This window comes from the organism of the source record quoted next, unplaced genomic scaffold (genome assembly GCF_019419815.1).
Source record: "Pyrus x bretschneideri cultivar Hongxiangsu unplaced genomic scaffold, Pyrus_bretschneideri_v1 Contig59, whole genome shotgun sequence".
In the NCBI taxonomy this organism is placed as follows: domain Eukaryota; kingdom Viridiplantae; phylum Streptophyta; class Magnoliopsida; order Rosales; family Rosaceae; genus Pyrus; species Pyrus x bretschneideri.
The window spans coordinates 1,228,532-1,300,620 of NW_025999797.1; the positions used below are offsets into that span (position 1 = coordinate 1,228,532).

A 72,089-nucleotide genomic window follows, 5' to 3' on the forward strand; every position below is an offset into this window, starting at 1 on the left:
GGGGGCATTTGTGGAGCCAAAAATATTCACAAGGCGACACGTGGATTTTTGGATGAAGAAGACAAAAATACCCTTGAGGCATATCAAGATTCCTACGCCCGAGTAGCGGGCAATCATCCTCAACCAAGTCAGAAATGCCCAAACAAGGTAACAATTCAAAAATTTATCTCATCAAATCCTTCTACAAGGTAATCCCTAAAATTTATTTCACCCTATATATCTTTTACCTAATTTCCCTTTTTTAGCTAAATCAATTAGCTAATTATTACATAACCTAATTATCTATTTATTCTAAATATTCTATAACCACCAAAACATTCCCCTTATGTTTAATTAGCCAATTAATACCTATTAAAATTGGCTAATTAAACCAAAATTAAACCCAAAAATCCACCTAATGGCCGGCCACTCCTTCTCCAAAGAGGACCGGCCTATCCCTTTAAATAGGCTCCCATTTTCACCAAAAGATCATTCCACACTCTTGCTAAAATTCTCCAAAACTCTCAAACACTTTTCTCTCTAAATTCTAACTTTGGCATCGGAGGTTCTTTAGCCAAACCCCCCCCCCCCAAATTCATCGTGGGCGCGTGAGGCTTTTGGCCTTGACCTAAGGTTTTATTTGTTTTGTAGGTGCAATTTTGTCCAAGATCAAGGAGGAAGAAATTTGCATCCACAATATCGACTTCGATAATTACTAGTTGAGCATCAGTGCATGTCAAAATTCAAGGATTAGTGAGAAACTTTTAATACAAGTGATATAATATTTTACATTAATTTATAAAAAAAAGAGATAAAGCTTAAACTCAACACAAAATGATTCAAAGGAAGTCTTAATTATCACAACAATCCACCACTTGCCCAACGAGACAAACAATTATCTTTTGGCAATTTGCCAATAAAACCTAGTGTTATCTTCTGATGATTTTTTAGAAGAGGAAATGGGAGGAATGGTCTCTTAACTATCCTAGAATTGTAGCTTTAGTCCCTAAACTAAAAAATCATTATATTTGGTCCTTGAACTTGATAAGATGTGGAGCATTAGTCCTTCATTACCAATTCCGTTAAGTTTTAGTTAAAAGTGTTTGGACAAGGATTGTCTACCCTCCCACTTCTAGTGCCCTCCTGTTTTGTGTGGTCACGATTAAGCCACGTCAACATTTTATATTGTTTTTTTATAGAGATAATAAGACAAAAATGAATAGTAATATAAAACGTTGACGTGGCTTAACCGTGACCACACAAACAGGAGGGCACGAGCGGGCACCGGAAGTGGGAGGGCAGACAATCCTTGTCCAAAGTGTTTACATGTTAGTTTCACCTATATATATATATATATATATATATATATATATAATAGAAAAGATGAAAATTACAACAAAAATTTGCAAGACTACCTCATCCACCAACATTCGCAGCCCACCCTTTCAACTTCAATCCTTGATACACTTCCCCGCCAGTGGCTAAGCCACGTGAGGGTGAGGAGTGGCGACTGCCATTCCCTTCGTCGGAAAACACGACTGGAGCTCTAGTTCAGCCCATCCCCTTGCCGGAAAAGCAGATTGGTTTAGGCTTTCAGCCCCTCATCTGCCGATCTGTTTCTGTTGCGCGCAGCAGCAAATTGTCTTTTTATAACAAAAAAAAAACTAAAACAAACGGGGCGTTTCGTATGTTTGAAAAATAAAACATATATAATATATATAGTGGGGACCGCGTGTCCCCATTCCCTCTCACTTTTCTTTTTCAGTCCCGTGTGTCAGTCGCCATTTTCTGTTTCAACCTTTCCCATCCAAACAGAGACAGAGAGCAAAGCTGCTCTGCCCCCCTCCAAAATCCCATACGGAAAATTTTTTAATTCCGGTTTTCGTTGGCTTTTTGCGGTCGCCGCCAGCCACTCTCTAGCCGCTGAGCCATTTTCTGCCTTCAAAGGTAAATTTTTTAATCCCCAAATTTATAATCCATAACCATAATTAATTATTTAATACGAATTTTGTTTAATTAGTATAGAATCATATGTTTAAGCACTAATATGGTTATTAGTTATTGATTATTGATATGATTCTATGATTATTGATATGAAATTATTTTTTAGGATGAAAATTAAAATTTGAATTCTTGATTATTGATTAATTAATTGAATTATTACATAATGTGTACAAATTATTCATATGATTAGTTGAATTGAATATTTATTTATTGAATAATTTGTATGCTTATTGGTATTGATTAATTGAATTGTTGGTTGGATTAGTTATTATGCATATTAGTATGTCTATTCTAGGATTAAGAGTCTAAGAATTCATTTTACAATTACGTAATGGAATGATACTTAAGAAACAATACTTAAATCCTCCTTCAAACATTTCGGGTAGTCCTTCTCCTTCAAATATTCCAAGTAATCCTCATCCTCCTTCAAATATTCTCAGAAGTCCTCGTTCAAATATTCTGAGTTGTTCACAACAAAGTGAGGTCACCGAGTTGAATGAAATATTGGCTAATCTTCCTACAAATACTGGACATAGACGGACGTCGAATGCTTGATTATCCACCTAAATATTGTGAAGCAATTCTTTTGAACCTTGCATTCTTTTAACTTCGCCATTCCCCCCGTTAATTCCTAGCTTCGCCACTGCTCCCCGCCAACCTCCCACTTCCAACCCCCAATCGTTAATTCCCACTCCCCAACCGACCCCAACCTGTAGCCCACGGAGCACAACCTTCACCCAAACCCCGAACCCACATCCCACAAAATTCTTGAATCTTACCTATCGAGACAGCGTGGATGGATGTCATTGTGAATTCGTTTACAAAGGGAGCCGTGTTCGAAATTTGGATTAGAAACTTTCTTTTGTTTTGGTTGTTTGGAGAGTGATACAATGTTGTGGCTGGGGTTTGGAGGTGGCAAGGCAGAAGGGAAGACTAGAGAGAGAGAGTTAACTTTTATATTTTTAGTATTTTTATTTATTTTTTTTTTTCTTTCTCTATGTTTGTATTTATTTTTATTTTGAATTTTTAAGCCACGTGGCATTTAGTTAACAAAAATATGGAGCCCACAAAGACCACATCATCAAACTAACGGAAATCTCACGGTGTTAGTATGGAGGGACCAATGCTCTACATTTTGTTAAGTTCAGCGACCAAATCTAATGAATTTTAAGTTTAAGGACCAAAACTACAATTCGATCATAGTTCAGGACTATTCCTCCAATTTCCTCTTTTTCAAAATAAAGATATGTATTAATCAGTTTGTTTGTTATTAAATAATGCAAGCAATGTGTCCAAGTTTCTAATGGATCTCATATTCTTTTCGTTCTCCTAATTAAATTTCTTTATCATTTATTTAGATTAAGTATGAATTTGGGCACTTCAACACAAAATAATGGTGTACTTTTGATTTTCACTTGCACTACCTAATTTACCCAATGCAATACTAACTCAATTTAACTAATACTAAGAAGACCGTTTATTTAAATTATTTTTTGAATCATCTTATCTGTCAAATAGCATGTACTAACTAATCATGACTGCCAAGTTTTATAGTTTGAGCATTACTATTGTACTTTCGAATGCCATACTAACAATAGACCCACCAACAGGATATATATGTAGGGAAATCAGTAGATGAGCGAAGAGATGAGGACATAAAAGATAACGATTAATTATGTTCCTGATAGCAAGTCCAACAACAACCAAAAAGTAGTATTCTATGACCTTGTTTGGCATGTCGTATTAGACACTGGACTGTACTATTTAGTACTATCCGGTGTTTGATGTTGTTTCGTATTAAATTAGCACGAGATTATTTATGCGGCTCCACTTATTTTGTACGATGCACGCTGGATAACTTATACACTCTAATTTCTCGGTATTATTAGTTAGGTTGTTGAAATCAAAATCACACTAGCTCTTTTTTCATCCCTCTCTCATAGATTACTCCAACGCCATCCCGATCCATCTTCTCAACCAATATTCCTTCTTCTCTTGCTCTCTCTCTCTCTCTCTCTCTCTCTCTCTCTCTTGACGAAGAAGGAACATGAGTTTTGGTGATGCGACTGTGTATGATTATTGAGGATGGGGATTGGGTGGTGGAATAAGTTGGAACTGGGGCTAATCGATGAACATGACGTCGACCTGCATTTGCATATACTCGTGGCGAACATCCATGGCAACAGGGTCTACGTCTAGATCAAATGTGGTTTCTAGTGTTTTTGCCCATCAAATTGATGGACTCTAATACCAAATTTGATTTTAAATTGGAAACTCAGTGCCATTAAATGTTCTTCAATCTTCTTTTGAGGAAGTAGATGAACGTGATAAGTTTTGATTGTTTGTACAGCATCAACTTTTATTACTGGAAGGAGGAAGAAGTGCAGAAAAAAACTATCCAAGATGAACCGAGTTTTTATTTTTTATTTAACTGAGAACATATCTAATCATTGCTCATTAATTTGTTTATGCTCTTAAAAAATATGTAGACATTATTTTTTTTTCATAAGAAAATGGGTAATTTAAACTGATACTGCACCAAACGCCTGACTGAATAGACAGTACGTCTGGCTAAATAGTCAGTACTATCCGATGGTAGATTTACCTATCCGACTGAAATACAATCCGAACTGCCAAACGAGGCCTATACATGCTATGATTATTATTGAGTTTCATCATTATCAGTCGAAAGTAATTATTTTTAGCACATACTGGAATGCCATAGATATATTTGTTTTTTCTATAAGATGAGTTTTGGAAGAGTTTTCCATAAAGGTGAGTGAGTAAGTTCAGATCTGTTACTTACGGATATACATGTCGGCATATAAGTGAATAGATTGACATTATTATTGGACTTAAAAACGTTTAAACTAGTATTAAACATTATGGAGGAAAAACTAAAGAACTCAATTTCAAAATAAGAGGGAGTTACAACCTCTTGGAAAGGGATAGAAACTGCAACCATGATAGGAGGAGTAGTTAGAATCCTATAAAGACATGTCCTGACCTCTCCTTTCGATTTAACCGGTTCATTACGGGCTCGTCTTATTCAAAGCAGGACTTTGTCAAAACTTAGAGAAGAGAAGGGCAAACTCCGCAGACATTCATCATGTCTACTTCTGCATGTATGCATTTATACATACATATTAGATTACTGCAGTATTCTGACTAGATGTTCTGACTAATGAAACATGATTTAATGGTTTTATTGATTTCGATAGTTCTCAGTGGTGTCGATATAATTCTTTCAAAGGAGTCATCTTATATAATTCTTTCAAAGGAGTCATCTTTTACATCAAGGCATAGATATTTTTTTATGAAGAAATTTTATTGTACAAATACCAAAAAATGGCGTAAAGCATGGCGATTGTAATTTATTTTTTTATAAGTAAAGGAATAATGTTAGGTGCATGGATCAGATTTTCTTTTATACAAATATTTTACTTTAGGAATACCACTTAATACTACGGTTTAGTAGTATTCCTCTTCACTTGTAAGTAAGAGATTTTAGGTTTGATTTTTACCGACAACGAATTTGAACCACATTATTACTTACTTATTGTGAGACTTAGCTTACCCCCTCTATATAATATCGTTGGTTCAAAAAAAAAAAATTTATTTTAGGGTGATTTGAGTTCAGATGCACAGTAAATAAAACCGCAATAATTAGGTATTAAACTTGTTATTTATGTAAGTCTAAATTGAGATCTCTCACTTATAATTAAGTGGAAAGACATCATTAAATTGTAATGCTAGTGACACATTGTTGGAAAACATTTAGAATAAATAATAGGGTTTTTATCACAAATGGTTCCTGAAATTGACCCACTCCATCAAAATGGTCCCTGAAATTGAAAATCAATCAATGTAGTCCCTGAAAATGAGTATTGCAAATCAATGTGGTCATCTCATCACAAGTCCATCAAATATTCTGTTATGTGCTGATATGGTGCATAACTAGATTCCACAAATCTATTTAAATATTAAAAAAAAGGTAAATTACAAAAAACTACCTCAACTACTGGGTCGTTAATAGTTTCATACCTCATCGTTAAAAAGTTTCAATGTCATACATTTTCTTACGAATTTGTTGCAATGTTCTACCTCCATTACGTTGTCTGTCAATTCTTCTGTTATATGTTGACGTGGCTTATGTTGGGTCCCACCCTTTCCATATATGAACTTCCACGTTGGTTTCTGATACATGTGGATCATCTAAAAGGATGACATATGTATATTACAAAAAAAATATATATATATATTCAAAAACTAATTTTTTTTTATTTTCCCTCGTGAATTGTGCAATTTGAATTGAAGCATAAGGCCCCAATCGTGCAATTAATTCCATTTCAGTTTTGTTCCAATTCCTAAATCAAACAACCCTAACCCTAATTTCATATCACCCGCCCCAAATCGCCGCCCAATAGTTCATTCAGCGAAAACCCTAAGTTCGTCTTGTCGTCGCCTACTTTCCCTTTGTTCGTTTTTGTTGAAAACCCTTAGTTCTTCTAGTTTTCGAAGGATTTACAGTATTTCGAAGGAATGGAAATGGGGTGGAATCTGCACGAGGATCCTGAGCAAACGATGCTTACCTACTATAAGTACAAATTTCAGTTCGTTTTGTGCTTTGTTGGTTCCCTTTTTTTATTCCCGTTATTCTGGGTTTGTTGATTCCAAAATCTTTGTTGGCGAGTTGTGGGTTTTGTTGATTATTTATTCAAAATGCTTATTGGTATGTTGTAGAATGGGGGTCATGTGGGTGCTTTGTTTATTATTGTCGAGAAAAAGGTAGTTTGGGTGCTGGTGGTCCAGGGGGTCCGGTGGGTGCTTTGTGTATTGTTGTCGGGAAAAAGGTAGTTTAGGTGCTGGTGGTCCTGGGGGTCCTTTGGATAATTGTTTAACAAAAGTTCAAATTTGGGTGCTTTTGTTTTGTTTATTCTAATGTTGGATAATGGAGGGTCATTTTGGTGTTTTGTTTGTTGGTGAAGAAGATGTAGTGTTTTCTTTGTTTATTCAAAATGCTTACTGATTTGTTGGATAATGAGGTCCTTTTGGGTCCTTTTGTACTTTTTTCTTTGATGTGCTTTTTCCTTTGCTTTGTTATTGGTTGTTGAATATGTTGAATTGCAATTGTTTACATTTGGGATGGGTTGTGGTCTTGCGGTTTGTTGGCTGCACTAACTAGGGTCCTTTTTGTTCTTTGTTTATTGGTGAAGAAGATGTAGTGTTTCTTTGTTTATTAAAAATGGTTACTGATTTGTTGGATAATAGGTCATTTTGGGTCCTCTTGTGTATTTTTCTGTGATGTGCTTTTTCCTTTGCTTTGTTGTTGGCTGTTGAATATGTTGAATTACAATTGTTTACATTTGGGGTGGGTTGTGGTCCTATGGTTTGTTGGCTGCACTAACTAGGATCATTTTTTGTGCTTTGTTTGTTGGTGAAGAAGATGTAGTGTTTTCTTTGTGTTATTCAAAATGCTTACTGATTTATTGGATAATGAAGTCATTTTGGGTCCTCTTGTGTTTTTTTCTGTGATGTACTTTTTCCTTTGCTTTGTTGTTGGCTGTTGAATATGTTGAGGTCCTACGTTTTGTTGGCTGCACTAACTAGGGTTTTAAATTCTTTTTTTTTTTTCTTTTTTTTTTGGTGAATTTCATGTTATCCAGAACTATTTTCCATTCGTTTGCTTCATGGTGGGGAGCTCAATCATGAATACTACTATGGGGGGAAAGTTGCATATATAGATTATTGCAACAACGATTTAATGTCATTCCCTGTGATAGATGATATGGTGGAAGCTCTAAGATATACTGAGATGTTCATGAACTACTACTACAAGATTCCCAACATGGACATTAGTGATGGTTTAAAGCTTATTCAGAGTGATGTTGATGTACAGAAGATGTGCAACTTTGTTCCAAAGGCTTGAGTGTTAGACGTGTACATTGAAAAATTGTCTGCAGAAGAAGCCCTTACCAAGGAACAACATTTTATGGAGTTTATGGAGTGCACCGATCCAAGCACAGTGGTTATTGAGGAATTAAGTGATGAGGAAGGGGATGTTATGGCAATAACTTGTAAACCAAGAAAAAGAAAGGGGTTGCTAGCTATTGAAAGGCCCTTAGATAATAAGGAAGTGTCTGTTGAAGAATAGTGGATTCTTATGTGCTCAGATGATGGTTTTCACTAAGAAGAAGTGGCTAGTACAAGTGTGGCTGAGGTTGAATATGTCCAAGTTGCTCGAGAATGAGGTTTACAAGATGTACAAGTTGATGAATAAGGTGTACAAGTTGGTGTAGAAGGTGAAGGGGAACATGGTGATACCTTCTTTGATGTACCTGTCGATTTTGAAGGAGACCAAGAAGAAAGTGATGAAGAAGATCCTGAAGAAGATAGTGGCCTTGTAAAGAGTAATTATGGGAGTGATGAAGATAACCCAAATTTTGCTAAGTATAATGTGATTCAAGAAGCACATGAGGTGCAATATGAGCAAATAACAGGAAGTCAATCTGAGAAAATGAAAAAAAAGACAAATTTAAGATAGCAATGAAGGAGAAGAAGAGCAAATAAATGAAGGAGAAGGGGAGAAACAAGAATAGGAAAGACAACAAGAGGTTAAAGAAGCTGGAAATAGGGAGGTGAATCTGGTTCATGAACCAAATTATAATTCTGATGATCTGAAAAGTGTACACTCTGAAGATGAGGAATGAGGTATAAAAAATAAAAATAAAAAGCCTTATCCAGAGTTTAATGAGAAAACAGACATGAAGAATCCACAACTTACTCTAGGGCTTATTTTCAGAGACAGTGTGCAATTCAAGAGAGTCGTCATGATGTATTCCTTAATGAATGGATATGGGGAAATTCATTTTCATAGGAATGAGAAGTTGAAGATTACAACCAAGTGTGCAAAGGACTGCCCTTGGATGTGTGCTGCTGGCAAGATGCATGGATCAAACAGCATCCAAATCAAGACAATCCTTGATCACCACACATGTGGGAGGACTTGGGCAAATAAAAACATGACTGCTTATTTACTCACAGATTTGTACTTGGATCGAATAAAGCTCAATCCCACATGACCTGTCGAATCTTTTTTATCCACTGTGGAATCCGAGTGCAATCATAGGTGTACAAAGATGAAGGCTTATAAGGCATTGAATAAATCTTTCAAGATTATTGAAGGGAAACATGCAGAGCTGACACGCCCCGACCCCGATATTCCCCGAATACCAGGATAGGCACGTGCTGGCCGACACCCGAGGGTGACGAAAGCCATTTATTGAGTGCAAATGCTAAAAACAAGGGATAAATAAGGCTTAAAAATATAACAGAATAATTAATATGCAAATAAGGACCATGTTCAAAGCACACCTCTAATCTAGAACACTAAAAGAAAATAATATAAAATTGAATGAAACGAAGGAGTGGGTCCTACACCGAGAGGGCTCGAAGATGCCGATGCGAAAGTGCCTGGACGTCGGGATTGTATGCCTCGATTCTAAGTCCTGAAGGGGGCGCAAAACATACATGAGTGGACCAAGTTGATATACATATATATAATAAAACAGTTATCAACATACTAACCCCCAGGTTTTATGAAAACACATATATATGATGATAAACATAGGTTTTCCGAAACCTAGCATGTCGTGCAATATCTCAAATCATAATTCGCATAAATAATAAACACTAGTGAATGTCCGATATAACTCTTCAGGCCCCATGCCGGCTCCCTGTCTCTGAGCACACAGTCAGACGAAAATACACTTCAGGCCCCGTGCCGGCTCCCCGTCTCTGAGCAGACAGTCAGAGGAAAACACACTCCAGGCCCTATGCCAACACCAAACCGTCGCCCGGGACGGACCGGATCTATCCCTACGTCCCGTAGCGGAAAGGACCACTAGGTAAGTACAAAACCAGTGAACATACATATATTGAAAATCAACTTCATAGTATAAAGTCATCCATCATCTATACTATAAAGAGGTGTTCTAAACATGTTCTAAATATCATATCGTCATCCATCAGATATTCTACAAGAACATGGGTTATAGGAAAAATAGTAATAATTCAAACTAGCCTCAGTAAGCATGTTATCTCGTAAAACGTTTCATAAAACATAATCATCAAATCATGCTTTTTATGTATGCAGTTCTACTATTAAAACATGCATTTTTAGAAGGGGTCCACTCACAGTACTTCGCCGTCGAAAAGCCACGTCATCTAGTGAAGAAGGAAACGCCATCGATAATTGCCCCTAAGCACATAAACGGTACATTTAGTCAAACTCCACTCAAACGGTTGAATTTGGGAAAACGGACATCGGAAACGGGTTCAGGACGTCGAAATTAGCCTAGGAGGGGTCCCGCACGAAAACCCAAAAAGTCAACCCCCGAGATCAAAGTCAACGGTCAAAGTCAACTTTGACCGTTGACTGGTCAACGGTCAACGGGTCAGGGTCAACGGGTCAACGGGTCACGGGTCACGGGTTTGGGCTTTAGGGTTTTGGGTTTGGTTTAGGGTAAATGGGTTTAGGTTTTAGGTGAATTGGGTTTGGGTATTGGGTTTGGACTTGGGTTGGATCCGGGTTGGGCCTAAGGGTTTGGGTCTAATGGGTTTAGGGTTAACGGGCCAGAGGCCCTAAAACAAACGGCCCAAAGGCCTAATTACAAAGGGTGTTGGGTTGGGCTGCCCAGGTTTTGGGCTTGGCAGGAAAGGCCCAAAGGCCTTGGGTGTTCGCCGGAGTCCAAAGGGGGAGAAGGCCGGATTTCGGCCGGAGAATTCCCAAGCTCCGTTGGAGCTCAAAACTCAACCAAAACATGTCATTCAATATACCAAATTGAAGCCCCGAAGGTAAGGAATCGAAATATACCCTTGGTTCCCGTCATTGTGGCCGGAGTTGGCCGGAAAACAGCTTGGAAGCCACGGGTGTCCGCCGGAAACTGGGTAAGATTCAAATGAGCATAACTTCTTCAATACTCAATGAAATTAGGTGAAACAAAAAGGAAAGTTGTAGTACTCAGCGAGACGAAGATATTGATACCTTGCACGCCGGCCAAATCGCCGTGGTTTGGCCGGAAATCGCCTCGAAAGGGACGGTGCTCGTCGGAAAACTGAGAAATGTCTCCCGAGGTGGTTTCTTCGTGGTTTGACGTCCAAAACACAACCACGGGGTTAGAAAAGAGTTATAGGCGTGGGCATGGGTGTGTGTGTGTGTGTGTTTCACGGGGAAGAAGAAGAGAGAAATGGGGGAGTTTCGAAGGAAGGGAGAAGGTGCAGACAAAACAAAACAAAAGAAAGGAAAAGAAGAAGAAAGAAAAAGAAGAAAGAAGAAAGGAGGGACACGGCAGGGGGGGACAAAACAGGGGGTGGGCCCCTTGGGCTCACCAATTAAGGTTCAAAAACAATTTTAAAAAGAAAGGTATCCCCAAACTTAGTGAAAATACAAAAATACCCATTTTCTTACGTAAATCCCGGGACGGGATGTTACAAGAGCAATATACAAAATTGTGGGATTTTGCTGAGGAAGTAGGAATGACTAACCCTGGAAGCACAATGAAGTTGAAGTTAGATGAGGAAAGGTTTCAGAGGATATATGTTTGCTTGGGGGCCTGCAAAGAAGGCTTTAAGGCAGATGTAGACCTTTGATAGGTTTAGATGGGTGTCACTTAAAGGTTTTACATGGAGGGCAATTGTTATGTGTTGTTGGCATTGATCCAAACGATCAGACATGGGTTATTGCTTATGCAATGGTGTAATGGAAAATAAGGCAGCTTGGATTTGGTATTTACAACTATTAGCTGATGATGTGGGTGTAGAAAACCAAAATGAGTGGACATTTATCAATGACAATCAAAAATGGCTAATTCTAGCATTTCAAAATGCTCTCCCTAGATGCCACCACAGATACTGTGTAAAGCATTTGTACACAAACTATAGGAATTTGTTCAAGGGGGAAACTTTGAAGGATGCTTTATAGGCAGTTGCCAAAACAACAACGATTCCACACTTCAAAAAGGCAATGAAGAAGGTTAAGAAGATAGATGAGAAGGCCTACAAATGGCTAGTGAAGAAACCTGCAACTCAATGGAGTAAATCCCACTTTGAAACCTATTAAAAAGTATGACATGTTGATGAATAATTTGTGTGAATCATTCAATGCAGTCATACTTGTGCCAAAGCAAAAGTCTATTATAACTATGCTGCAAATTATTCACACTATGTTGATAAAGAGAATTCAAATGAGGCAAGGTATAATGATGAAGCAAGTACGAGATCTCTGCCCTAAGATTAAGAAGTTGGAGGAAGGCAAACTCTTAAGTGGCAGGTGCATTGCACAATGGTCAGGAGGGACCAAATTTCAAGTGGATGCTGGAGGTGGGGAACAATATGTGGTGACTTGGTTGAGAAGACATGCTCTTGTAGGAAGTATGACTTGACGGGAAATTGTCAATATGTACTTCAACCCATAATCCAAATATTGTACCCATTTTCTCCAATATCAATTACAATGAAGAATTCAAATCAAACCCAGAAAAATTCCAAATTGTTTTTTTTTTTTTTCCATTTACGAAGACTCCATCTGGTTATGCAAATGATTCGTTAGAATTTTCAGATGCTTTATCGGATTGCCGGTTGTATAAAGGCCTCTGCTGAAATTGTGCACAAGACGTTGTTATTAGATTGTTGTTATTGTTTTGAGATTTAGGTGTTGCATCTGGGTTTCTGCATTTGGCATGGTTAGGTGTTGCATCTGGGTTTCTGCATCTGGGCATGGTTGGTGGAAGAGGTTAAGGAGGAATGAGCCCAATCGGAGGGCACGACCGATGCGCTTGGTTTGAGCGAAGGTAAATCGGACGATGGAGCTCATGAGTTCTCCAATTGAAATTTGAATCGAGGTCTTTGTTCATGATTCAGGGTTGGGGACGAGGAGAGGGAGAGAACGCGAGTAGAGATGAGAGTAGAGGACGTGAGCAGAGAGTGATCGAGGGGATTAGCTAGTCCCATAGTTTGCGACATCTCTTACTAAGACTGTCTAGCACGGTCCTTAGTCGAGGCAAGTCCGGCTTACTCCCACTAAAGCTAGTCCCGTGAAGTAACAAACATGGGACAAGACTAACTATTAGTCTAGTCCAGTCCAATGAGGGCTAGTGAAGGGAAATAAACACACCCTGAATTTCTTTTGGTTTTTTGAACTGATTTGTAACCCTGAATATGCATTGCTTTGCTACATGGATTTCAATAGGTTTTTTGAATCAGTGCATTGTGCATTTTGGGATATTTAAGGATGTCTAATGCATATCTTTGTAAATGTTAGATGGATTAATGATGCTATATGAATTACAGTTCATCTTTTGGTCTTTGCAAATGTTTTGTTTGAAGTGGACTTTGTGTTCATCTTTTGGTTATATCATGTGTTATGTAGGATTTGTGTTCATCTCTAGCTTACATCATGTGTTGATGTGGGATCATGTGTTTATGTAGAATTTCCATTTGGTTTTTTTAGGTTGTATTATCTTTCAAAATTGGACCCTTTAAAAAATTATTATTATTTTTAGCTAATGTGGGCTACCTTTGGTGGGAAAAAATTATGTCGAAATTTTTTTTAAATGACATGGAAATTAATTTTGGCAGGAAATCTACGTGGTAGACCACGTGGAAGTTCATATATGGAGATGGTGGGACCCAGCTTTAGTCACGTCAACATATAACGGAGGAATTGACAGACAACGTAACGGAGGTAGAACATTGCAGCAAATTCGTACATAAGGTATGACATTGAAATTTTTTAAAGATGAGGTATGAAACTATTAATGACCCAATAATTGAGGTAGTTCTGTGTAATTTACCCAAGGGAAAAAGAAGAAGAAGAAGATGATGGTGATGATGATTGTTCATTATCTTCTTCCCCTCCCACTCAGCACTACAGCCCTCACCAAAGGTGAAGAAAAACATTTAATTTTTGAAGTTTTAAGTTCTTGAATTTTCCTCGTTTTTCAGCTTGATTTGTGTTTTTCATCTAGGTTATTCTGGGGTTCTTCAAGCCCAGCTCAGGCACCATCCAAGTCTCAGGCACAAGCCCGGTTCAAGCACCATCCTTGGTTTTTTTAGGTTTTCATCTGGGATTTTGTGTTTAAATGACGTGCACAACCCGAGTGCTCTATCTAGTGGGTTGGCACCCATAGCACCAACCCAGACCCATGTCCAATTTCGTCTCGATATTTCTACCAGGGGTTCAAATTGGCGGCATAGATTGCAGTTTCAGGCCTCTTCGTGTTCGCTTTCAAGCAGTGCAGCCACGAGTGGTGATGGGAGGGAAATATTTAATTTTTTAAGAAAAAAAGCACAGAGATGTGCGACGGGAATGTACTGGGAGGTTGTGAGGGGAAGAAGATGATGAACAATCATCTTCTTTTCTTTTTTTTTTTTTTTTTTCTTTTTTTAAATGTTTTTAATTATATAAAAATAAAAAGTTAAATATTTTTAATTCATATAATAATATTTAATTAGATATGTGGGACTTAGTTATGCGCCACATAAGCACATAACGGAATATATGACGGAATTGTGACGGAACGACCACATTGATTTGCGATACCCATTTTTTGGGACTACATTGATCGATTTTCAATTTCAAGGACCACCTTAATGGAGTGGATCAATTTCAGAGACTATTTGTGATAAAAACCCTAAATAATATGAATCTCAATATTTGGATATGCGTATTATAGGGCTGGAAAAAAAATCCCAAAAATCCCAAACCAAACCAAAATTCCCGAAATTTTCGGTATGTGATCCCGAACCAAACCGACATTTTCGGTACGGGATTCGTTTTGCATCTACATTTTTTCGGTATTCCCATACCGAACCGAAAATAAATATTATATATATATATATATTTTTTTTTTAATTATAAGAAAATTATTTCAATCGTTCATTGTTTTGGATTTAATTTGTGTCGTTTATTTGTTTTTAGGTCAAATCCCATTTCATTTCACTCTTCCATTCCATTGATTGATTGATTCCCTTCCATCGAACTCGAAGCACAGCCCCTAAGTCCCTCACCGAGCCCTCATCTCTCATCTGTCTGTGTTGAATTCCGGCCAGCCACTGGCCCACCACCACACCATATTATCGTCTCTGACTCTCCATCCTTCCTTCACCACACAGCCATCGCTCTCTCTCGCGATCTCTCTCTCACGGACAGAACTCGCAATCTGTCTCACCACCACACCGAGTCCGAGTCTCACTCTCACCCCAAATTAGGTAATTAATTTTGTCTTCCTTTTATTTTTTGTTTACTAAGACTAGTACTTTACTGAATTTCCTTGCATTGTCTTCTGTTTGGGTAATTTTAATTGTCTTCTGTAGGTGCGTAAAATTTGGGGCTGATTGATTAATTTGTAAAGTGAAAGTCTTTGTAAATGAGGTATAATTAATTTTTGTGTCATTTTTTCAAGCATTCACTCATTGGCCCCTAATTTGCCCTTTTATGTTATTATACAATCAAGTAATCGATTTATTATTTTTGTTATAGTTTCAATTTTCATGAGGATTTTCTACTCAAAGGAACAGCCCCTGTTATCAAATTTAATCCTTTATTGTTGCATTTGTTTATAAATTTGTGCAAGTGTTTTGCTTAGTAATAAGTGAACTTAATCGAATTGGGAATTTGGGTTTTTGTAGAATTGCAATATTGATAAAACGGTGTTTGAGAATTTCTTAAAGTTGTGTCCTCTTGTGTGTAATTTGTTGGCTGTGGAGGATATTGATAACGTTTGGTTTGTGTTGTGGAATGTTAGAATTCATAAGGTTGAATTCAATGGAAACAAGCAATAAATCATATTTATAAAATGATTTACTAATGGCCTTGTTTAAATTATTTCTTTCTTTTGACCAAGTTGAGGTAAATGTAATTGTATAGGCGTTTGAACAAAATAATAATCAGCATGACAAAATTGTTTATGAATGTTATCCTAGCATATCAATAGGATTTGTCTACACTTATGCATATTTCCAACTCTTGCTTGTTATTCCCCTGATTTGGGGGGTTCAGGCAGCAAGTAAATGACGACCAAGATGATATTTACCTGACATGGTTACCACATTGTTCTATGTTGAATGCTCTTACTATCTTATCTTTCTGTTATATATTAAGATTTCCAACTCTTGCTTGTTCTTACTATCTTATCTTTCTGTCATACTATCTTATCTTTCTGTCATATATTTTGAGTTCTTTTTCTCACAACCATATATTTCTATGTTGAATGCTCAGATTTTTGAACCATTTATTTTATTTATTGATTGGAATTTGGATATATGATGAACTGTGGTTGTGACATATTAATGTGCATTGTTATTTTATTTGTTAGGATGGACGGGTCTAGTAGCCAATCTAGTACACATATGGTCTCGATATTAGGAAAACAAAAACAAACCCAACCTAGTGGTACCCTTCAACTAGGCATTCCCTCACCTCAAGATTATTTGCATAATGATTATTATGAAGATTGTTGGGATGATGATCCGGATAAGGAGGAGGATATTGCATTAGAACAAATACAAGAAGAGGGGGAAAAGGGGGAAGAAGGGGAAGATGGGGGGAAGATGGGGAAGATGAGGATGAGGAAGTAGAAATAGTGAGACAATGGCAGGGTCATCCTCGAAAAAAAGGCAATAGGAGAAAGGGTCCAAGTCCGGCGTGGAATGATGCTAAGAGGGTAACGATCACTGATAATAATGGGGAGAAATTGTTCATGGCCGAATGCAAGCATTGCAAACTCTTAATACCTGCACACCCTAAAACTCATGGGATGGCAAGAATTCTTAAGCATTTTAGGAAATGCCCGGGTTCTAGTCTCTTTGAGAATGTGGATCCAAACCAACCTACATTGACATAAGCGAGGATGAGAGGTCCTGCTGTCACTCACACTTTCAATCAAAATAGACTTGATAGGAGATATGTGAGGTGGATTATAATAGCAGAGATGCCTTTTAGGGTGGTTGATCAAGAAGACTTTCGAGATTTTATTCGTGACTTTAATCCAAAGTACAAACTTCCCAACATGCATAAGGTGGCGGGGGTGGTTTTGGAGTTGTATGTTGAAGAGAAGGCAAAAATAAAAAGTGTGATTGAGAGGTTGAGACTGAGTATTACAACCGACACTTGGACCTCGATTCAAATGATAAACTACATGGTCATCACGGCCCATTTTTTGGAAACTAATTGGGGGTTGCATAAGAGGATCTTAAACTTTTTCCAAGTTACTTCTCACAAGGGTGATGATATTGGAAGATGTCTAGAGGTTTGCTTGAATGATTGGGGCATAGACAAGGTGTTTAGCATTACCGTTAATAATGCTAGTGCAAATGACACCGTTATTGCATACATGAAAAGAAGATTCAAGCCAAATGGTACTCTTTTACTTGACGGGGCTCACTTGCACATGAGGTGCCCTTGTCACATCCTCAATTCGATAGTTAAGGATGGAATGACAGAGCTTAGTTGTGAGATTGATGCCATAAGAAATTGTGTGAAGTTTATACACTCATCCCCAGCAAGGTTGGAGTATTTTAGGGAATATTGTGTCTTGTTGAGATTTGATAGGATGTCAAGTATCCCTTTTGATGTTGTTACAAGGTGGAATGCCACGTATGAAATGCTTAATAGTGCTTTCAAGTTTAAAGAAGTGTTCTCTAAGATGGCCTTTAAGTGTGACTCTTTTATTACTTACTTTAATGAGGAGGTCTTAAAAAAGGTTGATGGGGTGACAAGAAAAGCCAAGCGGGTAAGTCCTCCGGAGGTGGATGATTGGGAAAAGTCAATGAGTTTTGCTCACTTTCTTAAGAAGTTTTATGATGCCACCTTGACATTGAGTGCAACCCTTACTCGAACGTCACACTTAATACTTAGCATGGTGATTGCCTTGCAAGTGGAGATACAAGAACAAATTTTAAACGCCTCTAATGCCACTTTGCAAAATGTGGCTACCTCAATGAAGCTCAAGTTTGACAATATTGGGGTCACATTGAAAAGGTGAATCCTATTCTCTTTGTAGCCCAAGCACTCGACCCAAGGTACAAATTTGATATGTTGAAGACAAATCTAGAAGAGCTCGACTATGGATGGGACAAAATAAGGGAAGAGAAAGTAAGGGTTAAAGGCTATATAACCGAGTTGTATAATGCATATAAGGAGGGAGTGTTCCTTAGTAGTAGTAGTACTAGGAGCAAAGATCAAGTGTTGTTGTACTAGATGATGTGGGGGATGTGATCAAAGATATTGATGTTGCTTCAAGGATGATATCCAACGAAAGAGAGCGGAGGCACAACAAAATGAGATAGCCAATGAAGTGGATATGTACTTCAATGATCCACATAAAAGCCTAACATATGAGGGTTTCAATCTTTTGGATTGGTGGAAAGGAAATTGTGCTCAATATCCAACTGTTAGTAAAGTTGCTAAGGATGTATTGGCCCTTCCTAGTAGCACCGTTGCTAGTGAGAATGCATTTAGTGTTGGTGGGAGAGTTGTTAATCCTTTTAGAACTTCCTTAACACCTAAAATGGTTGAGGCTTTAGTGTGTACTAGTGATTGGCTTAGAGGAAATAAATTTTGTTTCTACAAGGAGCCTACACTTAACGAATTCCATTTCTACAAGGAGCTTGAACGCTTAGAAAGAAGTAAGTAAACAATTTAATTTCTTTTTTATTTTCTTAGTATTTATTATCTATTAGACTATAATTCAATGTAAATGATTTGTGGTTTATTGTTTTAGGCAAGGCTAATTTGGGAGGTGAGGAAAATACAACACAAGAAAATGAAATGCCACCTCCACCTCCTTAACCACCTCAAGTTCTAGTTCAACAACGTCAAAATCAATCACTACCTCCACGACCACGACCACCCATTGTAAGGGGAAGGGCTCAACCATCAACATCAAGGGGAAGAGTACAAGTACCAACAGGAAGGGAGCAACCACAAGCATCAACAAGATCAAGGGGCCGAAGAGGTCAACAATCTTCATAAACTTTAAGCTTTGCTTTTTTGCTTTTGGTTTGTAACTTAATTATTGAAACTTTGGCTCGTAACTAATTTTTTTGCTTTTGGGTTTGTTACTTTATTTATTTTAAAACCTTGGCTTGTAACTAATACTTTTGCTTTTGGATTTGGTACTTAATTTATTTTTATTGCATGCATGTGTAGTAGAAATTGAATAGGCAGATGCTATTGTGCACATATTGGCAGATTGCTTTTGAATAGGCAGATTTGTACACAGATTAGGCAGATTGGCAGATTGCTTTTGACATGTTCTACTTCACTATTGCTGCTCATATGTTCATTTAATCCTAGAGCTGCAATCACCAAACCAAGCACACTTGGGCCACCATTAATTATCATATCACTCGGTGCCGTGCAACCATTATCTCTAATGTAGGCCTACTCGAGCCAACATCAATTATCCCAAATTTTTTTTTTTTTTTTGTCGAATCAAGTTAAGCCCATATGGGTTGTCACATTCACTACACTCAATTGGACTGATAGGTAGGTTCATTACTTGGGCTGACAGATTCTGGGCATGGCCCAATATTGGTTTTTTGTCCAAAAGCCCAAAACCATTTCGGGATTCCCAAAAATTGGGATTCCCGAAAATTTCGGTTTGAGAATCGAGACAAGGGTTTTGGTATGGGATCCCATACCAAACCACCCCTAGCGTACTATTAGGATGCTAGATGGCATCATCTTGTGGTGACAAATAGAGTTGGGTATTAGCATAAATAGAATATTGTAAGAGAAGAAGGGCAGTTAATAAGATATTGATTGTTTGTATTGTTGTTCTGTTATCCCATCTCTATGCAATTGTGGAAGACATAGAGTAGGGTTCTAACACGTACGTTTGTACAAATATAAATGCAATGTGTTTAAAACGAATAAATAATAGGAAAATTACATTTGAGTCCTACTAGAGTTGTAGGACTATATATGTGTGTGTGCGCCTTTTGCTTAATTTCATATGAAATACTTGAGCTATAAAAACACATCCGAGGATCCCAATCTGGTGGCGTTTACATAATCTTGGGGACAATGTGCTGCTGCTCCTGGCATTACCAAACCCATTAACCTAATCATCTTGAAGAAGCGCCCTTCTTTGTAGTCCAGTCCCCTCTTGTCTGGAATGGTGAAACTTCTTACCAGCTCACCAAAAGCATTCGCCATCATCGGTATTATTTTCTCTGGGGAGAAGTAATTCTTATTTGGCTCTTCTGGAAGAACCTGCACATATAATTAACAATTAAAACAAATAAGAACTAGTTCGGTAATTGTTTTTCAGTTTTCATGTTTATTGGATAGGATAAAAGAAATCATGAAGAAGCGGTTACCTGCACTTCATATTCCCTATTATAGTAGAGGCACTTCCCAAAGTGCTTGAACATTAGGGCCTTGTCATCGTAAGGCAGCCTCGGCACCAAGTCATTCCCATAAACGAACCTAAAATAATTAATCTTATGCTCTTTCATTTTCTTTTCCATGTACTCCCCGAAAACCTTGTCACCAACCCTAGGTTGCCCAAATGTATAAACTCCCTCCAACCTCTCCAACAGGAGTTCTGAATCATTTCACTTGTGAAATGTTAAAACTGCTGGAAAGAGAATTGCTAGCGCACCACCTAAACTGTGGCCAGTTACTATAAATTTTGCTTTGTCATTTTCAAGCAAAAGTTTTTTCAGCATGTCCCTAACGGCATAGTAAGCTAAGCCGCCTGGGTCCGTATCCACTTGTTTGATTTTCTCTGGCTCCGGCCAACCATCATCTCTCTGTAAACCTAGAGCTTTCATGAAACCTCCATGTATCTTTCCGACCCCTTTAAGTTTATACCAGGAGATGTCAAAGTCAGTGCACCATGCATCTGCATCGAAGGGTTCAGTGCCTCTAAAGGCTACAACAATAATGTCATGGTCGGTACTTCTGTCACGTAGAATACATGCCTGTGTTGTCGATTTTCCTTGATAATCTGCAAGACAATATATAATAACGTTCAGGTTTTGTTTTTATATAGTTGATCATATACATACAAGTATAATTTATTGCCAGTGTGTCTGAGTATATGATAATACGGAAGTTATCACACATATTATTGCAACTACATCATTCAAAGTAAACGTCTTACAAATATCCACCATTGTGAGACTTCTTGTTTATAAAAGATTATCATATATTAATGTGTGTGCTCACTATAGTACTGATGTCTAGTAATATTCAAATTATGAATTTAATACAAAATTGTTATTAGCCTATTGTGTGACTTAGTTAAAACTCCACCTCAATATTATTGCATTCAAAAAAAAAAAAAATATATATATATATATATATATATATATATGAGTAGTTTTAGTTATTCTTACCATTCCGGAAGTCGTAAGAGCCCACGAACTCCATCTGCCAAAATAATATGGAAAAAAGAAAAGACAAATATAAGTTTTACAAATAATACAGTATTACTAAATTATTGGAAGCATCGGAGCTAATTAAAGATGTAAATTTAAAAAGTTATCAAACCTTCCAGTGATCTTGAACTGTAGTTTCGATGTAGAATTTGTTCTCATACGATATTTTAGACGCCATCATACTAAGTGCTGCATTATACCTACCATCTCCATGTTTGATGCTTTTGTCGAGCTCTACTCGCTTGTCCAAATTTCCAATGAACGACACGAACGTTCTTGAGTCTTTCTTTGGTATTATATACTCACCTATAAGGATAATATTCAATTAACTCCATTTAGTCCAACACAAATCTTAATTATTTTCTGTATTGTTTATTGACCTCATGATTCATACAGATTAGATAAACTATCAACAAGTGGTATAACAATTAACAGAACGAAAAAAATAGAGAAATTTAAAAGCATTTCATATATCATTACTACAATATATGAATCTAGCTACATGTGTTCACGGTCATGCCAAATTTGTCAAGAGGGACGAATATATACAAAATGGAATACTTCATCAGTTAATGCAATTATCAATTTTTTTCTTTATTTTTTGTTATATTGTAAGTCTCAAATTCTGAACCTAACTTATTCATACTCATCAGCTAACTCATCCTTACCATTAAGTTAGGCTAACTACCAATCTCATTTTTATTTCATATATACTTTAGGAAAAAAAAATACTAATTTTTTTCAAGCAATGCAGAAAAGAATGAGCCGAGATAGCTTCTCACTGCTGATAATTACGTGCAAGGCATCAACCCTCTCCCGTAGGAGAGAGGACCATACTTTAGAAATGCCGGCTAGCAATTATAACTTCGTAATTAAAATTGTTAACGTACTTTAGAAATACAAGTTGCTTATGAAGCCGGCGGACCCGCAGTGCTGCCTCCATTTAAAAATGTTTCCATGACCGCTTACCATTCTTCGTGACGAACATCATTTAAGGGTAAGCAAAATAAGTTGCTTACGTACATGAAGAGTATTTTAAGAATGCTAAAAGGAAGGTCAAACAAAGAAAAAAAAAAAAAAAAAAAAAAACCAGATAAGAATGTTGCAAGGTAAACTTTTAGGCTAGGCTTGGTTGAGGGCTTTCTAAATTTCAAGGGATTGATGCAAATTTATAAAGGAATAGACCACAATATAACATACAATTACAAAAAGGATAATGAAAACCCTCCATGACCTTTACATAGGCATATGGAGGGATTGCTAATCCTTGCTTGGGAGGTGTCATCTACAATTCCTTCCCACATGCCTTTGTAATGCTCATAGAGGACTTTTCTAATCCCCTCTACGTAACATTCAATGATCCTTTATAATTTACCATTAATCCCTCGGACTTGGAAAACGTCCAAACATAGCCTTAGTAAACTGTTTCTAAGACCAAATTTTATGGATAATAAGAATGAGTATTAATTTTGAGAGGAGCAACAACTGTGAGTACTGGTAAGATATTAGTTACCAATTAATTTAGGGAATTGTTATTAACACTCTAAAATTCTCATTCTCCATTCCAAACTTTCTATATTTAGAAAGAAAAATACACTTGTGATGAGTGTAAAATGAGATTTTTGGAGTGTCAATAACACTTCCCTTAATTTAAGTAAATCTAAAAAATTGTAAAAAAATAAAAAAATAAAAAATAACTGCGTGAATGCAAATTAAATATACCTCGCAGCAAATTCTGGAGCAGCCCGACCAAGTTTTGAGTATTTGAGAAAAGGTTCAAGCAGAGCTCGATCCCCCTGCCAATCATTGCCATTGGCGTTGCCACAAACTGAAGCAACTTTTGCACCACAATGGAGAGAAATATGAGCCACCGCCGGTCAGGGTCATCCTCGGTATCCATAGAAGAGTCGACAAACCTCCTCCTCTTCAAGTTACTGGAAAACAAGATGTGAATCAGATCAAAGAATCCCACATCGTTGGGATCCAACAACATGTATTTGCAAGAGAAACTCTTGTTACAAGAAGCCATGAGAGAATCTTGGAGTACTTCTTAGTGGTTGAGTTTCCAATGTCTATTTTCTGTGATCTGAATTCCATTTTTAGTACCATATATAGCACGTACGTTTTGGTCACAAAACTCTTGATCAGCTACGGTGGCTGCTACAATACAAGTGAAAGAACTTGGTAATTACCAAATAGTCTTTTAAGTCAGTCTTTTCTTAGACTTTCTTTGACGCGTTCTTCAAGAAAATTCATATATATATCTAATGTGTTATCCTTTAACGTGTGGGGCAAATAGCAAATTTCCACAAATTCGAAAGTCCATGTCCTATAATCCACTTGACCAAAAAAATAAGAAAAGTCTTATAAGCCAATGTGTAAAAAACATTACGTATAGGTTGAGATGTTGACTGAATTCATTTGAGTAATTTGACCCCTCATAACAAAATTATGAACTCTTGTGAACATACGCGTGAGACCTCTTCTTTTATATTATAACACTTGTATGGAGCACGAGTACAACTCCAGGTTGTACAAATTTATCAGAAAATCCACTATACTACAACCAAAGAACCTAATTTTTTAATGGTTGCGAGAGAAATAGAGTGAGGACTGAGAAAAAAAAAATATGTATATATATATATATGCAAAGTTGCTTAGCTTTTGATGATATGCCAAAATAAAAAAAAGATACGTACATGAACCTGTTCACACCCGAAAAAATATGATTAATATTTTTTTTTTTGTGTTGCACGAGATTGGAAAATTAATGGAACAAGTAATATTGTTTGGAGGGAAGAACACGACGTCAGCGAAATGCAAATTTATGACGTCACTTAATACTACGATATAATAATATTATTCTTTACTTGTAAACGAAAGATTTTAAGTTCGATTCTCGCTAAAGGTGAATTTGAACCACATTATTAATAGCATATTCTGAGGCTAAGCCCACCCTTTCTCCTTAGTATAGATAATAATTCAAAAAAAACATATATATGGGATATAAACATCAACTCTCTCTCTCTAAAAAGTCTCCCCTGTTCTTTCTCTAAAATTCTCTATGTGAAACACAAACCCATGAAACTTTTGCCGTGGGCCTAGCCTTTGGCTTGGGTGCCGGAGGCATCCACCCTTTCCTTTCTTCTTTTCCTCTCTCTTCTTTGTTCCCTTGAGATCTCAGTTTCTCTCTACTTTGCCCTTTCCCTCTTTTACTCTCCTCTCATCTCCTCTGCTTCTTCCCCCTCCTGCATCCCTCCTCATCTTCCTTCCCCTTTTCTAATTTTCTCCCTTCCTTTTTAATTCTCGGTTCTCCCCTGAGTTTAATCTCTGTTTTTCTTGAGCCGAGTCTCAACTATCATGGGCTTCATGCCCCTTATCCAGCATTATCGTCTACTTTAACCGCCTTCTATCCTTAAATTTTCCTACCTCCCTCTTTCTTAGCCGTGATATTCCAGCAGGTGCTCGCATCAACGGGTTTCAATCAGAAATTGGATATCAAATCCACTTCCCTCCCGCATTTTCCTTCCCCAATGGGCATGCCAGATCCCCATCAAGGCCAAGTATTCTATGGCCTTCGCCATAGTAAGGGTATTTTACATACCCTTTAGCCTCACTTTCTACCCATAAGATACTTTGTTTGTATATATTTGCAAGGATTCTTGATGGAGACTTGGATCTGGTGTCTACTTTCTCGGTTCGGAGTTTGGCTTCATCTGAGGATGTGGCAGCGGCGACAATCTGGTTTATGTTGTATGAGATTAAGATTTTATGTTGTTTGTTTTTTCAACCTTCAGGCCTAAACTTATGTGAACCTTCCATTGTATTTTGTGTTACGGTTCTTATTTTGCTTGAACCTTTTACTTTATATGTTGTTATGTACCTGGCTCTTTCTGAGCCTTGTATTAGTTATTAATATAATGGAAGTTCTTGTAAAAAACAAAGGCTAAATTGGATTAATGGTCCCCGTGGTGAGAGGGTAATCGGAAGATAGCCCCCGTGGTGAAAAAAATCGGATTTAAACCCTCATGGTGAACTCCATTAGGATTTAAGCCCAAAATTAACATCTTCCCCATCTGTATATTAACCCATTCAACCTTCATAACCCATTCAAAGAAGATTCTTCAGTTGTCAGATTACAGAAGGATTGTGATTTTCTGCTCGCAAAAAACAAAACGAAAATGAATATTACATTTACAAACAATAGGAGGAGAAAATTGGCAATGAAAATTCAAAATACGTAGTGGTATTCATTTACAGGGAAATGGGTTTCTTTTGTCGGATGCGTCTATGAGATTGAAGAAAGGATCTTTGAATGGGCATATTTAGGGAATTCACTGATTAATGGACAAAAGATCTTTGAATGGAATCGAAGCATGGATTATAGGTAAAGGTAATGAAGGAGGCTCCAGGCGTTGAAGGTAAGGCGAGCACAGCACCTAAACCTGCTCCCGCAGAAATCTGATGTATCCCATCGCTTCATGAAGCACCGATGTTGTGTCCGTCCGCAACACATTCCAAGTTCCCAGAAGAAGAAAAAATCTAATATTTTCGATGAATTTGCAAAAATATTGTCAAAAAATAATTAACTGGGTGGCTTGATTTAGGTTTTTGCAATTCCACCTTGCCATAGGGTGAAACGAGTTGCTGCAACGCTGTGATTCGTTCTCCAAGCTTTCCTTTCCTCTGTACATTTGCAGAAAACCAAAACCCATTTGGTAAAAACAGAGACGAAGGTTGAATGGGTTATCAAGGATGAATGGGTTAACAGGAAGATGTTAATTTGGGCTTAAATCCTAACGGAGTTCACCACAAGGGTTTAAATCCGAAATTTTTCACCATAGGGATATCTTCCGATTACCCTCTCACCACTGGAAACCATTAATCCAATTTAGCAAAAAAAAAAAAATATGAACTTCGAGTGATTTTAAGTGCAGATGAAAGGACATTAGAGCAGTTCCACCTGTAAAAAATGCGCCAGCACCCAACGCATTTATCCACTTAGTGAAAAGTGATAGACCCCAATGAACAGTAATAGGCCAAATGCATCTCCACCCCTAAAAAAATGCGCTGGCACAAACTATCTCTACCCCTACAAAATGCGCTGGCACCCAGTACATTTAAAAATTTTTAAATTTTTTTTATACAAGAATAAATAAATATTTTTTAATTTTTGGCGGACAAATGTGGACCGTTGATTTATAATCGAACAGTCCAAATCAAAATTCAAATTCAAATTTTTTTGACCGTTGGAAATGAAAAACTAGCTGTTGGAAATCCAACAGCCCAGGCTGGGCCACGTGGCCTCCCCATCTAATGGCTGAGTGCGCCTGCGCATGTGGGGCCCCCGTCTAATTCCATGTCGGCTACTCGCGCAGGGTCACGCGTGATTGCCACACGCCTGGCAAATGGCGTCATACGGGCCGGTCCACAACTCTGTCGATTTTGGGCTGGCCTAGAGACCAACACAGGCTGGGTGCCAGCCTATCCACTGGGCTGGAGTGCAAAGCCTGGGTTCCTGGCCATTTTTTTGGCTAGGTGCTGGCCTCTCCTCTCCTCTCCTTTCCCCGGTGGAACTGCTCTTAAGGAGATCGATGAAGGTATTTAATTAATTTTACTCTTCTTTTTAAGTTGCATTGATTGCAAATGCAACGTTTCAACGCCGGCGGATTCATTGTGGGGTCATAGGGCTCAATTGACCCCTTCAATTCAGATTTTTTTCATGTGAAAGTCTGGTATTGACCCCTTGGCTGTGTAGTTTTAGCTCAAGATAAGCCCTCCAACTGAATTGTGGACATACAGTGACTGAAGCATGCGCTTGAGAGTTATGCTCTGCGCGCTTGTTATTGGGTTCTTGGGACTCATGCATTGCTGCCCAAGTTTGATTTCTTTTTATTTTAATGTCTCCATTTTCAATCATAAATAGGATAATGTAATTGTTTTCTACACTATAATTCGATGGCTATATTTTTTTTTTTCCCTATACATATATTATACGATTCAAACATAAGTAGGATGTTATTTGTAAAATATGTATAGGAATTATACACAAGTTATTCGTAAATCACATATCCATTAAGAAACCGTTATGCAGCTAACTTGAATGAACTTTCTTCATAATTTATACGTTCTGAGAATAAATTCCTAAATTCTGAAACCGTAAATACAAGGGTTTAAAATCTCGACTCAAATTAACTACATTATTTTCCCATGATTTTGGGGTATAATATTGAAACCAAAACTAACAGCCAAATAACATCCTGTTTTCTTCCTACTTTGTTCTTATTTTCTTCGCATCTTGACGTTGCTTGTAAAGTTATGATTTCATCGGATAATTAGGATTTTGGTTCAGAATTCTTATGGAGAATTTCAAATACAGAACTCTAATTCTCAGTTTAATACTCATATTTACTTTCTCCAAATCTCAAACCATCTCCTCCATCCGAGAAAAGAAAAGGTGCAGAGCAACGTGATGGAAAGCTTAAAGTCCCTAGGGAGACTACTGTCCAATCACAGGAGTTGAGATCCACAAGAGCCGAGGATCCAAACACGGGTCCAGGCTCAACTGAGGTGGGCTTCAGCCCATCCGAAGTATTTCCCTACAGCGAATGCCTACCTATTATTGCGCATCCAGAAAAAATCCCCACTTGGCATTCAGAAAAATATTTAATAACCTTGTGCTCCCCAAGCAGTTAATAATCGAGGACCGTTTCTTCCAACAGTTTGCCTTCCCGTTTCAGTACTAGTCAATGTGACTATATCCTCTGCTACTAGTTTTGATATGCTTAGAATGTCATTTAGGCCTTTTCGTTACAAAGATTTCTCTTTCACGAGTTGTATAAAACCATGAGCGTATCTCTCGTGGTAATAAACATGTATATAGTTGCATACAACCGGTAGCAACTAAAAGGTTCTTCTTTTCTAGTAGCTTGGTAATCTTACTTCCATAACGAATTGTTTGCCTAATAAGTTAATAACATTGCGGAAATAACAATTCTAGTACTTATTTCGATGAAATGAGGACTCAAAAACCTGATGCAAAATAAAACAATAGAAACTAGCCCAAGGCTTATGGCCCATAAGTTATGGGAGAAAAAAAAAAAAAAATTAAGCGCTCATGCAAATGCTAAAGTTGATAAGCCAAGAAATGATGAAATTGGTCATATGTACATGTTACATGCCTAATAAGGAAGCGACCGGCGCCACACTGTCAATTTGGGTAAATAACTGTACTCAGGCACTTACCCAAGAATCAAACAAAGCTCCAGCATTGGAGCGAACCATCATAGTTGTCCTTAAAACTAACTGAGCAGAACATAAGGCGCGCCACTCTCATGAGTCCGCAAAACATTAACACGACTTGGTCACGTTTCCAAGTCTTATGACAAAATGGGCACTAACTGAGCAAAGAGCATGCATCAAACGTTTTATCTCCCAAAATAGGATCAGACAACGTCGAATGTCAGAATTTGGATAGCCAAAATCTGACCACTTGCACGATGTCACAACAGTATACACTAAAGAATTCCACTTAGACTAGACACATAGAGAGAAGAACTCCGCTCATTTTTGCCTTTTCTTTCAAGGTAACTTAACTCCTCTCTTGCAAGCTTGGTACTGATTGCTCCTTTAAGTAAGTAAACGACTTAGGCATCGGAAAGTGACATGCCGCTACCACATCAGTACCATTTTAATGTAGAGGATCCAAACTATGCTAGTCTAAGTGTAAGTTTGACGATAAGAGAAAAAGAAAAAAACGATAAGAGAAAAAGGAAAAAAAAACTATTAAGTCTACCACGCACAAATCCTTAATTAGTTAGTAAAGGGCATAATATGTATTAACAAGACCATTAGTTTGCACTTACTTTAAGTTAACAAACATATTACAAGCATATGAATTGAATTGTGACTTGGAACCAACCTTGCAATCAAATTTCTATCAAGATATGTGGTTTATTCTTTTTCCCCTTTGATTTGCATGAGATGCATTGTATGCCATCCCAAATACATCTCACCTTGCAGATGGGACATGGGAATGAATTGTCATCTTCCAACATAAAAGAAAGAGAGAATTTGGTTCAAAGATATTAGATGTGCGTGCTCCACCTGCCCCCTTTAAATTGGCTACTCGGACTCCTGCCAAAATCTAATCCAACCAACCAACCATTTTATCGTCTGCATTCATCTATAGTATATTGCTATATAAATTCCATTGTTGCTCACATGGTCACACCACCTTATCTTCATTTATAGTAGCTTCTGCTTCCCATCTTTAGTGCACCTCCAAACTTATTCGACAGTTACTTTGTTGCAATGCTCATTAAATAAACACAAGTACAACTTTTGTACTAACAAAATAAACTAATACGATTTGTGCTTCACAATAAAACTTGGTAATTTCACTCGTAATGCTTAATAACCATTTAAAAAATATTAGGAACCTCATCTTATTTGAAGACAACATTGTGCGTGTATATTATGTCGTCAATGAAAACATTTGAAACAAAAATCTATTTAATCAATAGTTCAAATTGACAATTTGGTAAGATAACATGTCAAGTTATATATAACAAGAGATCATTTGCTTGCAAGGGTGCATCTCTAGTGTGAATTCATCTTAACGGAAATACAATCCATGAGTTGTGATAAATCTATACCCTCGTACCGAATAATGAACTTGTTAGTCTGATGACTATAACCGTGATCTCATACAATAGGGTTAACGCGAAAATGCTCTATTCATATTATATCTAAGGGTGCTAATACGTGATTTAATCTGTTATTTAGATATAGAATCGAAATAGGAGATCTGAATGTGAGTGGAAAGATGAAAAAAATATCGATCCAAATATACAAGAATAAGATCAAAAAGTAGTAGATGGGAATATGAAAATCGACGTTATGATCGAAGAATGCATGTGTCAGAAAAATGATACAATGCATGCACTTGTTACGGGGGATTGAAAGTTCGATTCATTTCATGGATTTATGAAAAAAGGGGACTTGGCACTTTGCTCTCTCAAATAATGAAACCTTGTTTTCGATGTTGGAGGCTTAGTAAGGTATCTCACATGGAGTCTATCTAGTATAATCATTGTTCTAAAAATCCCTGCTTAGCGCCGTTTAGGTTCCATCTCGGCGTTAGGTGGCTGATCATCGCTCCGATTAATGCCTAGGCGTTTGAAAATTAAGAAAGGGCGACTAGACCAACTGAGGCGCCCACCTAGACCACCTAGGCACCCACCTAGCCCGTCCAAACCTACCTAAGCACCTACCTAGGTTGCGACTCACTTAGACAGAAAATAGATAACTTTCAATTTGCATTTAATTTTTTTAATAAATTGTAAGAGACTTGTTGAATACTTAAATGAGCACACACTATATGCTTGTTCCCCATGTTTTCATTATGTTCCAATACTTCATAATATATATGTTATTCTATTTTATAGTTTATGATGAAATTATATATATTTTAAGTATAAACAAACACTTATTTACACAAAATATAATAGATTTACTTAAATCCACCTAACCGCCTAGGCCCCAGCTTGCCGCTCAACTAGTGTCTAGCGTCTTTTAGAACCTTGGGTATAATATAGATGTGGTTTGACCACTTTTTTTTTTTTTTCTTTTTTCTGTGGTTCATTTGTTTTTATCTAAATAAGATAAATGGCTTTTAGTGACGCATGATCGTAGAGACATGAACACTTCCATAATTCGACCCTGCCATGGGAGGCAACCTACCACCCACCTCTACTGCAGGATCTAGGCTAGATATCAATTTTCTCTTCTGGTTTTTTGTTTTTGTTCCTTTTATTTTATATATCTTAGGGATGGGGGTGGGGGCGTTTATACTGAATGATTGGCCATCGGGTTACAATGGAAGGAAATCGAACTAATCACGTAGCTTAATTCTAATACTTAACTGTTGTTTTCTTCTATTAACCACGGATGGGAGATTCAAATTTTGGATTTCTCTCAATGTTTGGAACAAAAGAACCACCGAGAGTGATGAGTTAGCTGATGACTGGTCATTGTACTCAGTTTGTTTGAATCAGCCATTCTCAGATGCAAATCGACGGCGAAAAATGATGCTAGGACAAACACTGGTGCTTCTATGCGAAGGATCGACTTATTAGATAACAATAAAGAAATTGTTATCAAAATGGCGTTTTCTCTAGGAAAATACTTGCGTCCAACCCATAATTAATGGATCCTAAACGTCATAATCAAAATAATTTGTTTTTTAATCATCGGTTAAAGATTATCTTTGTAAAAATCAATCAAATTGACTATCGTTTAGTTATGTCTATGTGTATAGAACAATGATCAACAATCTTGGTAAAACAATCAATATTTTTGTAATGAACTGTTCAACTATTTGATAAATATTATTAACTACATTGAGAAAAATAAAAATAAAAATAAAAAGATAAGAATTGAGAAATACTGAAGAACTAGAGAGAGAAAACTGTAGAGGAAAATAAAAATAATGAACGTGCTTTCTGTATTGATTGAATGACTCTCAGTTACAACAGATAGCTCATAAGTTATTTATATATAAAACAGAGAAGCTATTTATACAAAAGAGAGATGATTTGGGCTGGTTTGGTATTGATGTGCTTTGAAAAAAGCTGATTCTGCTGTGCTGTAAGAATAAGCAGCTGTGAAATAAAGCAGCAGAGTGTTTGGTAAACTTTTTTGTAAAAGTGCTTTTGAAAAAAAAAAAAAAAAGCAATATTATAGTGTTTGGTAAACTTTTATGTAAAACATATGTGATAAAAAGCCGGTTTTTCAAAGCTGGGTTTTGCAGCTTCTTGTTTTTGGCTTTTTTTCCCTCAAAACTGTGAAAAAAAACTGAAGCTGAATGTTTACCAAACACAAAAATATCTCCCAGCTTTTTTTTATGTCTTGCTTTTTTCAGAATCACCTCAGTACCAAACCAGGCTTTAATACTAACAGACTACTTAACGACTTCTAACTATACTTACAACCCAATGCACTAAATGAACTCACATGTCACTGAATCAAACACATCACATAGTGACATACAATGTTTATGTAAGAATCAAATATAATTCATGGCCAAATTCCCTATAATTATGATTGGGGTAAAGGACTTCTAATTTTCAAAGGATTAATGTAATAACTAAAAATCATTCAATCAACACATAAAAGCACGTTCATTTTTCCTTATTTTCTCTTCAGTTCTCTCTCGGTAGTTCCTTAATGTTTCTCAATTCTTAATTCTTTTCTGATTTTTCTCAATGTAGTTAATATGCTATGTATTAGGGCATGTTGTCCCATATTTGAAGCCTGAAAGCCACACGTGCTTCATGTCACCGGATTTGTGTTATCCACATGTTAGGCTTGAAAACTCACTACACATGAGAGGGCGTATTGAGAGTGAATCCCACATCAAGGAAATGAGAGAGCTTACATGTGCTTATAAGAATTGCTTACTCCCCATATTGTTAATTGGTTTGATTGTGGAACATCAACTTTCTTTATCGTATCAAAGCAAGTTGTCCCACATGTGAAGCACAACGAACACACCTGCTCCACGTTACCAAATTTATGTTGTTCACGTACTAGAATTGAAAATTTCTCACACTTGAGGGGAGTATTGAGTGTTAATCCCACATCAGAGAAGCAAGAAACCTTGTGTGTGCTTATAAGTAATTGGATATTGTCAAATAGTTTTGTGGTGGAATCTCAACTTTTCTTCCATATGAATGACAAACTATCACGGATTTAATAAATTTTTTGAAAGCTTTGTATAAAATACGTTAGTCATAATTACTAAGTGGACAAGAAGACGCACCTATATAAGAGGCACACGTATTTTCTTTGTTCAAAGCGGATGCCAAGCTAACTAAGATAATGTTAAAGCAAAAATTGGTATACAATGTTATACCTCAATTTTGTTAAGATATGAATATCACAATGTGGAAAGAAGGGATCATTATTAGAAAATACTACTTGCCCTACAAAATTCTGGCTGATAAGCCGCTTTTCGTCAGATAAATCAACTTGATCCGATGAAGTTTTCAGATGGTCGAGCAAAGCTGGTTAATATTTAAGGTTTTGCTTGAATAAATGATTTGGGAGGCAAGAATGTATTCGTGGGGCAAACATTGGCGACAAAGAAAAAAAATGGCGCATACTGAGTAAACTTTTGCCTGACGACCCATAAGAGCAACTGCACTCCTAAACAATCCCCTAGGTTATAGGCAAACCAATCCCCCAAAGTGAACAGTAACTGCATTTAGTGAACAATAACTGCCCAAGTGGATCTCCACTCCTAAACTAAATAGCCTAAGCTATTCGTATTAATATTATTTTTTTTTAAATAATAAGATAATTTTATTTTTAATTCTGGATAGAAAACAATCTTGTCATTCCATATGTCATTATCTGAAAGTACAATTTTTGTGGATAGATTTTCAAGTATATTTTTAACAAATCCCGTAGCACCAGGTGTCATGATTATGTAAGAATTTTGATAAGATTTTTAACATACCAAACTGAAAGTATTTGATAATATTGAAATGTAGTGTAAGCTGGAAGAGCATGGTTAAGTATTATATTTTTTTTCTTTCTTTTTTTGCATTTTTTAATATTGTTTATTAACTTAATTAATATGGGTTGTTGGATTACCAAAAAAAAAAAAAATTGTAATCCAACAGCCTAGATTTTGACACATATGCCAACGGTAAAAATTGAATTTTTTTTCTTTTTTAAGCCTAAAAATATGGACCATTAATCTGAAAATTTCAATGGTCCAGATTACGCCACGTCACCTAGTTGTTGGGAAAGTGCGCCTACCCGATGAGTGCCAATCATGTTTTCCTGTCAGGCTACTAGCCCTTCTCCCATGTGTGATTCACACACCTGCTTAAAAAAATGGTGGCTGACGCCAGGCTAACATCAGCCTGACGTAAGTTCCCCCCCCAAATCGGTGGGTCACGCGATTTGGGCTTGGGATATGGTATCGGGCTTTCCTGAAGCCCAGTTGATTAGGTAGGGCTAGAGCTTTTTTTTGGGGGTTGGGGGATTGGATTGCCCAATACCCTACGGGATATTCTTGGGTGGACTTGCTATAAAGGTTCTGTTGCGCAAAAGCCTTAATTAAGATTAGTAACGGAAAGAAATCTTTCGATAGTTACAATAAAAAATCACGATTTAACAGTTGTTTTTAGCTCCGATTTTGATAATTTTTACAAATACACTCCTCGACCCTAGAAACATACAATGAACGAACCCAATCATCAATTTAAAATATTTATACTAGTGTATACCACAAAAGCTTACGTTCTACTTAATGAAAATATAAAATAAGGGTACTGCTATTCACACATATGATAGCTAAAAGCATATAAGAGACCGGGTTGTTAGCTGTTCCCTCCCCCCGCGCCGCGGCCCACCTACTCGTCAAACTTTTATGGTCGAACAAAAATGTTGAAGCAAAAATGGTTGAATTCAGCATCAGTTGATGATCAAGGGTTTTGTCTAAGCTCGGGTTTGAACGGGGATAGCGAGATAACCCACCACCCAGACTTCACTTGTCAACTTTTTGGGCGTATGATATAATATCCTTTTGAGTTTGACCGTGGTTTGGAGTCTTTAGACACACAGAAAGCTTGTTCAACATGCATCTCATTAGTCATTGCCACATTAGCACTATCATCAGTAGAGTAATAAAGACTCTAATCATCATCCATCAGTGGTCTTTTATTTACTGTTCTTAGTAAATATAGTTCATCTTCAAGATCTTGCAATTTATAATCTCTCTCAATTTATGGCATGTTTGCATGTTTACTACATACCTAGAGTCATAGAAGCCATGAATTGGTATGGCAATGAATGGGATGGGATAAACAACTCTTCTTTTGGCAGTTGACTGTAAGAGTTACTATTTGTTATTATTGAATCTGGTTCGCAAGGGTCGGAATAATGTTTTGGCAACATTAGTAATCTTCTTGGTGACATAAAAATGGGTACGTAGATGGATATAGAGGAGGTCTCATTTCAATTTAAGCAAGGCAATACATTTGCTCATGCACTTGGTCTGTTTGAGTTTCAGGACAAGGAAGAAATATTTGGGAAGATGCTGCTTCGTTTTGGTTGATTCTGCTGCTGAAAAACGATCTTTGAGATGATTAGTTTATGCTTGTTTGCTATGGATTGACTGCTGGGGCAACACTATTTTTATTTTTCATTTCTTTTAACATATATTTACACTTGAACTTGTTAGGACATTTGGTTATGTAAATAGTGTTCTGCATGGATTAATGCAACCTCTAAAAGCATGCAGACATCAAATTTTCCTTTAAAAAATAACCAGTAACAACTACAAATCAACAACTAATTCACATTCCCCTCGGAAACAATCTCTCAAACGTACACAACAATCACTCAATAGTACATGATATTTCAAATTTCAACAAGTCTCCCATCATCTAAGCATCTGCACAGAACCCACCAACTGAGAAGGCCTTAAAAAACCAGAGTAATTCACATTACCCATCTGACTGCCACTCCCTTGGAATCCAAGGCCGACTGGTCTGTCAGCCCCAGCTCTCTCTAGAGTCTGCACTTGCTTCTTCAAAAACTTCACATAATGTATGGCCTCGTCCAACATAGAAGCAGTGTCCATTTTAGTCCCACCAGGAACAAGTCTCTGCAGGATTCTGATCTTCTCGCTTATCCTCTCCCTCCGGTGCCTCGCCGCCACACTCTGTGGGTCTTTCGAAATCTTCACGTTCCTCCTCTTCGGCGGCTTCACCGCCTCCGGGTCTATCTGAATGGGCTGCATTGCTGCAATCCTGAAGATCATCTCCCTCATTGCAGCCATGGAGTTTCTCTTCTCGTATGAAGTACTGGGTAGGACTGATAGTCCTGTAGGACTAATACCAGAAGGCTTACTTAGTCTTGGAGTTAAGGGTTCTTGGATTGGGTTTCCCATGAAGGAAACAGAGGAGGGTAATGCAGGATTTAGCAATGCGGGTTGTGGAGGAACTGCATTTGAATTATGGAAAATTGGTACTGGAGAAATGGATTCATGATTATTTGGGTTTGGATTTGAAACCCAATTAAAATCTATCTCTGGAAACGTGGGATTGTTGTTGTTGTTAGGGTAAGAGTCACTGCAGAACTGATCAGGAGAGTGCTGCTGTTTTTGCATTTGCATCATCATCGTCATCATGTCCATGTGATGATGATGATCACCTGCTGATGATGATGATTTGAGCATGTCAACATCCATGGCTTCTCAGACGAGAGAGAGAGAGAGAGAGAGAGAGAGAGAGCAGGCTGGAAATAATGTGAGAAACAAAGGAGGCAGAGGTATGGAGTGGAGGTGATGAGTGAGGGGGGGGGGGGGGGGGGGGAACTTTGTTTAGGGTTGGATTGGTGCAGTGACAGGGATAAGGAGGATGGCGAAAAGTTGAAAGGAAGTGAATAAAATAGTGGAAGTGAGAATTGATTTAAATACTGAGAAAACCTCCAATTTACAGAATCCAGCAGGCTTCACTTGTGAGTGGGAAGGACTTTATATAGCAAGTTCTGAGTGACCATTATTTTATACATCTATGGAAACCTGTAGAAAAATCTAAAAAATCATTTATGAATGCATTAATGTATCTGAGACTGCCATTATCTTGGACAACAACTTACATGAAGCGAGTTTACTGTGTCATTTTAATTCAATAATATAATGTAGTATTTAAGTTTCTTTTCACATGATATTGCATTATTCAATTTATACGTCATGTGAAAGTAACCCGTTTCACACAGTTGCTCACCATTGTGTAGGGATATCTCTACCATTGAATCATCTGAGTTCTGAATCAAAACAAATGGTCAAAGATCCACAGAGTAGTTTTCTCATTAGATTAAGGGTAGAGTTTTGGAACTTTGAAATTATTGTCCACTAAGTTGATGGACTTGTTTCAATGGGATAGTTGAAGAAGGTGCATGAACTTAGAACTGTTATATGATTTCTTTGACTCAAAGGTCTTTGCTTTGCCTTAAAAATTTCACTTTATGGAACACAAAAAGATCAATTAGGTACCCACAGTCACATGAACTGTGTCAGATAACACATAGAATAATCCATCTTCTTAGAGTTCAACAGTTTCAGTATAATATATTTCGCTTCTTAGTATAACCAGTTGTTCATTTTAAACGTTCAATATAATTGATGGATTATAAGTACATAAGAAAAGTTTATGCACATGTATTAAATTATGATTCATGTATAACAAAAAAATGAGTTATTATATGTATATTGTCACGTGATAAGAAATAGACACATTATGTATACAATAATACAACTCATAATACAAAAAATTCTCAAAGAGATTAGCTATAACAATTTTAATATCACAAGAATTTAAAGTTAAACACATTATTGTATACAATTGGTAGCACTTAATAATCTTTCTGCTCATAGAATTTAGCTATAGCAGTTGTAATATCGTAACGAATCAAGAGTGTGATTGTCACCGGGAGAAGTCACCGGCGGTGGAGTATTCGGTGGGTGGAGTCGCTGTCGGTGGCTTGATCATGATTCCTGGAGATTGTATTATCCTGGTGTGCAGTGCTGCTTAGTAGTCTGTCTCTCCTCTCACTGCTTTTCTTGGCACACTTTCCAAGTTGGATTAGAAGCTGACGGTGATGCCGATTGCCTTGCTACCCTAGAAAACAACTCACCATTTTTCTGCTTCTTTTTCTCTTTTGTCACTGGTAAACTATTAAATGTCTTCCTTGCGAACTAATAGTAATAAACTTTATACCCTGCAATTCCTTTTCAGTTTCCATAGACATGGTAACTAATTAAGATTAGTAAATTTGACGTCGACGTAAAAGGCATGCTAGGCAGAAGATCGAGATGCCTGACTCAAAAAATCAGCACTGTGAAGCCGGGGAAAAGTTAAAAGGTAATTTTGCATGCTACGGTTCGTAAACCATTCAATATTTCTACCATATTAGATAATCGAATTGAACTGATATTTCTATTATACTTTTATGTATTATATACATTAGTAGAAAATCTCATTGCTTAATAATAGAATACCCTTTGGAGTTAGAAAGGTGTTTTTTTTTTTTTTTTTTTTCTGGTAGATAATCTCGAATAATTATCTTACTATAACAATATTTTTAAATAGCGTTATTATTGTAGCAAATATACTCATTACACTATGTCGTTCCAAACTGTTACTATCCATCATATCAATAACTACTATCATTTAATCTTGAATCATTACAACAATTGATTTGCTACAAAAATAGTGTTAAAGAAAAAGATCGGACATTGAGAAATAGAAATTAATTGAACAATTTGGAGTGGTATAAATCAAATCCATTGTTATCAACTGCAAAGAATCTTGAGCAGAAATAATAAAAATTGCTGAGAAAGTGGTCCCAATTTTTCTGTACAAGCTAAAGAAGCTATCACTCTCTCTGTCTGTGTGATATTCTCAGCCTATACACATAAAAAAAGTATAAAACTTGCACCTCAAACGCACAAGCCAAAAGCAACTGCAGAAGTGCTTCCTTTCAGATTGTCTTGCCTTAACTTATCACATTAACATTATTGCTCAAGAAACCTTTTTCATACTTGATGAAAACTGAAAGCAACAGAAGAGATTGAATTCCGTATTTGTTGAAAATTAGTCAGTGAGAGAGAGTGAGAGAGAGGAATCTTAGCGATAGTGCATACAAAAGCCCTCTCAAAAATTCAACTTTACAAACAAGTACAACTTTCCACATTTGTCTTTTTTATGCAGTTTTGGTGAATTGGCAGAGTCAACCCTGCATTGCGTATTTAAGGGTTGTGGTGGTGGAAACATCGTCTAAAGCTTGAGGTCATGATTTAAACCCTAACCTTGCAGGGATTAATTATTGATAGGTACAGCCAAAGCCTAGAGTAACTAGTTCAGTGTCCTTCCACTTACCTTGACTTAATTAGCCTGTAATAGCTTGCAATTGCATGCAAGGATTTCCATACACTGTTATCGTAGCATCCTGTGCAACAAAAATATTTGTAAGTTTTCATTCAAAGACATTATATTATTAGCACGAAAAACCACAATGGTGGTATACATATGTCATATAAGTAGTTCTTCAAAATAAGGGAGGAGAGTCGACTACATATGTCATATATGTTGTTCTTCGGAAAGAGGGAGGAGAACCGACTAAACGTCTCAATCATTGGTGGCGGAATTTTACTCGCAGCTGATCTCCAATTCTCGTTCACTAGACCGAACTGGGCATAAATGGTCGAGTTTCTGCTATGTTTGCATTTGCATAGAGGGGGTAGAGAGGCAAACCGTAATAATAAAAACAATAAGAGAATGGACCACATTTCTGCCGAGAAATCATGCTAATTTGTAGCCATAATGGAGTCTAAATGTACTGTACCTTTCTCATCTTTATAAAGTCATGGTGCTGATAAGCATGAAACGGTTATTTATTCTTGTGTGTATATAGACATATATATCAAACCAAAAAAAAAAGAAATCAAATTCATAACGTAAAACAATTCATACGTGAAATAGGAGACAAAGAAGTCTAAACTCATCGACCTAAGCTTAGCTAAGTTGATATAGCAATAACAATGTATTGCTCCCAATGCACCTATAAATTCGAATTTCATTAATCTCTGTAATTTAGATTATCTTATTGTTTGTCAGAAGTTGTATAATTGTAGCAGTCTTGGTTTCTCCGTTCGTTTGCTAGGTTATTTGCATCAATTCTGAGTTCTGTATATACTTCTGTAAAAATCAAAGTGATACGAGAAAATATTCGTGATCTTCTAATTACCAAAAGCATTTTATGCATGAACAATCTCATATAAAAAGTATCTTCCATTAAAAGCATGTTTCTGTTGTCTTTTTATGCAATAGGGATCCAAGGCCGAGTATAAATAAAACTAGTTGCAAATGAGTCGGGCCTAAATGGTTAGCCCAAAACTTATTCCAAGATCATTAGAAGCAAGCCCACAGTCAACAAATTCACCTCCTACCCAATGTTTTTCTTCACCTCGCCATCACCTCATTTAGGCTTTTGGTTTGCCCTTTGAGGTTTTCTTTTTATCAGCTTGGGAGATGAGAATCGAGTTTGAGATCTATTTAAGACTTACATTTTTAGGATTTATATGAGAGTGCTTTTAAAACAATTAAGCACTTCAGAGGACTCATAATAAATGAGTCTAATGGCTTGGGTTGTTTATTGTCCATGCCCATTATGCCCATTTTTAAATGTTGTAGATATGTTCATACCATGGAACCCATCAAATACTAGTACGAAAAGACATGACTCCCCTCCCTCCGTCTCTATCCCCTCCTTCCTCTCTCCCAACTTCTCACTCTTTCTGCTCGATTGCAAACTTCCAAGCCTCATCCTAGTTTCATAAGATCTGATCCAACCTTGACCTAGATGTAGAACAACAATGAAGATGGAAGAAAGAGGAAGATGGAGCAGAGCTTCAATAATTTTTTTTATATTGATAATATTTTCCTAAAAAATATGACTGTTACAAGAAATGGAGGCTACTACCCCATTTATACAATTAGCAAAATATATCATTCCCCCTTGATAAACAATTTTATCCTCAAGATTTTAAAAATGGAAATTAGGAAACTTGGAAGTGAAGTCATCATAATCCTCCCAAGTTGCATCACTTTCCTCTTGTACAATCCATCGTACCAGCATTGTACACTTGCAACATTCTTCTTCCAAACACTCCTAATAGAGTCTTCTGCACTAATCCATCATATGTGACTTCTAGTAAAGCTATAGTACGCAACACATGTGGCACCAAGTGCTTCTTCAGACAGCTAACATGAAATAATGGATGGATTCTTTTCCTGCAGAAGCTTGAGTTTGTAGGATTCTTTTGAGTACAGTTTGTGATAAACATGTAATGCTAGAGATTGTAGTTTGTGCTAAGCATGTGATGTTAGAGATTGTAGTTGATAAGGAAAATAGGCTTTCTTTAGTTTTTCTCCAAACGATTGTGTTATGCGCCCATAGAACTTTGGCCAATTCTTCTAGCCACTTATCTTCTTCCTTTTTTTTTTTTTTTTTTTTCTTTTTGCACAAGGACTACGTTAGCCAACCAGTTTGGGTGATGGACTTCAACAATAAAGTTGGCGTCCCTGAGTTTTTCGATCTCAGCACGATGATTTTACTTTACTCTATTTCGTGCTTACGTTTTCACTAGATAATCGGCTTCATGGTTAGATCCAAATGGAGACGGTGGTAGATTATTGAAGGATAGACACTAGGCATGTCTTTAGTAGACCAAGCCAATACATTTTTATTTGCTTATAAAAAGGCAGTGAATAGCTCTTTTGTCTCGATCCGATAACTTAGATTTGATTATGGCCTTAAGTTCAGGGTTGTCGGGATAGAAACTTGAGTAGATAGCATCCTCATCTGCCTTTGATTTTGAAATACTGTCGTATTGGGGTCAAGGGTCCATGTCAAATTCCATGTAGCTTGTTTATTGGCCCCCAAACTATGGTTGCTATGCAGTTTTCTCCATTAGAACTACGGAGCATCGTTTTCCTTTTCATATCATATTTATGCTTTCTACTGAGCAGCAATAGGCCGTGACCTTATCTCTTTTAGTTTCTTTTATCCCACCAAGTGTAGGATATCAAAGTAGTTGATGGTGCAACGACGAAACTATTTTCATCTTGGGTAGCCAGTTTCAGCCCAAGATGGTGTTATGCGGAGTTAGACAGTCCATAACATAAAGACTACAAGATAATTATAGGTTCCACCTTAACCGCTAGTTTCACAATTCTGAGTGATCGAACAGGAGCACCATTGAAGGTATGCAGAGTAGTCTTACTCAGGTTGAAATTATCCATAATTCCAGTCTCTCATCTCTTCTACTTCTTTGAAAATGATGCTAACTTCGGATATGTTGCCCACTAGCGCGTACCTGACCATGGCATCCGAGTTTGGACCTTTATGACCAAGGCTTGTTGATGAGGACCACCATCCTGGTCTAGTTGCAAACTGCATTTCTCCCATTTCTAGTATTGCCTAGATGTTTTTGTGCCACATATATGCAATTAACGTCAACAATTTTTTTCTTCATCAGCCTCAATACTTGGATGATTTCCAATTACGTCTGGGCTTCTTATAAGAGGTGTTGGAAGTCTGACTGTGGAGCGCTACGCAAGGGTTCAGATTAACAATTTTCGCTGGAGTCTAAATGTACATTGCCATGACAGATGGTTCTTCAAATCCAAAGACAGCATCTTCTAGGGCTTTTCACGCATCTTTTGAAGTAAATGAGTTTCGAAAGATCTTCCATTTGAGAGGCCCTCAAAGCCTTTCAAATTTTGTTAACATAGACATTAATCCTCATCAAAGTTGTCTAGACTTAGTCCATGGTAGAGGTGACTTCACCAACAAGGGTGTCGATGTTCCCCGGTATGGTAGAGTCGCATGGGTATCGATTTGAGGCAAACATAGTGGCGGTGGAGTGATTTTGAGGAAGGAATATGAGTTTACTCTCAATGAAAGTACCGATTGTTGAAATCAAATTCTGCACACCACTACTTGTGGAGCTTATACTGGTCGGGATAAAGGCCTTTTAGGATATGGAATCCGTATTAATTGGGAGAATCCCTAAATATATATAGAGATAGATATTGTTTCCTTTTAGGAGTTTGATTATTTGCAGCACACGCCAATTCCTAGATTGTAAGAATATCCAAGAATATAGGAAACTTATCTGATCCCTATTTGGATCAAGATTCCATATCTTGCAAAACAAGAATGGTTAATCTCAGCGTGGTCGACAAACTTTGCCTACTTTCTCATAACACAAGATGATGGTGACATCGCTAGTCCATTTGCTCAATTTGATCGGAGTTGTTGGGTCCATAACCGGACTTCTAAGGTATACGTATTCTAATCCGTCTTGCTCAGACCCTAAAAAATCATGGTCCCACAATACCAACTATAAGATCTTATTCAACTTTGACCTAGATGCTAAATAACAGTGGAGATTGAAGAAAGACAAAGCACTAATATTTTTTTTATATTAATCAAATTTTATTGAAAAATAAGACCATTACAAAAATTGGAGTTTACAAACACATTTATACAACTAGCTACATAATCATGTTTCAATTAGCAAAATCTAACAAACTTCTTAATAACAAAATTTGCAATTCTTAATTATTCCCAATTCTCTATGATTAAGGTAATCACATTCCATAACACAACCACCACCACTTAAAACTATTTATCATCCCTGCCTTCTTTCTCTTCACGCCTCATCTCATGCCTCATCTCAACCAATTGAATGGACGATGATTTTACTTTAAAGTTGGCGTCCCTAATTTTTCGATCTCAGCACAATGATTTTACTTCGCTCTATTTCGTGATTACACTTTCGCTAGATAACCGGTTTCATGGTTAGATCCAAATGGAGACGGTGGCAAATTATTGAATGATAGACACTAGGCATGTCTTCAGTAGACCAAGCCAATACATTTTTATTTGCTTGTAAGAAGGCAGTGAATAGCTCTTTTGTCACAATCTGATACCTTTGATTTGATTATGGCCTTAAGTTCGGGTTTGTCGGGATAGAAACTTAAGTAGACATCATCCTTATCTGCTTTTGATTTCGAAGTACCGTCATACTGGGGTTAAGGGTCCATGTCGAATTCCATGTAGCTTGTTTCTTGGCCCCCAGACTATGGTTGCTATGCGATTTTGTCCATTAGAGCTACGAAGCATCATTCTCCTTTTCATATCATGTTTAGGCTTTCTACTGAGCAGCAGTAGACCGTGACCTTATCTCTCTTAGTTTCTTTTATCCCTCAACGTGTAGGATATCAAAGTAGTTGATGGTGCGACGACGAGACTGTTTTCATCTTGGGTAGCCAGTTTCAGCCCAAGATGGTGTTATGTGGAGTTAGACAGTCCATAACATAAAGACTACAAGATAATTATAGGTTCTGCCTTAACCGCTGATTTCACAATTCTAAGTGATTGAACATGAGCACCATTGAAGGTATGCAGAGTAGTCTTACTCATGTTGAAATTATCCATAATTCCAATCCTCTCATCTCATCTACTTCTTTGAAAAGGATGCTAACTCCAGATATGTTGTCTACCAGCACGTACCTAACCATGGCATCCGAGATTTGGACCGTTATGATCAAGGCTTGTTCATGAAGACCACCATCCTAGTCTAGTTGCATGCCGCATTTCTCCTATTTCTAGTATTGCCTAGATGTTTTTGTGCCCCATATATACAGTTGACACTGACAATTTTTTTTCTTCATCGGCCATCGATACTTGGATGATTTCCAATTACGTCTGGGCTTTTTATGAGAGGTGTTGGACGTCTAACTATGGAGCACCACACAAGGGTTCAGATTAGCAATTTTCATTGGAGCCCGAACATACATTGCCATGACAGATGGCTCTTCAAATCCAAAGACGGCATCTTCTAAGGCTTTTCACGCATCTTTTGAAGTACATAAGTTTCGAAGGATCTTCCATTTGAGAGGCCCTCAAAGCCTTTCAAAGTTTGTTAACATATACATTAATCCTCATCAAAGTTGTCAAGACTTAGTTCATGGTAGGGGTGACTTCACCAACAAGGGTGTCACTGTTCCTCGGTATAGCGGAGTCGCATGGGTATTGATTTGAGGCAAACATAGTGGGGGTGAAGTGATTTCGAGGGGAGAATATGAGTTTACTCTTAGTGAAAGTACCAATTGTTGAAATCAAATTCGCACACATCCACATGTGAAGCTTATACTAGTCCGAAAAGAAACCTTTTAGGATATGGAATCCGTATTAATTGGGAGAATCCTTAAATATATCTAGAGATGGATGTTGTTTCCTTTTAGGAGTGTGATTATTTGCAGCGCATGCCAATTGCTAGATTGTAAGAATATCCAAGAATATAGGAAACTTATCTAATCCCTATTTGGATCAAGATTCCATATCTTGCGAAACAAGAATGGTCAATCTTAGCATAGTCGACAAACTTTGCCTACTTTCTCGGAACACAAGATGATGGTGACATCGCTAGTCCATTTGCTCAATTTGATCGGAGTTGTTGGGTCCATAACCGAACTTCTAAGGTATACGTATTATGATCCGTCTTGCTCAGGCCCTGAAAAATCATGGTCCCACAATACCAACTATTAGATCTTATTCAACTTTGACCTAGATGCTAAATAACAATGGAGATTGAAGAAAGAGCATAGCACCAATATTGTTTTTTTTATTAATAAAATTTTATTGAAAAATAAGACCGTTACAAAAATTGGAGTTTACTATCACATTTATACAACTAGCTACATAATCAAGTTCCAATTAGCGAAATCTAACAAACTTCTTAATAACAAAATTTGCAATTCTTAATTATTCCTAATTCTTTATGATTAAGGTAATCACAGTCCATTACACAACCATCACCACTTAAAACTATTTATCCTCCCTGCCTTCTCTCTCTTTATGCCCGATCTCATGCCTCATCTCAACCAATTGAATGGACAACAGAAGACATGTGAGTCGTTCGACAAGGGTAGGTGGATGACGAAATGAGGAGTGACATAGTTTGGGTTGGCTTGGCATATTTGGTAAAGTTAACAACGATTGATTGGTGGCTGATTACAAGCGCGGTTGAATAGGTTTGCAGTAGTGATGGTGATGATTTGACATAATTACTCTATACGGGTCACATAGCCAAAGGGAAAGAAAGGAAATAGAAGAGAGAGAGAGAGAGAGAGAGAGAGAGATGGAAAAAAATGAGAGATATAAACCTGAAAAAGCCGCTAATAGTTATAGGATAAGTCATTACCCATTTTACTCACCATACAATATGACAAAATAAAAACAAGACATGTGTTCATATTTAAGTTTTATAACAAGTAACCAAACACCCTATTCTCTTATCTTATTAATCATGTGAACAAACAGACCCTTCATATTTTCTCCAACAAATCTGCACATCTTCCATGCCATGGCAACCATGGGTTCTCTTCTCTGGCGACCCACATCTCTATTCGCTTTCTTCTACAACAAATGCGACTCGTCATCCTCTGTGGTGGACGACGAAGATTAATGAAATGATTAAGTAAACCACTGCAGAAAAAGAAGAAGGCGTACAAGACGACAGCATTGAACCGGAATTCAATTTTTCTGTCACCATTACACCGAACTCATAGGCCTTCGGTAGGCTTGCTTCCTCTTTTGGTTTGAAGAAAAATTATTGGACAATGTGAGGAAGAAAGAAAAGGGTGTTTGGTTGGTGGAATAGTAGAAATGTTGTGTTTAGTTAGGGAGTTATGAGATGGTTAAATAATGACAGATGTTATTATATTATTGGGCCGCCCAACATAAAGAGTATAATGGGTATCCATTACCAAGAGGGATGAACATGGGTAAATCCACATATGAGATGGATTTGAGTAGACCCACTGAGAGAAACACATGGTGTGTGCTTTTTTCAAGAACATTTTGAATTGTTTTTCTATTTTCTAAGAAACACTTGCATTTTTATTAAAAGTTTCCATGTTCTTCTAAAATAAGCGTTTTTATTGAAGCTGTTTTTTTTTAGTAGAAGTGTATTTCAAAAACACAGTTCCAAATGAGTCCTTAATCGTGTTACTTTGCTTATGGGTTTTCCTAAAAGATTTAGGACCAACATTTTCTTAAAATTTTGTTTAGTAAAACAATAAGCAAATATAAATGAAATATAAATGAGGGATAAATTACACCATATCTCAACCAGCCACGTACACTAAACACCAAATTTTAATGTCGTATCCCTTACATGTCATATAAGCTCCACACCCTCCCTCTCCCTCCACCCCCCCCCCCAAAAAAAAAAACTAGAATGTCTCACGCCTCAATCTCACACAGAACACGTCACCAATCAAGCTGAACAAATTGTAGCACACCCAACCGCTACTCCCACCTTACAAACACAAAATGTATTCAAGACGAGAAATTTTTGCATATCTCGAAAACACATGAGATCCCATGTATCAATTTATATAAATGGATGACATAAATAATATGCCTCACTTCTAATGTAGGTTGATGAAATCACAACTACGTTATTATCTGAGTTAAATATTACATGTGAGGTCACAATATTTTGATGTACGAAGTAGGTGAGGTTACAAATATTGGAGTACTTTTTTTCGGTAACAATATTGGAGTATTTGTTGGAGCTTTTCGATCCAATTAACGAATGTCTAATTTTGTTTAACAAGCGTTGGATTGTATGGAAGGGCTTTTGGTAACGACGTACTCAATGCTTTGAATCTGAACTATCGTAAATTTCAAATAACATCATAGAACGATCATGTTTTGAAGTATTTAGATTAAAAATTGATAACGTTATGGAACGGTGTTACAATAAACGCTTTAATACCTGCATTGAAGAAACTCAGGACTCAGCTGTAACCCAAACTCTGCTCACTCACACCTTTCTCTTCACTCGCATGTGAACCTGGGCCCCCCTTGCTCTCCATCTGACCCCCAAAACAAGACAAATCTACCTCTAGATTTCTCGCACTAAACCCCAGCACCTCCCCACCCCCCAAAAAAAAACTTCTGTGATTTTCTCTCTCTAGGTTTTTCCATGGCTTCTCCAACTGCAACCACTCTTTTCCTCTGCTCCCTCCTCATTTTTCTCCATTTGGGTCCTCAAATCCAAGCTCAAATCGACAAGACCAGCTTGAAGCTAGTTGCGGAGGCTCTGGAGTGGCCGACCGCCACAATGTCGCCACTGTACGATGAGCTCGAGGAGGCAGACGATGAGGACGGCGAGGACTTGGAACTGGACGTGGAAAACGGGTACGCTCGCAGATCTCTGCTCTGGTGGAGGACGAAGTACTACATTTCGTACGGCGCGCTGTCGGCGAATCGCATCCCCTGCCCGCCGCGGTCAGGGAGGTCGTATTACACCCACAGCTGCTTCAAAGCCAGAGGCCCAGTTCGTCCTTACTCCAGAGGATGCTCTAGGATCGCTCTATGCAGACGATGATGCTGTTGTTTGCTGGGTAATTAGTAACTAAGTTTTGGGTATTAGTGTTCGAGGTTGTTTTATTGTTCATGGCATTAAGCATCTACTTGTTGCCGCCGCTGCAGAAGTATTAAGAGTGTAATGTTGTTTGATTTAAAGAACTAATTATGTTTGTGAGAAATTAGTTAATTAATCTTGTGTTATGGTATTTTCTTTGCATCATTTTATCTGTTCGGTTATGAACTTATGATGATTGCAGAGAGATTTCTATTAGGTTTTTTTTTTTTTTAAAGAATGTTACAATTTTGAGTTGGATTCCCAATTTACATAATGGTTTAATTTTGTTGTTTTTAAGCGCAAATGATCATTTAGTTTAGCAACACTCGGTTTTGAGCTAGAATGATAATCGTTAAATGAGTTTAACCGCACTTTGACTATCTCAACCACCCTATACCGACTCCATTAAAATTTCAACAACCACCACCGATTGCAGCTTGCCACAATCATTGTCTGTTCCAAAAAAAAAAATGCAGGAAAAATCCCACTTGTGCGTGGCATTACTGTTTAAATATGGCATAATCAAAACACAAAGTTTTAACCCTTTAATCGCAATTTGTTTGTTTAATTTTTTTAATAAATTATAAGCAGAGATGTTAGAATCTTAGTGTCGTTGCTTGATTAGGGGAAATGATTTGCAGTTTCACTTTTGGGAAACAATTTCTACTTTTGAAAGTTTGACCTAGCATAGCTACGGACCCAGCTTCTCTGACCTCCCACTTCTCATACATTCTCATCCTCTTCTATTTTGTGCAGTCACGATTAAGTCAAGTCAACATTTTATATTGATTTTTTCATAAAGAAAATAAGACAAAAAACAATAGTAATATAATATGTTGACGTAACTTAACCGTGACCGCACAAATAGGAAAGGATGAAAGTGTTTAAGAAGTGGGAGGGCAGAGAAGCCAAATCCACTAGCTACCTGCCCAAAGTAAAGTAATTTGGAAAATTGGCAAGTTTAGTGATGTGTGCCTTCCGTTCTAATTCTTGTGCCACCACTTACAGAATTTCCAGCACTACTCTACTTCCCTTCACCAAAATATTCTTATTGTGTTCCGGTTTATGCTATCCAATATCCATCAAGGTTTTTTACTCTTAGATTTTTAATCAAAGATTCGATGATTATAATCTAACGGCCAAAAATTTCAGCGTCTAAAATAATCGAAAAATATACTGAAATCGAGCCTCAGGGAGGTGGAGAATCAGTCTTGGGTTTGTAATCAGAGTAGAGCTGCTTGTTTGCCCTAGAAACTATATGGGCTTTCATAGTTTAAATAGAGGGTATAGTTGGAATCAACTTAATGGCCCATCCTGGAACTTCAATTTGGGCTTGAGCATAGAGCGAGATACATTCTGGCCTTGTTATCAAACTTGTTTGCCACTTCATTCTGTTGATTGTTGAGTTTTTAAAAGCCGAAAAAGCAGAAGTACCTTTAACAAATGGCTTATTCAAAATTATGTAGCACTCAATGTCCTGTAACAAATGGCTCATTTGATTGTAGAATTTTGAGTTCATCGTTGTAACAAGAGTTGTTTGGCAATTGATGGATTGTCCTGGTTGTTAAGGTCTTCCACTTAAACTTCTGAACATGGTTTGGTTCGATACAAGATAGGGGTGAAACCGAAATCAAAAATGAATTTTGATACCAATTCTTGTACGGTATGGGCGCTTTTCGATTTTGGGCTTCATTGACAGAAACACACAAATTTGATTCCCAGAAATTTGGATTGGCTTCAACCCACCACATTTAACTCACAATCCAGGTTCAATTACTAGAAATTTCAAGTGAAAAAAAAAAAAAAAGAAGAAGAAGGGAAACTTGATATAAGCTTAATTTTTTTGAACCACTATTAGGTGTAGTCCAATTTCTTAAAATAAGTCCAATCCCTTAAATTTAGGATTATTTTATTATTATAATTATTATTTATTGATAAGATTTATTATAAAAATTGATTTCATTATAATGATCTCTTTAATTATTTATTTCTCTTGTGCTCCAAACCCCATTTATGAATTTGTTTTTTATAATGATATAGTTAATTGTATTTATCTATCTATATAAAAGATTTATATTTATAATTAACTTGTATCACTGATTAATGTATCTTGTTTGTAGGTGTATTATATTTTTGTATCTTTTAGTTAAATTTTATATTTCACTTATAGGTAGAATATACGTTTAATTGTTTATCAACCGATGTCATAGGTTTTTGTTCATAGTCTACCTATAAAACAAATTAATTGTATTACATTTTTTTTTCTTTTTATAATATAACCTTATCAAAAAAGTTAATGAATTGCTACAAAAATATGTAATTAGATAACATAAACAACCTAGTTTTGGACCTAGATCTAAAATGCACTTTTAGAGTTCAAAACTTGTGTCTCGAGTTCAAAACTTTCCCACTTTTAAATTATTGTAATAGTTTCGAACTTTCTTCCTTTCTCTAATAATAGTAATTAAAAAAAAAAAACAAATCTCTCTCAAAGAAAGAATAGATAAGGAGTGAGATATGGTGTGGTAAACTCCATGGTAAGCCTATGGAGTCTCCCAAGAACCAATTGAAGGCAGCCAAGTGGAAAAGAAACTTTAATTCGCTTCGGAGATATGTATGACAAATACCGACCTGACTATTAATAGACCGATTCGGTTTTGCACTGAGATCGGAAAAAAATGGATTCGAACAGAACTGGCAGATTTTTTTTATGGTTCGATTTCGATTTTCGGTCCATTCTGCCCACCCCTAGTTCAAGCCTTCTCCTTTGCGTGTTTTAACAAAAAGTAATGAACTATTATTAACACTTCAGAAGAACTATCATATATTTCTCATTTATAAATACACAAACAAAAAAATATACAGACATGTGCATAATGAATCAATAACATTTGGTGTAGACTTGTAGTAGTTAAATCTTTTTTGAAGTGTGAACACCACCACCTCTTCAAACTTTTGTAAACAAGGGCATGCTTGGATTTTTTTTCTTCCCCATGTAAAATACATGTACACGAGGTTGACTGAGGGGAAAGTCAAATTATGAACCATGGAAGTGCAATTCCTTGTACGCTACACTAGCTTTCCTTTTCTTTAGTCACATAAATTGGGAGTCATCCTCTCTCCCACTTGGAAAACAACTTCAACTTATAAATACTAGCCTTCATGCACGTAATTATGCGCGTGTAAAAGCATTTTTTGAATCACGGTGTGCTACGCATGATTTACACATTTTAAATGTATTTATATGCGTAAATTGACAAAAGAAAAGTTAAATATTTGAAGTAAATGAATAATCTTAGATCATGCTAGAAGAAACCCCTCATAAACCAATTAAAGCAGTTGAATCCACATAATAAAATCAATCTCTATTGCCTTACAATGGGCTAGCAATAATGTGATTCAATCAATTGTTTATTAAATATTATTTTCTCTTTTCTTAATAAAATCGGTCTCTATTGAACTTATATTAAGAAAAGAAAAAATAATATTTAATAAACAACTAATTGAATCACATTATTGCTAGACCATTGTAAGACAATAGAGACCGATTTTATTATATTCGTCCGGTATAAGACATTCTCGTACCACTTGAGGCTTGCGCATTTGGTTGTTCAAGTTGTCATCGTGAATATCATTTTCGAAGGTAGGAGATTTAAGATGAAAAAGACAATTAGGACAAAAGATCTCTAAAGGGGAAAAGCCCATTGCCATCGTCGGTTGATAGAATTCAAAAAAAATCTAGTAGGCAAGTCAGACTGCGTGAGCCCGCTTATTTACTTATCGTTTTAGGCCCCATAATATACAATTCCAATCTGCCCCCAGTTGTAACGAGAAGCCAAACAAAGTGCTAATCTTCAACTGAGTGTCAAATCAAATACGGCTGGCTACTCACCACCGGGCACCACTTTGAATAACCTTTCAAGCTCTTGTGAACCGGAAATTTTATTGGCGTGATCATGACTCCGCCGTTTGTTGTTGTAAAAAATCATCACATGCATGACCCTTCGTCATATCCAAACTTCATATCTCGAGCCAAGTCCGACTACTTGAAACCATGTTTAGTTCATTCATATTATAGTAAATTGATCAATTATTATAAACGATGGTATAATAGTCACACTAGAACATATTGACTTATAAAGAATGGATTTTGTAAAAAATATTTATCATTCTTATTCGTTTCATATCACGCGTTTACTAACAGCTTATAACGTATTAAAGTTTTAAAGAAATGAGTACAACACTATTATTTTCCATAACTTAACTACCTATTATCTTAATAGGAGTAGGATTTTATCCTAGAATATCGATGTAATTCAAAATAGACCATGTAATTTTAGATTGTAAATTATTTTGTCCAACTCTTGATCCATTCCCCTTGGGTACGACATACTTGAAAAATTAAATATAGTGAAACTAAGGGAGAGATTATTTATCTCATACTTGTCATTTCTTTGGATGTCGCTATATGGCTTCACCATTTCCGAATAAAAAAACATATCATAATAATTTTATATAGGTTTTTTATTGTACCCGAAACTCAAGCAGTAACATCACGTGTCATAATACAAGTTTAAAGACATTGGAATCTAAAGTGAGACATATCATTTATGTTGTATATTTATTCTATGACACGTTATATACTACAATGTGTTCTAGTATACATAAAAATTTCTCTGGCTCAAGGAACATTGGTGGGACCCAATTGGCTTTACATGGACATGGACTCTCACTCGATCCTTGACCACACTTGATGCACAGTTCACAAAGCTCGTTCCGTTCTGCGGTGGCTATTAAAACTATAAACTATATGAAGCATAATACAAAATAAACATGAATCATGAATTATGGACCGTCGGCTCAAGTTCTCGTGAATTGACCATTCGGGGATCCGGGGGCCGCACCGTCGCCTTCAAGCATCAAAAGCTTTGGTTCCGAGTATCCAAATCTCACGTGGGCTACTACAATATGATCATGAACCGACAAATCCCATAATTTCTACAAATAATGTCAATTTCCCAAGCAAAATATTTGGGTTGAAATTTTATTAATTTCCGACGGCGATTCAAACATTTCCTGTCCAATTTGGTTGCATGTGTTATGGTTGGTCCTACTTGCCTCAACCGAATGGTACATTTTATAAATAAAAAATATAATATGTCACACAATAACATCACATGCATATCTTCATGTGAACACATGCTTAATTAATAGATTAGAAGCTTGACAATGTGGAATTATGGGGATTGTATAGGATCATTGTAAAAATGGTAATAAGGTTCACATGAATATGTAGTAAAAAGTGCAACTAGGTAGTGTTTGAAACTTATCAATTGATTGTCTATGTTGGGGAATTGTTATGTGTGAATGTAAAAGACTATTCAAAACACGCATTGATTGAACAAAATGACACTTGAATTAAATTTTTACAATTTCACATCAAACATGAGTAACAAGTCACCCTTAGCATGGTATATGATTACTTATGTTAAAATAAGAATAAATCTAAAATATAAAAAAATGTTGCTAATGTAATCATAAATATAATTGTGAAAATTTTACTAACACACCAGTGTATGAAATACAGCAGCGCAACAGACACAGACAGCTAAACTTCCATGGCTGAATTTTGATAGTATAAATCTAATTGTTGAAGATCAGTCGCAGTCTCGTACATTGGTGTATAGTAAAAAAAAAAAAAAAACCACATGATTGATGTGAATTGGGTTTTTATTTTGGATCATGGGATGTCTTGTTTTCAGTGACGGCCTCTTAAAGTGGAAAGTGTTGTTGCGTAGCAAGTAGAAAGTAGAATACAAGGAACGCAAGTGATTGGTGGGCAGCGGGACGAAATATACAAGCAACAGGATTCTGGCAGCATGTTTCACGTAAATTTATTTTAAAAAACAAATTATAAGAAAACTCTTTTAAAGTAAATTTTTTTATAAATTTTCTGTCGTTTTATAATTTAATGTTAATTTTGATATTAATATTATAAAATATTATACTAAAATATAAGATGGTAAAAAATTTCTGAAATAAAATACTCGAACACTAGATCTTAGATGTATGGGTGTGAATACTTTTTTGCAAGTGAGCCGCAACTAACATGCATGTATCTTGCTGACTTGAGAAGTATACATTCTGAGTGAACTGTGACTTTTTGGGTGTGGCCCCCGACACGTAGACGTTGTGTGTTGAGATGAAGTGAATCGAAATCCAAGAGATGCTGCGGCATATGCCGATTAAGGTTGCAGTCGCAGACTTACTTTCCCCAAGTGGCCTACCCTTCAATCTTCAACACTTCCAGCTATATTGTTTGGAGCACGTGAATCGGCTTTGGTATTCCTTAACAATTCAACATGTCTAGTTGTATGGTGGAATAGTATCAAAGAGTTCTGAAATTGTCATCCAATTGAAAAACATTAAGTTTTTACCTTTTTTTTTTTTTTTTTTTTTTTCTTTTAGGTTATCAATGGAAATGCCTACTTGAACTTGAAGTATTAATTAATAAATAAATAAATAAGTTGAAATAGTCTGTTGTCAGTTAAAAGCAACAAAATTTGATTTTTATACTTAACCATGATTCGGATTACATCTCATTATGTTTATAACCTTGAAATTACAATAATTACTTAAGGATGAGCCCATACAATTGTATTTCATGCTCCGCTATTGGTCATTAACATGTGTGTACATGAAAAAGAGATGACGTTACATTATAAAATCAATTGATAATATAGACAGTGACGGAGTCAGATCAAAGCTAGGATGGGCCTCTAAGCAATGTGAAAGAAATTGGACAAAATAACTAATGGAGAAAAAGGTTCATTTTTTATATTGGAATGAAAAATAAGAGATTAATGAAGTCACGAAATTTTTTTTGAGATAGTTATATCATAAGCATCGAACTTCTTTTTAAGTTCCTACATTGAAGTTGAACAAAATTTAATATTGTGGCTCAATACTGCAACTATGAAAATTGTCTTTCAAAATAAATTCTTCCTCCATTCCATATATGCGTAGTTTCACTGCAAAACAACACTCTATCATACAAAATAGTGAAATAAGGAAGGAAGACTAGTTTATATAAGGATTTGGTTTCATAACAATACTACTGTAAAACACATAATAAAGTCAGCTGGAAGCAAAAGCACGTAAGTAGAAGAAAGCATAGTATCCAACCAAAAACACACAAATAGAAGCTACAATGAAAAACTTTAGGGTAGGCTTGGACCTCTCCTGATCCTCAAGTGGCTCTGCCACTGATTATAATACTCTCAATAAATGACAAATTCATCCTTGCTTAATACTATAACTTGTAGATTGTTAATTAACATCATGGAACCATATTCTAGTACGTATCGTATAACAATGAGTAATGCTACGGAAATTAAATTGGTTGACAAAAGTTTAGAAACTAAAGGACATAGAAGTTGATAATTGGTTTATTACTTAAGCGTTGATAAACGTATTCATTCCTATTGGTGACACATCATTTAGTTTGCAAATTATATTTACAAATTTAATCTCCTTAGCATTACCCTATAATAATTAGTAACTCACAAGTTTCACCACCAAAATAAAAAAAAATGGGAAAGAAAAAAGAAAAACCCTAAAGTAAAATGATGATATTTTTATACGGTTGGTTCCAAACTTCCAAGGCTAAAAGTGCAATAATACCCAACAGAAGGATACTGATAATATTTTTTATGTGAGAAACGTGCCCACTTGCGGATGTTAAAGTCTGCAAACTTGAAAACGAGAGCTTGCAGTTGCATCTTGCATTGCATGCATTGGCTGTGGCACCGCTCTCTCGATCTCTCTGTTGCGACCAAAGTTACATGTAAGCATTACTGCTTTCGGTTTTTGGCTGCCCACTGGATTGTGGTTGTTGCTTTTGCCTCTTGGCAGATTGGCAAGGATTCAGCAGTTATGGCTTTGTCCATTTATTGAAGGGCACTTGCAAACTGCCATGTGTAGCGGTCTATCTTTGTTCCTTGTTTCAGGGAAACAATGTCTTCTTTGATTTTTACTTTTCTTTTTTCTTTTTTCTGGACTTGGAAGTTTGGGCATAGCTACTTTTATATATTTAAAATGAGACCATACGGAAAAGGTTTTGGGTGTATTTGGTATACCAATATGTCGCATGAGATGCTAATACAGCGTTTCGAATTAAATTAACTTATAATGTCATCATCTCGGCTTAAGGTTTAACAGTTAACAATATTATGTTTTATAATTTGAGTTAATTAGGTAGGATAGTGTCATCACGCACCTATTTTTACTTCTCACACGCTCTTCTTAATTTTCAGGTCGACGGGCCGAGGGCCCACTCCAACAACACCGATACTGTCCCCACTTAACCACCTGCACAATCCTCAGGTGTGGGGTTTTATCACAAAAGGCCTCGATGTTAGTTCCCACTTAACCACCTGCACAATCCTCAGGTGTAGGGTTTTATCACAAAAGGCCTCGATGTTAGTTAGAGAGGGGTATTTCTATTTAAAGCACTCTTCTCTTCTCCCTCTGTCCGATGTGGGACTGGGGGTTCCAACACTCCCCCGCACGTGAGACCCCACTTATGGGTCACACGTGAATTTCCACACATCGGCAACCACGTGGAGCCATGTCGGGACTCACCCAATCACGTGAGGCCAATGGGGACCCACCCAAACACGTGGCATCTTTGGCCTACGTGGACAATCACGCGGGGCCAACGGGGACCCACCCAATCACGTGGCAGTACGGGCCCGCCTCCTGACTCTGATACCATGTAGAAATTTTCAGGTCGACGGGCCGAGGGCCCACTCCAACAACACCAATACTGTCCCCACTTAACCACCTACACAATCCTCAGGTGTGGGGTTTTATCACAAAAGGCCTCAATGTTAGTTAGAGAGGGGTATTTCTATTTAAAGCACTCTTCTCTTCTCCCTCTGTCCGATGTGGGACTGGGGGTTCCAACAAAATTAATTGAAGAATATCAATGACAGAAAATTAAGAAGAATGGAGGAAGTAAAAACGAGTGTGTAAATTGTACTATCCATTTAATAGACCACGCTATAGTATGTCGTGTGATGTACACAACATATGTAATATTTTTTTTCGTTTAGTCTATTCATGTATTAAATTAAAAAAGAGACTCGTATAAATAATGTCACATAAACAAGTTTCATCTTAAAAGATACAATTAACAATGTGATTTGTAAATATGATAATTATATTTGTCCTAGTCCAAAATACGGTAGAAACGATGTAACCTTTTCCTTTTTCCTTGTACAACATAAACCATTTTTCTTGGAATCAATAAAGAAGAAGAATTTAGAGACAAGTAGCTCAAATTAAGCTATCATCTCACATTACTCAAAAGATATGGAGGATTTTGTGATTCTATTGCAGTTGTCGTGGTAGTGAGATTTAGTATTTAGTTTTACGCAAAGCTTTATAATTTTCACACCTTCAGTTTGTTTAATGTTCTTCCAAATCAAAGCACATTTGAAACATGCTTTTTGTAACTAACCTACCTACTTAATTAAGTGTGACATATGACATAATTCCTTTGAACCAAAGTTTATGGAGAAGGGTCGATCCAGCAGTGGTGGCTGGTGAGAAAGATAGATGCAAACAAATTGTGTCGGTCCCTTAATTTTTCACATCCAATAGAGAGCATACGAGATTTGGGATTTTGGAATAATAATAGTGGCCCATATTCCGTGAGCTGTTCACACATGCTCTTGCAAAGTATGTTCCTTGCTTATATTCTAGTTAATAAAAGTTAAGACATGGCTTTCAAAATTGCGGGTTGTTTGCTATGTGCACACGAGACACGCCTTCATCGAGTTTTATCTTTCTTTTCTTTTTCTTTCGCTTTTTTCTTCGAGTGAAACCATAGTTGTATTTGTGTTTTGATTGTATTATTATTAAGGAGAGGAGGGGATTGGAAACTATTACAATGATTCAAGTGATGAGGAGTTTCGAACTCGAGACATATGAGTAGAAACCAAACATCATATCCATTAAGATATTAGACTGCATGCAATGATAGTTATTTTATTAGAGTATTAAAAAAAGTACAAAAAGTAAAAAGGACATTCTGGATGAAGTCCGAACAGTCCTCAAACTAAAGAAGGTAAGAATTAAGTAAAAAATGCCGTTGTATCAGCAGATTTGTGGAGTAACAAGCACAATTTTCTTTATCTTACTGAGAAAGAGAGAGGGAGAGAAAAGCTACGTTGCCATTGCACATCCAAATAAGAATAGTAAATCAAATAAAACAGGTGATAAATTAGTTAAATGCGTTTCTTTTTCTTCAAGTAACAACAAGCTAGGTTCCCCTACCTTCTCCAACAACGAGAGAGAGAAGGAAAGGGAGAGAGATGGGAAAGCAATTTCTTTTCAAATATAAAACAGCTCATGAACTATTTCTTAATAACTGAATTATGCCGGCCTAACAAAAAAAATCTCATGATCACCGATTATTTAACAAAACAAATCTATATTAAAACAGGATTATGCATGTGGACGATGGATGTTTAACACCAGTCAATTATTTTAATTTGATCTTAATTAAGGGTAATCAAGGTTTTAAAGCTTGTACATGTAATAGTTTGAGATTCGGAAATAATGTTGTGTATGCGTAATCGAGTTTAACACTAATCAATCAGTCTAATTAAGATTTAGTGATCTTTTTATTCTGTCATTTCCTTCACCTGTCCCCTCTCTGGCCACTACTCTCCAATCATGTACAATTCTACAGAATTTATTAGCATCCCTTCTTTGAAGTTAATGACTTTTTAATGCATATAATTAAAAGATAACAACACTTAAAAAATTACTCCCCACTTCTCGGAAAATGGCTGGTGTCACCCATTGAGCAATCAACCAGCCCAAGTAACATATCGCAATTGCATTGGCAGTAAATTACTTTGCCCTAGCAATAGCTTTTCGCCCAAGTATTAGGAGGGTAATGACTTCGCAAGTAATAGTAGGATAATAACTTTCGCACTCTCGTTCCTCTCTTGCACTCCTTTTTATTTTTTTTAACATTTAGATCAAACAATCAAGAAAGCGTCAAAAAACTGAATATAACATAAAACCAACAGACAAAAAAAAAAAATGTAAAAGTTAGTCTCCCGTAACAATTAAGTTATGTAGGCATCGAAATATAAATCTAGCCGCGTGTGGCGTGTGGCGTGTATGCGAGTAAAAATCTTTCCATAAAAACACGTTTGAATACGAGTGCACGATCGGAAACCAGTCGTTGGGCCAAAAAAAATCCTTGCCTATCACGTGCTTTAAAGATATCAATGCCAAGCCACACTCCCAAATATTTTATAAAAATTTAAATAAAAATAATAAATAAATAACCTAAAAGGGTTCCAATTATAAATACCACAGATGCAGGTGCTGCTTAGTTCAGAGTTGTTGTGTTCGCTCTCCTCTTTCTTCTTTCTTCTTTCGAAAGCAAACCCAAAACTCTCAAGTGGAAAAACCTTTCTCTGATTAAACCCTATATCCATGGAGTGGATTCGCGGTAAAGAAATCGGCCGGGGAAGCTTCGCCACCATCTACACAGCAAAACCCACCAGCCCATCTTCTTATCTTCCGCTGCTGGTGGCCGTGAAGGCGTCTGAATCCGGCTACTCTGATTCGCTCAAGAACGAGAAGCAAGTCCTCGACCAAATCGGCTCCTGCCCACAAATCATCCGCTGCTTCGGCGCCGATCACTCCGTCGAGAACGGCGAGAAATTCTACAACTTGGTTCTGGAGTACGCCAGCGGCGGTACTCTGGCGGACGAGCTCCAAAGAAACGGCGGACGCTTGCCGGAATTTGATGTTCAACGCCACACAAAGTCAGTGCTCAGAGGCCTTGAATTCATCCACGCAAAAGGGTTCGTCCACTGCGACTTGAAGCTTCAGAATGTCCTGGTTTTCGGCGACGGCGCGGCGAAAATTGCCGACTTCGGGCTGGCGAAGAAGCAGGGGAATCGGATAACAAGGTCGAAGTAAGGGGAACGCCACTGTACATGGCGCCGGAATCTGTTAACGACAATGAATACGAGTCCTGCTCCGACGTCTGGGCTCTCGGGTGTTTGGTGGCGGAGATGGCGAGCGGGAAACCGGTGTGGGATCACAACCCCGGCGTGAACATGTTCAAGCTTCTGATGAGGATTGGGGGCGACGAGTTGCCGCAAATCCCAGAGGAGTTGAGTGAAGACGGCAAAGATTTTGTTTCCAAGTGTTTTGTGAAGGATCCAAGACAGAGATGGACGGCTGAGATGCTTCTTGAGCACGCGTTTGTTTCCGGCGACGATCACACTGTTCCGTCGGAGGAGAAGGCGCAGCTGTCGGCGTCTCCGAGAGGCCCATTCGATTTTCCGGATTGGGTTTCGGTGGCGAGTACAGAAATTTCTCCACAATTTGTGGATTCGTCTGGGAAAAATTTGGACTCCGAGTTCGATTGGTCGTCGAGAAAGAGTTTCGTTCCGGCGGCTGATCGGTTGCGGCAATTGGCGACGGAGGAGAAACCCAATTGGTCGTTCTCTGAAGATTGGGTAACAATTATGTGATTCAAGAATCGGGTAATTTTCTGCGGCAGAGTAGGCGACGGAGGTAAAAAAACAGAGGAGGAGGAGTTGAAGATTGTGAGATACCACAGTATTCGTTGATTCTTTTTAGTGACTGTAAATTTAGAGTAGGGCAGAAGCAGATGATTTTAACAGTCTGGTCCTGATTGGCGCCACGAGTGGGTGGATAAAACTGTACAGAAATTTTTTGATTGACTTGAATAGTTGAGATTATATTTTCCTAGAAAAATTGCAGATTTTCCAGGAAACTTGGTGTTCCTCTTCCCTTCTTCTTCTTGACTTTGAAAATTCAAGAACGAGTAACTGAGGTTCATAAACGCTTTCGTGTGCAATTCCAATTTCGTTAACTAACACGTAGAATTTGACCCATTGGGTCAATAGCCAAAGGAGAACACGTCTTTCTTCTTGGCAGTTTGGGTTTAAAATGTGTCTTTTCTTGACTAGATTGATGTTTCATCTCAACTTCACATGATATGTGGTTGGTGTGAATATTATTACCTCATTCTACCCATGCCCTTCAAATAAAAATTTACAGCCCAACGTGTTAATTTCAATTATAATACTCGTTTAAATAAAATTTACAACGAATATGATGGTTGGTAAGACTTGAAAATCATTTTCTCCTTACCGCATAAGTTCAAACTTAAAAATTTATTGAGAAGACTATTGTTTGCAATTATCGATCCAACTTGAACATATACAATATAAATTGACGGCTACATGTTGTGTTTTTGGTGTGCGAATAAGAAATTGCTTGAAGCATATGCTGCCAAATTGAGGATTTATTTGGATGTTGAAAGTAAATTTTGATAATTAGCATTGGAGGCAAAAACCAAATAATAATTTTAAGAGCATAAGCAATGTAAAGAAAACACGGCTTCCTCATGATTAGTTGGTGGTATTAGAGAAACGCTTTACATGCGATTCTTATGTGATACATATATTAGTGTCCACAAAGTTGTTTCTTTTGTGGTGGCTAATTGAGAATACAATTGAATAGGGGTCAAGTGGTTATTGAGTAGCCAAATGATCGTAAGAGGTGGCTACTCAAGGAACATATGCCCATTTTTTTAATTATACCACCTACTACTTCCGAGTGGGAATAAAGGGCACATAAAACTTGTTGGAGGATAAAAGGGTCATGCTATAGTCAATAATACATTGTTAGGATAAACTCAAATTTTAGATTTGTCAACCTCTAGAATTTTTTTTATTTTTTAATCAAATACTTTAGAACTATTTTGACTTTGAAGAATTATTATTGGGCGGTGTTATCCACATTTTTTTTTAGGCATCATTCTTAATTTTCGATCGTCAGATCAAATGAATTAAAGATGATCAAAGATCATGAATTAACAAGGAATATGTGGAAGGTAAAAAAAGATGTATTAATAGCATCATCCTCGTTATTTTGATGGAGGGTGCAGGAGAAACGAAGGAGAAGGTAGGAAATAAAAACTTGTAAAGGAACACCTACTAATATTGTTTCTTTATAAGAAAATAAATTACACAAAGAAAGCCCTAGGGCAACCACCACCACTATTATCCCACAACCAATGAATTACTCCTCCCTCTCTCTCTTAATTTTAATATATTAATACGTAACTCTGTTTTGTCTTCCTTGGTATGAATTACTCCTCCCTCTCTCTCTTAATTTTTTTTTTTTTCGTTTAATTTATTTTTGGAATTTGTGTGTGGAAGTTCTTGAATTTGTTGGTTTTTTTGTGTTGGATTCTCTTCAATTTTAATTTCCCGTTTAGAACAGTGATGGATTCCTTTTTTTCATTGTTGGGGTTTTCAGTTGCCATGTTTTAGTTTTATTTTATTTATGTGTGATTTAATTCCTATAAATATAGAATTGTTCCCTGTATTTCGTGGGTAATTAATTTTTTCCCCCTTCTTCTACGTTTAATTTGCTTAGGAAACTTTGTTTTTATAACCGGGAGTGTATGTCTTTTAATGTGATTAAATTCTGTTAACAAGGATTTTGATCTCTAGATTTTTCGTAGTGGAATTCTTATGGTGATAATTTCTGCCATTGCCTTTGTTTTTGTACTTCTCCCAATTGTAGTGAATTCAATGAATTCTGAAATTTTTGGTGATGTGAATTCAATGAATTGGCTAAACAGACTGATAATTAACAATAGTAATAGTTGATTTCGCTTTGGAAAACTGTTGCTAGCCAAAGAGAGGTCACAATGTCCCATTTTGTATGAACTATATGTCAATGGTGATAGATTGTATGGTGATTGAGGTTTGTGCAGGTAATTACTATAAATACAAATGGATGATGCTCACAAATTACTGAAATTTCAAGGAAAAAAAGAACACCAGATCCCAATTCACTTCAATCCTCTAACACCTTGATCTGTTCCAGCTTTTTCTTTTCCTTGGTATGCATTATTCCTCCCTCTCTTTTTATTTTTATTTTCGTTTAATTATTTATGGGATGTTGGAAGCTGAATTTCCGTAATTATAGTGATGTTGGAACCTTAATTTGGGATGCATGTAAGCTGAAAGTCTTACATATTTGGATGATTTTCTCCTTTTTCGTTTCTTTGATATGCATGATCTGGCGAAAGCTGGAAAGACCTACTGACATAGATAATGTCACCACCGTCTTCAAGCACTCTGGTTAGAATGGTTAGTCATCTCTCCGATTGATTCTTATTTATCCTCACCGACCTTTTGGCTAATTTTATTTTGCATTTTTTTGTGACTTACTGCAAGAGTTAGAATGAGCTTTTTATTTAACATGGATGATGAGTACAAGAAACTCATCCAGAGAATAAATCCATCAAGGTATATGCAAAAATCATACATTGGGTTCATATAGAAGTATGAATTTTCTTTTAGGATACAAGTTTGATGCAATAATTTATATCATGGTTTGTAAGATATCGTATGGATTTTACCTACCTGATGGTCAACGGCTGATGTCACTTTGGAAAAGCTAAGATTACCATACGACATGTCACATCCATATGTTTTTTCACAAGCAGATGTTGAAACTGTACACATCACCAAGTTTCAATCCTTTTTGCTTCCATTTCAGTGCTTTTCTAATTAATATTTCATGCTGAAGTTCGATTGAACTTTATTTGGGTATTTGATTATAGGATTCCCAAGTTGGATTGACACTTGGGTAATCAGGAAAAAAATGGATTTGGTCTCTGGTTACAAGGTGACTTCACCTCTCTTTCTCCAAAACTCAATTTTGAAGTTATCGTGCATATTCTTACGATGCAATTTAGTGCAAAATAATGTAAATTTTTCCTTTTTTAGAAACAGCTCGAGCTAGGAGTAAGTCTGGTGAATACCTAAGAGCAAGACTCACGATAAAATTTTTCTTCTCAGGTTACTATTCCATATTTTTGTTACAAGTGTAATAATCTTGAGAATAATGTTTAATTTAGTTTATCTTTCATGTAATTACAAATTTGATATATCTTTTTTCCTGCTTTTTTAATCTCATTTTTTTTCTTTTGTCTCACAAGATTATTCACAGTCGTTAATAATCCAAATGAACAACTAAGAGCAAGTCTCACAATAAACTTTTTCGTACGATTACTTCTTTTTGTTACAAGTCTAATAATGTTGAGAACAATGTTTAATTTAGTTTAAATCTTCTTATTTTGATAATTCGATTTTCCACTACTTTCTCAAACTTGGAGTTGGTTTGATAGCATTTGGGTTTTAAACATTTATATGAAAGTAGCTCATTCCAAGTCATTGATCAATTTCAAGTGTGTTTCTTTTTTGTATGAGAATATGTTAGTAACTTATCGGTTTTTCTCTCCTCTAGGTGGTACAATAGTTCTATCCGATGATGATCGCTATTTGTCAAAGGATGCTGTGGAATTTCAAGATTGAAAACCGCTTGCTTTCAACTTTTTGAACAAATTACCTTTGTAAGGTATCAAAACAATAATTTTTCTACAGCAAATAAAATTATTTTCTTTGTTATGGTAATTTTGTTAGATCGGTCAATGTTACACCGATGCTAACCCAAGTTTATACATTGCTAGAAAGTCAATTTGTAATCCCGTAACAACGCGCATGCATTACTATCTAGTTACATATACTAAAATCCAGTTTTGGGTTACTATTGATCTATAGTGTGCGGACGGATTTGCCCTCAGTTTCTCTTTGCTTGCCATTCTGTTTCCTCTTTTTTTGCAGTGGAAAGTCGTTTTTCCCCTGTTGGTTACGCGTCTTTCATCGCTGCCTTCACTTCTTCTCCACCTTTTCTTCCGTGTTTCTTTCTCTCTCTCTCACAACATTTTGCTTCGTTTCGAACCTCTCCCTGTCAATTGGTCCTTTACTTTGATTGCACACTGCATCATGTTAAAGCTCCCACCAACTGGAGAAAGATACCATCCTACATCTTATTTGTGTGCTAGTTATGGTGCTCTCTTGGGGTTTCTGTACGCGTTGGTCATCTGGAAGGGAAAGAAAAATCTGGGCAACTGGGGTCTCTTTCTCGTTCCACTCTATCTAATTCCACTTTCTCTATAAAAAAAAAAAAAAAAAAAAATCCCAAAATTGGCTCTCCAGGACTGGAACTGAAGTATGAGGTACCCTTTTCTTTTTTCCGTATTTTTTTGTTTAATTTCTTTGTTTCATGCATGGTGGATTTCTCTTTGGTGATTATTGAATTGCTTATATATTTGCTTGGTATTTAGGGTGATCTAATTTTTCTGCCTTTTCAAGAGCAGCGGCATGAGGTACACTTTTCATTTTCTTTATTTTTTCTTTTTTTTATGTTTTTTTTTTTAAATTTTCTAATTTTTAAGTAATGGATGGAGGTGGATTCTTTGAGTATACTTGGGATGGTGAGAAATTAGAGCTCATTTGGGGCCAAATCCAATTGGATTTTGGTGTTTGATTGGAGGAAAATAAAATAAAATAAATTTGGGGTTTGTATTGATTTGGTGTTTGGTTTTACTTATTTTTTATTCTTGCATGTTTGCTTTTTCTAAATTTTCACCCTTTGTTTTGTTAGTTGAAGATTACAGTGTTCGATTGATTTCAATGGGGTGAGTTGTTAATTTGTCCTTTGTTTATTCATGTTATTTTATGAATGCTTGCATAATATAGTTGAAGATTATGGTGTTCGATTGATTTCAATGGGGTGAGTTGTTAATTTGTCCTCTATTTATTCATGTTACTTTATGAATGCTTGCATAATCTGTATCTCATTTCAGCCAACTCTTTGGGTGTATTTTTGATTAATTGTCACTGTTTTTTTCTATTAATTTTTAAGTCTCTGTGTGTGTTGTTTACCCTAGACTTTGGACATCAATTTGTTTTGTTTCTTGGTGGTTTGATGCGTTTTGTGTTGTGTTTTTCGGTCAATTGACTTGGTTCATATGATCAATTCCATGGTTTCCATGCCATATTGGTTGAATTTATTTTAACTATATTTATTTTTGTTGCAACCATATCTCATATAAACAACAAGTGGAAGGTTTACAGGACATTAACCAATTAGTTGGGCTATTAGTTACTTTACTTTGTGATGTCCCTGGTGTGAGTAAAAAAATGTTCAAGTACTTTATAGTTAGGAAGATTTAACGATGCTTTTTCTATGTGCTTTACTTTATTATGTTTTGATAAACGGAGGTTCAGCAACAGGTTACTGAAATTATCACTTATATATATAGCCTCCACCACAAAGTAATTTCCTAAGAAATGTGTAGTACTTTGTCTTCTAGGCTAGTGTTCTCTAATTTAGATTAGACATTAGGGATTTGAGCTTGGTAAGGATTCTTTTCTTGATGTACCTCAATTTTTTTATTCATTGTTTTTCTTTTTTGAGTTTTTGATTTACAGATAAATTCTACATTTAAATTCTCTTTTTGTGATCCTGCAGATTTTGTCTCTGTAATCAGTTGGTTGATATCGTTGACTGATTTCATTCTTCTTCACTTTCAAGAAGCACCGGTGTTTATTTAAGGTATATAATCCGTTTAGACATTTAGTCTTCAATGTATCAAGTATTTTGCGTTTTTAGTTTTCTGTTACTTTTGTTGATGCCTGCCTTTTTTTTTATATTTGTTTTCGTTTTTATCCACTTCTCTTTCACTTTTGTGCAACTCATTGTTCTCAGTTTATAATCTTTTGTTGGATAATCTGATCGCCCAATCTATTCTCGAGCGATATCTTTGGTTTTAAACTATTCTAACCAATTTAATCTTTAAATTGTTCAATGTTAACCCCAACATTTTATTTTCGTTCTATACGCATTGGAACCGAACTTAATTGACTCTAAAAACGTATAAAGTCTTTAACTATACCACGAATGCAATCTTAGCTGGTAAATGATTATAAAAGTAACTTTGTCACGGGCTATAATCATATCCAGCATCGTTCCATGATTGTTACCAACCTTTAAAATCAAATTTAGCATCAGTATGTTTTACCTCTCTGTTTCAATCTTAACCACTAGCAGCAACAATTTTGTATTAATCACCATTATATATTGTTCTTAATATATGATCATCAGATCCCAATATGTAGACCGTCGTTTTCCCTACCGTATTGTATATGAAATGATTATATTTGCACTCACTTTTATTCATTGGAAACAGTATTTGTGTCTCTCCATATCCAATCCTCGGTGCAAAATGTTTACAATTTGATTTGTTTCAGTTGCCTATAGCCAAATTAGAATCAATCTGAAAGAATTGCGTCTATTCGCCCTCTTCAAGGTATAACATTAATCACTCTCAACTTTTAATTTCTTTTTCAACAATTTTTCCTTTTGCATTTCTGAAAAAAGAAAAAAAAAACCCTTTATTCAATAGATACTGATATGGTTACTTATAGCATAAAAAAAACTTCATCTTTTCTGTCAATATTTAAGTTTTTCTTATTTTTCTTCATGAACCAGGTCAGCCCATAACTCTATAACCATGCACGTATATAACTTATCCAATTTTATCATTAGTGGTATCAATACAAATTTACTCTTATTTTTTGAGGTGGGATTGGTCTTAAAACACAAGAACCAAAATTTAATCGATCCCATTGTCCTGTACACAAAAATTCCATCGACCCAAAAACCTCACATGGAAAACAAATGTATTCACCTCTTCTTTTTTTTCTGCTTTTCCTTCGTTTTTACCTATTTTTTTCATTTTTTTTTCACAGTTTCCTTCATGATTAGGTTTAGTACACAATTTTTAAACCTGTTAAACCATATTCGTTTTAAGTGTTTTGCTTCATTATTTAACATTCATTTGGATCTGTGATTGATATCAACTTGGTCAGGTTTTCATTACTTGCAAAGCATGTTTAGAGTAATGCCTTTAAACTGTGATAATTTTTCAATGAAATATGTTGAATGGCTTCATATTTATCCAATGGATAAACTCATTACATTCTTTTCGGTCAAACACTAAAGGTCCTATACGTTAGTCTCTCTTTTATCATCATCAACAAACTATTCTTATTATTTTGAGCCCAACTTCAGCCAATACGCATTTACTAATGAAACAATTGTTTGTTGACAGTTTGACCCTAGAAAATATCTATGCATGGACCACTATTGTAACTCGTTCTCAACCGATGAACTTCAAACTATGGTGCATATCGCGTCATTTTGCCTTCCTCACTATTTATTCAACTATTACATATCCAATCGTATTGATTCCTACAGAATAATGTTTACTTTTCTCGACAACCTCTTAAGTTTACAAAGTTTTACAATTTCTTTCCTGCTGCATTATAATAGAAATGTGAAGAATAAAGTCAATTTAAAAACCTAATATCTATGTCCTTTGTTGTCCCAGAAGATTTTTCATTATATGAAGAAAATAGATAGATTCTCCACCCATTCTACAGAACAAAGGTATACAACAATACAGCACCGCAGCAATGCACGGGCAGCCTAGCTAGTGAATACTATATGCTAAAATGCATATTTTTTGCTTGGTGTATATTGAGAAGTATATCCTTCATTTTTTTTTCCTTTTTTTTTTTTTTTTGCCAAAGGTTTGAGATATCCCACACTCCGAAAGGTAAACTAATTCTCAATGGGGTATGAAAAGACTAAAGGCATTTCAGGTTCACTCCTAGCCCACATCAAATAGCACACATCATTCCAAAGTTTTCAACCAAAGAATCACCCGTTTTTTCCCAGCTTCTTGCCTCAAACCCAAGTCCACAAATATATCTTACTTGGAATTCTACCTTATTTCCACTAGACCACTTGCAGTGGTCAAGGACGAAGCTACATAGGCGCAAGGAGGAGCGACCTCCCCGTCCCTCACTAAAAATGAAGCCTAAGAGTGAGTATCCGCCCCTACTCTCGTCGGAAATGAACCCCTGTTTTTTGCTGCTGCTGTGCAAGCATTGTGCATGGCAGTTCAGTTTTCTGAAAACCCAAAGCCTAATAACTTCGTGTTAGACATGGAAAAAGGAAGACCCCTTAAGTAGGACGGCGTCGTTTGTATTCGTTAAACAAATAAATAAATAAAACTGACATATAGGGTCATTCAGTACTACAGTCTGATGGTGTTCCTCTTCACTTTGAATTGAGAGATCTTAGGTTCAAATTTCGTGGATGACGAATTTGATACTTGATGAGTAGATTTTTTATTATATATTTAATCTTATTCTTAGTATATTTTGGTTAATATTTGGAAGAATTTTGATATTTTAAATTGTATTTTCAATAAAGGACTTACAACTTCCTTTGGAGCAAAACATGACCAAATGGTTGAATTTTGGAATAATTCCAATTGGAGGATGTATTTTGGAATAATTCCAATTGGAGGATGTTCATGAATCACTTGGCTTGATCGTGTCAAAATATCAAATTTTCTACCAAGCAGTTATTTTCTGGCGATAAAATAAAAGAACGATGTGCGGTGTAGCAATAGTGACGTTTTGGACTTGAATTGTATTTTTAGAGCCCAAGATGACATCGGATGGGTTCGTGGCCTTCTGTATATCTGTTCAAAACGTCCTGATCTTCAAAACAAGCTATCATGGGTAGGATTTGAAGAATATTTAAGGCTAAAATGTGGTTGAACAAGTACTTGGCAGATTCTCCTATCTTAATTAGGACTTTATTTTCTAAGATACTTTATTATTATTTAATTTCCTAGTTGGAACAAAAGTCTATTTTTATTTTACTCTTAGGATTGTGCGACTAGGATGGGCATTTTAAAAGGTTTGGCCGGTGCTCGGGTTAGGCACGTTTTCTTTTGTGCAATTTGGGAGACGAAGAACTTTCTAGGGTTTTCAAAGGCTTTTAGATTTTCTACTTCAAGGTGTTTTTGTCACATCCCGGCCCGGGGCGCACCACTTCCCGGGCCCACTCCACCACCGTAGCACGATATTGTCCGCTTTGGGCCCCCACCACGCCCTCACGGTTTTGTTTTTGGGAACTCACATGAGAACTTCCCGATGGGTCACCCATCCTGGGAATGCTCTCGCGCACTACTCGCTTAACTTCGGAGTTCCCATGGAACCCGAAGCCAGTGAGCTCCCAAAAGGCCTCGTGCTAGGTAGGGATGGGATATACATATAAGGATCACCCCTGGGCGATGTGGGATCTCACAATCCACCCCCCTTAGGGGCCCGACGTCCTCGTCGGCACACTCGCGACCAGGGTTAGGCTCTGATACCAAATTGTCACATCCCAGCCCGGGGCGCACCACTTCCCGGGCCCGCTCCACCACCGTAGCACGATATTATCCGCTTTGGGCCCCCACCACGCCCTCACGGTTTTGTTTTTGGGAACTCACACGAGAACTTCCCGATGGGTCACCCATCCTGGGAATGCTCTCGCGCACTACTCGCTTTACTGCGGAGTTCCCATGGAACCCGAAGCCAGTGAACTCCCAAAAGGCCTCGTGCTAGGTAAGGATGGGATATACATATAAGGATCACCCCTGGGCGATGTGGGATCTCACAGTGTTCATTCTTATTCATTCTAATAATATTTTCTATGATTTTGATTATGATTATGCGTAACTAATCCGTTTTGCTAGGGCGAAGCCTTGAGACTTAGCATGAATATGTAATTTTTATTTAATTGCTTATGATTGATTGTGTGCATGCTTTGAATTATTGATCACTGTTTTAAACTATCTAATTGTCTTAATGCTTGGCTATCATTAGGATAATTAGAAAAGTAATTTGATGCAATTTTAGTCGGAAGATTCCCTGAAATTGACACTAGCTTCTTGTGATTAATAATTGTAATTTCACTTAAGATGAACACTAGGTATTAAGGGTTGCATGGTTTTTCAAAGGGTTTTCATAAAGCATAATGAGTTTTTCATGTTCAGATTTGATCTGAACGTCCGGACGGATTGCATGTTAGATATACGTTTTATGTTGGAGATTCCAAGTAGAATATATATTAGGAAAACCTAACCTTCAAAGTGGCATGTGTAGGTCATAAGTAATTGGTAAAAATTCATAGCATTGCTAGGTGATTGTGAAACCCTAGTGCTTTTCTAAATTGGTATTTAAGACTCTTTTCTTTTATCATATTTATTTTTAATTAAAATTCGTTTTTAATATTATCCAATTCCAAAATCTCTTTTCTTAATTTTTAATTCTAAGTAGTTAATTAGGAATTGTTTTTACATAAATTATTAAAATAGTCCTTGAGGAGAGAACAACCTTGCATGAGCATCTATGCTACAATATCATTGCATTTTTGCAAGTATTTCATGTGATTTTGACCCTATTTGTATAGACGGTAAAAATTCTATCAATACCAAATTAGATTGTCCATTGTGTAGCTTAGCTGTACTCCTCCTTCTCTAAATGTAAAAATATCGATGTACTAAAAAACGAAAAACTAACATGTGGGGGATCACTCGTCCAAATTAACCTTATTGGAGCCCCCACGAATCAGCTCAAGAAGACAAGCCGGCCTTCAAGCCACTGTCTAGATTCCCCCCTTTGTGCCTTCGCCATTCCCTTCCAAGTTCTAGCCTTCAAGCCAAGTCACT

At 36.6% G+C, this 72,089-nt stretch overlaps 3 protein-coding genes and 1 pseudogene across 3 annotated transcripts; 2 read left to right on the forward strand and 2 right to left on the reverse strand.

Moving 5' to 3' along the window:
* Positions 1–19,787: 19,787 nt before the first annotated feature.
* Positions 19,788–23,562, reverse strand: LOC103935132 (annotated as a pseudogene).
* Positions 23,563–35,684: 12,122 nt separating this feature from the next.
* On the reverse strand, positions 35,685–36,924 carry LOC103935134 (transcription factor HEC2-like). The gene has a single exon (XM_009344892.3). The coding sequence runs from the start codon at positions 36,698–36,700 to the stop codon at positions 35,891–35,893; it is 810 nt and encodes a 269-aa protein (XP_009343167.2). The 5' UTR covers positions 36,701–36,924; the 3' UTR covers positions 35,685–35,890.
* An 11,041-nt stretch (positions 36,925–47,965) lies between these two features.
* Positions 47,966–48,671, forward strand: LOC103935135 (protein RALF-like 34). The gene has a single exon (XM_009344893.3). It carries the CDS (start codon positions 48,080–48,082, stop codon positions 48,482–48,484), a length of 405 nt encoding a protein of 134 aa, XP_009343168.1. The 5' UTR covers positions 47,966–48,079; the 3' UTR covers positions 48,485–48,671.
* An 11,251-nt stretch (positions 48,672–59,922) lies between these two features.
* On the forward strand, positions 59,923–61,339 carry LOC103935136 (mitogen-activated protein kinase kinase kinase 20-like). The gene is given in 2 exon segments (XM_009344894.3): positions 59,923–60,509; positions 60,512–61,339. Coding segments are annotated over 2 exon segments (1,050 nt in total). The 5' UTR covers positions 59,923–60,040; the 3' UTR covers positions 61,093–61,339.
* Positions 61,340–72,089: the final 10,750 nt, after the last annotated feature.

What these genes read in the sequence shown, in the direction of transcription:
- LOC103935134 (XM_009344892.3), bottom strand. Translation starts at nt 36,700, where the DNA reads ATGGATGTTGACATGCTCAAATCATCATCATCAGCAGGTGATCATCAT.
- LOC103935135 (XM_009344893.3), top strand. Translation starts at nt 48,080, where the DNA reads ATGGCTTCTCCAACTGCAACCACTCTTTTCCTCTGCTCCCTCCTCATT.